The sequence below is a fragment of the Apostichopus japonicus genome, chromosome 2, assembly GCF_037975245.1.
Source record: "Apostichopus japonicus isolate 1M-3 chromosome 2, ASM3797524v1, whole genome shotgun sequence".
NCBI lineage: Eukaryota > Metazoa > Echinodermata > Holothuroidea > Aspidochirotida > Stichopodidae > Apostichopus > Apostichopus japonicus.
The window spans coordinates 17,477,810-17,549,898 of record NC_092562.1 but is presented as its reverse complement, the minus strand read 5'-3'; the positions used below and the strand labels follow the sequence as shown (position 1 = coordinate 17,549,898).

Genomic DNA, 72,089 nt, shown 5'->3' with positions numbered 1-72,089 from the left:
CATTATTTGGACAATTGCTTCCCATCTAGCAAAAACATATCCCTAACAAACAGTAAACCGGCGTCGTAAAAGCTTTTTGTCATAAACAATGGTATTATCAATTCTAATAAAATTATTCGGGATTTGCACACCCAATTTCCGATGGTTTCTTAAAGGTAGCTAAGCTTACTCAAAACCATACAAATTTGTCCAATGAAGGTATTTTTAAATACAGGAAATATCCTGGTCATGAAAATTATAATTAAAAAGCAACTCTTTACCGGACGGCGACAGAGAGGAATGAAATAAAAGAGCTTCCAATACCCCGTGTTGGCATTATTACAATAACGCTTGGCCCAAGAGATTTTGAGAGCACCAACAAAGCTGTGAACATATATTTTTTTAAACCCCCCTTTTCAATGGGGTTATACATAGTAATTTTCCTTACTTTATCAGTTTTCCCGTTCGAAATAAATCAAAAATAGTACTTTGGATCTTATCAATAAAATCTTTTGGAGGGCTATGCAGATTCCTTTGGGACCACGTATCTCCCGCACGGAAGCAGATATGGACCTGGGAGTTGCAAATTTGGGCTCCTGAGCATCGGTTACCCCCTGTTACGTCATTTGGGCGAAATCGATTTTGGATCGATTTTTGGTCAGTTTTGGCAAAACTGCAAATCAGGTTTTTTGCCCCCACGCCCCAACACAGCACCTAATTCCAAAATAAACTTCAGATTCGTAATCAGCGTGTCGCGAACTACCAGAAAAGATACACATTTATCGCTTTTGCGACAATTTTTTTTTCACCTCAAAGAAAAGTAAGACCGAAAAACTTTTACGACGAACAAAGGTTATAAAACCTTTTGTTGTCCCTAAAAGTTTTTCGGTTTTCTATTGTTCCTCTGAAGTTGCAAACTGAGCGAAATAAGTGTCATAAGAGGGTGCTCGACGCATCTTGCCAGTGATACGTGATTTCAAAGCAGTCAAATCAAACCTTTGTTTGTCATCTTGAGTTTTATCTTGACATTTATGAATAAATGGGTCAATTTTGGCAAAAAACTGCAAGAGGTACGTACCCCTTACGGTTTTTTTAGGTGAAAACACTTTTTGTCGCAAAGGCGATAAATGTGTATCTTTTCTGGTAGTTCGCGACACGCTGATTACGAATCTGAAGTTTATTTTGGAATTGGGTGTTGTGTGGGGGCGTGCGGGTGGGGGGGGGGGGCAAAAAACCTGATATATGATTTATGAAAAACTGTAGAAATCATAGGCCTATAAACAACAAGACTTTCCCGGTCAGATAATTACACGAAATTTGTGTATAACAAAGACAAGGGTGTCTTCTACTCCAAGTCTTATTTCAATGTTGATGGGTGTTTCAGAGAGGACATGAGAGGGGGCTGAAAAGAGGGGTTTTTCAAAATTGTGCACTTATAAAGAATACGTATTTCTATCGGGTCTTTTGCAGTGTCGGAGCTAGGGGTATTGGTCGAGGGGGGCGAGGATGGTCTGTAGGGGCGCTTTTGACACTATCTAAGCGGAGCGCCACCACGGGTTGGCGCGGAGCGTAGAGAAATTTTTGAATAAAGATGCTCCCTAGATCGCCGGAAATGACCCTTTCCGGGCCTTGCTAATATGCAGATAAATGAAGAATAAATAGGTGTCATCGCCAAAAAAAAAATGTGCGAATGTCAATAGGTAGATGAGAGCGCATTAAAAACGTCGATAATCGCATATAAATAAAAAGTGGTAAAAAGCTGAAAAGGGCGCCAGCAGTCCATTTGAGTCCGTCAGGGGGCATCCGCCCCCCTGACTGTATGGACGCTCCGCCACTGCCAGATAGACCACCCAACCCCCTCCCCCTCCCCTTCCATGGTACGCCATTTGACGCAAGAATAACACACCCTCAATGCAACCTATAGCTAATGGACACTTTGGTGGTATGATTATGGTCCCCCAAATGAGCCCCGGATATCCACCGATATAATAAAAAAAAAATGTTCTAATAAAAAGATAAAAAACTCCTAGTAAATGCCCACCACATTTTTTCTGAAAAAAAGCAAGTCTCTCTTAGAAATATGTGATTAATACAACTTAACGATAATTAACCAAAATACCAAACCTAGGATGAACCCAATAAACAATATTACAGAACTACTTGACTACCCATATAACCTCAAATCACCTCTACTCGCAACTAAAACACATTCGATACAAATCCTAGAAGATGACTAAATCAGTGACCATTTTCCACTCGTTTTTGAGCTAGACATTAACCTCAACTGCATACCAAATAACGAATTGACGTATAATTACAATAAAACAGACTCCCAAAATACAACAACCAAAACAACGAGCTAAATTACATCGACAATTACTGTGACAGCGTTGCCCATCATATCTTCTATACTTTCAAAAGACACTGTCCCTTAAAAACTAAACAGCAAACGAAAACTAAACAAGAATATTCTTACACTTATGAAACTCAGACGTCGCCTACGTAGAACTTATATCATCTCCCGAGACCCAACCCTAAAAACCCAAATTAACCAACTTAAATAGCAATAAACAGACAAATATTGGCGGATGAACAAAACCGCGTCCAAAACAACTGCGATTTAATCATTAATGATAAAAACCCGAAACACTTTTGGAAAATTTAATTAAAAAAAAACATTAACCCCATTACAACACCAAACACAGGTAAAACAGACCAAGGCCTTAGAGATAACGTAGGTAACCTCATCACAAAAACTCAAGACCAAATGAAGCTAATTGAATCGTACTTTACAAGTATATGCAATATATACGATGGCCCCCCATACGATATCAGCTGTAAACACGAAATAGATCGTACAATTATCAGTAATGCAACAAGCTTTCACACCAACCCATTAGGATGTCTCAACAAAAACATTTCTCTGCTCAATAAAATAGATATAAACAATTGGTATAGTGCCACTAAAACATGCATCCTCCACTGGTCCTGACAACATAAATGACCAAATGCCTAAAAACTCCCCTCCGATATTCATTAACTCTCATATTTTCCCACTATTTAACGAACTCCTTACACTGGGTTATTTCCCAACCCCATGGAAATCCGCCAAAAAGATTTTAATACCGAAACTAAGTAAAGACCGCACCAAAATTCAAAACTATCGACCAGTTAGTCTCCTCCCAGCCTTAGGTAAGATTTTCGAAATAATTATAGATAACCGCACCATAACCCACCTAGAGCAAATTAATCACCTTTCCCGTATCAATCGGGCTAATTCCGCACACACAAATCTACAATAAACCAAACTTTCTGCTTATCTTATTTTTTTAGCCTCTGAAGAAGATCCTGCTAGGATCGAAACTTTTACACATTCTATTGCACAGGCTCTCTAGTGGATAAGCAGTTTGCTAACAGTTTTATTTTATTTTCATTCTGCTTATCTTTTACGTAGAACAAAGGTTTGTGAATCCTTTGTTCGTTTTAAAAGTTTTTTTCGGGTTTCTATTGTTCCTCTGAAGTTGCAAACTGACCAAAAACGAGGCCGATAGAGAGCGCTCGACGCATCTTGCCAGTCATACGTTAATTCAAAGCAGACAAATCAAACCTTTCTTATTCATAAATGTTCTCCAGTTTCACGGTGTTGTTTCCTCGGAAATTGTACGCTAAGCGATAGAAGTGTTCAATGTTTTAATCGTAATTTTTTCTTCAAAAATGGAACGGAGGGTGCTAAAATACTGCCTGATACTGTTGTTTTAACTGGTTGTTGTATATTAATAGTTTTCAACCGCTCTGCGACATGAGCTATGCAGATTCAGGAAACGTTGCCTTGACCATTACTTTAGCAACAAGGCAATCAAAAGAATTAAGATCTTTTAAGGACTCAAAAATGTAGAATTTATATTCCAAAATGTTTCAATACCCAGAGAGAACAGTCTTCCTATGTGAAATAAAGACATACAGATGCTCTATGTATGAGCACATGGACATATTCTTTGATCAATTTGAGCAAGAAAAGCAGCTCTGCCACCCCTTTAATAATTAATGAGTTACATGACATTGTTTTATTTTCACTATGAAACATTTTCACAAGTTACTGCCAAACCTAGAGTCATGTAGTATTAATCACTGAAAATAATGCCAATTTTAAGACCATTTGAAATATGAAGTTCAATAAAGGTGTACGTGTTGAGTTATCCTGTTTACAAGTACAGCATTTTGAACATCTCCCTGGGTTCCATTTTGAAGAAAAAATAGCATTATTTCTCAACAGTTGCTGTGACGCAGTGGTTAGCAAGGGCGTAGGAACCGGGGGCTGGGCTGGATCTAACTGCGCCAAGGTTCAATACAGGGGAACTTGAAATGCAGCTATTGGTCAAGACAAATTGGTGGGGACACGGTATATCATGTCCCCACTACTGAAAAAGTTGATGGGGACGCGTCCCGCTGTCCGCACCAGGATCTGCGCCCATGGTTTAGAGGCTGTTCATCCTGGAACGCCATGTTCATGCTCACTTATATGATGTGATATCTGCTGTTTGCTTAACAAATTCGAATAATTGAAATGAGACTGAAATAAATAACTTTGATTTGTTTATTGTGCAATTCCCGACATTCTTTTCATTTCGAAAGACGCAGTTTCAAGTTCAGTACACTGAAGGTTTCGATTCTCTATCTGCCTTCAGTTTAGGTAAGATCTTGGGATATTCATCCCTAGATATCGCTGGATATTGCTAGAAATCCATACAGCACAGTGTTCTTGGAATGTCTTGGGATTTTTCGGGCCTGATCTTGGGAAATTGCAAAATCGGGAGTGGTTACACTCCATTTAGGTCAGTGCACGTATGGCAAGCCGTTTTAACATTTACCTCGCAATTCGACTTAAGTCGAATACATTTCACTTAAGTGGAATTCAATATCACTTAAGCAGAATACTATTTAACTTACGTGGAATTCTATTTCACTTAAGTGGAATACCATTCCACTTAAGCTTAATTGTATTTTACTTAAGCTGAATTCATCAACTTGTCACTGCATCTTACTTAAGCTTAATCTATTTCACTTAAGGGGATTGTATTTCACTTAAGTGGAAATGCATTTCACTTAAGTGGAATTTTATTCTACTTAAGTGGATACAATTCCACTTAAGTGGAATTTCCTTTCTATTTCACTTAAGTGGAATACAATTCCACTTAAGTGAAATGTGATTGGATAGTCTATTTCACTTAAGTGGAATGTGATTGGCTAGTACATTCAACGCAAAACTTTGCCCATGCCTTTGCGCGCCATTATAAACAACTTACCGCGATACGTGGTGTCGATATGTGCACAATGAATATCGGCTGTCCATCGGGATCCAGCTAGCACTTAACATCCGTGCAAGGTGAGTACGTACATACCTGACCTTGTACCAGATGAATACCATTACCAAAATAACATTACCGAACATTACCCTAAATTGTATTTATATATAAGCCACATATCAACACTTCCACTTAAGTGGAATTGTATTTTACTTTGGCAGAATAGAATTCCACTTAAGGGAAATTGACGAGCAAAAGATATTATTCCACTTAAGTGAAATTGTATTCCACTTAAGTGGAATACAATTCCACTTAAGTGGAAATGCATTCCACTTAAATGGAATTGTATTTCACTTAAGTGGAAATGCATTTCACTTAAGTGGAATTGTATTCCACTTAAGTGAAATAGATGGGCTATTTAGCTTAAGTGGAAATGTATTCCACTTAAGTGGAAATGTATTCCACTTACGTGAAATACAATTCCACTTAAGTGGAATGCATTTCCACTAAAGTGAAATACAATTCCACTTAAGTGGGAGGCATATCCACTTAAGTGAAATAGAAATGTCCATTTCCACTTAAGAGAAATGGAATTCTACTTAAGGGATATTGAATTCCACTTAAGTTGAATACATTTTACTTAAGTGGAATAACATTTCACTTAAGTAGAATGTATTCCACTTAAGTGAAATGTATTCGACTTAAGTCTAATTGCGAGGTAAATGTTAAAGGGCTTGCCATATGCACGACCTCTAGCATCACTTATACACAGCCCGATCACTAGACTCGTTATCTATCGATGAAGTGGTGTGCTGCCGGATTTTGTCAAGGTTTTGGTACTACGGGCGAAGGTTATTGTTTAAGTTTTGTAACCCATCGGGAAGTGATAAGAGGGGTGGGGCGTAGGGGTTGTGGGGGGTGGGTGGTGGGGCATTTTCACGCAGATTGGAACAATCTCAAGAAGTGATAGGTGCATCCGCCTGCCCCCCCCCCCACGCACTACATGATATTCACAGGAGATGTGCTCAATTCTCCAATCACATGCGGAATTTATTTTTAGATTCACTGTATGAGTTACGGATCATATAGATCCTGGTCTAATACCGAAACGCATCGTGTTCCCGGCGACTCGGTCGAGTTCCAGACCAGCCACAGTTGGTTTCATAGCACAATTGTACAATTGTTTATATATATATATATATATATATATATATATATATATATATATATATAGCACTGGATTGGTATTTACGTTTACTTCTCCAAGTTGGTGCTTAGGTTTACCTGAGGTGAAATGATTGGATCAACTTGAAATTTTACATCAGTATACCTTATGGTACTAGGACTGCATATCAGTCGTTATAAGTTGCTACCTACTTTTTGGGTCATTTGGCAAGGAAAAATCCAATTGGTCAAACCCTTACGGTAAACCTAAGTCTTGCTCTCAAAGTATATCCCCCAGTTGGTATATAAGTTGACCTGACGTACAGGCATCCGTAGTTTTTTGACAGCGGAAGTAGCCTGTATTCAGTGTATACGCTCTACACTGTGTACACTGTATACCTCAGGGCTAACGCTAAAGCATACCCGTAGGCTGCATTGCATGCAACCCAATAACAGTTTCGGCTAATATAAGATGATGTGTAGTATCTGTTCCCTCTCGATGCAAGGGGACTGGGGCTTGAGATCGGGTCAGTCGTTCGCCGGGTAGTTTGGTTTTCGTGCCCAGGTTCTTTCCTTGTTGACTTTTTCTTAAAAAAGTACCGTTAACACGAAAACGTCTCACCAACAACTTCAGGTAAGGTCCATGAGATTAGTCAATAAAGTTTGGTGATATTAATAACGTTGATATTATAACGTTGTTGCATACAGATCCGTTATTTGTTCATATCCATATTTCAATGCTATAGTCTAGACTAGCTTCTAGCCTAAAACTTGTAAGGCCTAGCCTACGTTCGGCTGTAGCCTAGGCCATAGTCCAAGTCCTAACACTACCTTAGCATTGGGTCAAGGGTAAACTGGTCTGTAGTTTGAGCTACAAATTAATACCAACTGCCAGAGAAATTAGATTTCAAGTAGGTCAGCTTAACTTCTTAGCCTACTGTGCATGTATGTATCATATATGGCCTTAGATTTTGCTGGACACTTATGTTACTGTACATTGCCCTAATCATGACCAGATACTGTAGCATGGTGGGCTTACAATTGACGCACTTAAGGATTTGATCAATGATATCTATCAAGGAAAAATCCAAATTACTCAACTGTATGTGTTTTTCATATGTGTAGTTCCTCAGAAATGTTCTGATCTCAAAATATTTAAGGTTCTGTGCTTATGCACCGTACAATTGAGCAGAATTTGACCACAAAATGTCTGCCGTGTCAAGTTCTTTCATACCCCTAAATTGACACATTCGTCGATAAGCTAACTGTAGTGTAGGCCTTAGTATACATCCATTGACTTTAGTTGCTGTTTGCTATGCTCTGAGCCTCTAAGCTCTGACAGGTCATGTCCCAGAGAGTAGTGTTATCATATTGAGGTAATGTTGGGTATTTTAAGGGTGTAAGATTTCCAAATGGCCAAAAAACGTGCAAAACTGGGGGGAGGGGTGTTAAAAGCTTAAAATATACCAAACTTTGGTCAGCAAATACCTCAAATGGATTCAAACTCATGAAATATGTAATTCTGTTTGACTGCAAAAAAGTTTAGGTGGCCTGCTGCATCGTTGCTAGTAATAATTTAAGGTGCGTCAATTACGGGGGTGCGTCAATTATGAAGCCTTTACTATACTGTACAGTAGCTATGCCTAGATTATTAGAGACTGAAGTCACCATGCAAATGTAACTTACAAGTAGCCTGTATTGAATAAGAGATGCTCTAATTGCTAGAACTTTTCAAAAAGTTCTTGGAAGTCTTTACTCTCCAAAATATTCTCAGACATTCTAAACACCACTGTACTGTAAGATGTCTGAATATCCCAGTGAGGGTATCAATAAAAACAGTTAAAGGATATAATACTTGAAAATCCAGCATCAAATTTGGGCCAATGCAGAATACCTTTAATCTAAGTCTCTCAAGTGATGCATTGTGTTTCAAGTGTCTTATTTATAACTAGCCAAAATTTGTACAAAATAACAATGCCATGCATCCAAAAGGTTATTGAGTCAGTACATTTCCATAATGTAACTATTACAAAAGCTGAGTGCACCTAATTAAAAGTTAACATCCTCCAAAAATCTATATAACACAAAAATTTGATAAAGCCTTCTATCCCCTCCCTTGCATATACTGTAAGTCATTTTGTTAAGTCTATTTAGATCCATAAGTAATACCAAGTTGACTAAATGTGCAATATTCAGTGTTAAAGATCTGAGCTCTGTATTGGCCCAAAATATATTGGAGAGAAGTGTACAATAAAAAATTGAAATAATGCACATCTACACTCTGACCATTTGATATTTATTTGATTGGCACTGTTAATGTTTTCTCAGACAAATTTGATGATCAACATTCTCAACCTCAAGATGAATGACAACAGCCCACTATCCAAGGGAATAACACTGTACGATGTAGCTGCCATGCAGTGAAAAAGTCAATGTTGGAACGGTAGCAGTCATAGCTAGAGCACAGATGCCGTCTGGGATAGACTGATGTGGTGACCTACTGCATCATTGACAGCAAAATGGAAGATATTTTCTGAATTAACCAAAAAGTAAGTTAATATTCTGTAGGTTTGACATCGCATAAACTTGATACCATAGGACTCTATTATCTCAAATACGAGTAACATCTGAGGTAATTTATTCCAAAGTTATGGAATGAAGAAAGAAACAATCAGAAGGGATGAAAACTTTTGTATGATCTGGTTAATGTGGTGGTATCTTTTCCTCTATGTCCATAGTATTTAACTACACTAGAGCTATATCCACTCTCTGGTTTTTAATCTTAAAGGTCAATGCAAGACAACACCAAATTGTCAGGCTAGGTCCACATAAAATGTACATGTATATTTAAATTTTGAAATCTTTACAATTGGTAAAGCTTGAATGACTTGCAACTTTTAAAAGCACTTGCTATGGTAGGGAGCTGTTTCAGCTCCAATTGAATGCATGGCTGCATAAATAAAATGTGTAATGTTGTATACAAGGCAAGATGAATCAAGAATTAATGGGCCCAAAATGGGATGGATAAACGAATTGAAATTTACAGTGAAAATAGTATATATGAAAGGTTGTGAGATGATTAAAATATTGGCTGAATTACAGGAGATTTAGTTTTGTAAAGCAGTTCATTGTTTTCTTATTTGTAGAGTGTGAGGTCATGTGAGGTCTAATCGGTAATCGCAAAACATTCCAAGCTATATTGCGCGTGCTATAATTGGGACCACATCAGCATATCTTTAAGAGAAAGTTTTTCTTTTCGTACCAACAGATGGATAGATCTACAGGCTAATACAGCAAAGGATATGCTCTAATTAGAAATGCCAGGCAGGATTATCACACAGTTTACAGTGGGGTGAATACAATCATCAACCAAGCTTTTCATCATGCTGTACATAGTGGTATACAGTAGCTCCTTGTTGGGCTTATCAATTAAAAGCTTGCATAGAAGCCGATGCCAAGCAAAGCAAAAGTATGTCCTGTAAATCGCGAAGTAGATTCACACATCTCATGTATATCCTCTGGGACACAGCACATCTTTCAATGGAGTAAGGAAGTTGCTGGGAATAGTTGTTGGATTGGCACAGTAATGTAGTATTTGCTTCACATAAATGCAGAGCAGTAACAGAAAACTAACTAGTTCCAGGATATGTTACACTGTTACACCATATAAAAGATAGAGGAAATTAATATTATAAGCTTCAAGCAGACAGAACCAAGAGAATGCAGACCAGTCTTCATGACTTCATGGGAAGTCTTCTACATATTTAACTGTATAAATGGACTCATTCTTTTGCAATGTACTTCTTGAAATATTTTAGTTTGGTGACATTGTGGCACTACATGTTTTTGTAAGTATTAGGGAACATTTGCAGCTGCTTGTCAAGAACATGGAACTTGTTATACAACTGAAGTGGTCCTGATGCTTAAGTGTTGAGGTTACTGGATATTTTGCTGCCTTACCTTGCTTTAACTGTTCTTAAATGCATTTCTCATGTTTTAAGATGTTTTAATTTTGTATTCCAAGCAAGATCAGCAAGCCATTGTACAGTAATTTTCAACAACCACCACACAGATACTTGTGCAGGACTAAGGGTATTTGTTAAGCAGATTACTATTATAAAAATCTTTCAAACTTTTATCCCTCAAAATCTCCAGGGGTACACTGCATTGTTTCTGAACCACAGTTTCACAATTCTACAAGTGGGGTTCAGGGGTTATGCTATGGGAAAAGTTTACAATGTTAGGCCTGACTTAATTACTGAAAGCTTGTGGTCTTTTATTACACCAAGAACCAGTTTATTCTTTTAACAAAATTAAATTATTTCCCCTCAAAATTGAGGGGAGTGAATACAGCAAAGGCACATGCAACTAGCACCAATGTCATGGAAACCTAGTGCAGCCCAATGAAACATACTGTAAAACCACAACAGTTGTAACTATAGGTATGAAATTGTGCAATCCAGGGGTATTGTGTATAATTTTGTCCCTCCAAGCATGGAAACTCCATGATATTGTGGTAATTTGCATTGGTTACGGTATTAGATACAGCCTATACTGGTAAGTCTAGATAAATACTTGAGGTATAAGTTAGTTCCCAAAATGTTTCTCATGTATGAGAGAGGTCATGAAATAGTGCAAGTATCCTGGTTTATGTGAAATAAATCTTGTGGAAAATATAAACTGGGATTGAAAATACAATCAACTGCTTGAATATGATTGTACAATTTGTATTGTGTCTCGTCTTTAATATCATGCTAATCTCCACTACTGTATGTGTTTGGTAATAAGCCAGATTTCTGGGTAGAAGTTTTAAAAAAAACAAATCGTCAACAACTTTTGATGAATTTTAAGCAATCACATACACTGCCTCTATCTCTGTTTATGTTTTGAGTCAGCAACACAGTATACTGTACAGTAGTGAACAGAAAGGGACACTTTCTGATGTATTCCTGATCAATTGAAAATTGTTTGTTGTTGTGACTGTTTGTAGCAGTATTCCTCTGAGGAGTGAAAAAAAATAAACATACAGTGAACAGTTGCAACTGCGCATGCATTTATACATTACTTAAATTATGTTCTGATGCAATTCATGTAATATTCACTGTCGATTTTATTTCAAAACTGCCAGTATACCATTAGTTCCTGAGCCATAATTTTTTTGCTTTAAAAATCTGGCTTTGAGTGTGTATAGTATTTTGTCAAACACATAAAAGTGGAGGGGCTGCTTATCATCATTCCCTGAACAGGCTTTACCCAATTTGTTAACTATAATGGTAACATATCAAAATGTCTGGGGACTTGCCACAGTGCTGACAATTTTCAAATATTTCCATGGTTCCACCAGGGATGTTAGAGATGGACAAACAACATTTGAGCTTTCTTTAACGTTTGTTTCGTGCCGACATTAATACTGTTTTTGGTCCAATAGTAATACCTAAATAGGGTGACAGGACAAAATCCCCCCGGACAAAGTCCCCCTAGGACAAAATCCCCCAGAGCCAAAATCCCCCTAGGACCAAATCCACCCAAGCCAAAATCTCCCCAAGCTATAAAAAATCCCATCAATTCTTTACAAAAATGCGTCATCCCGGTCCCCGGTATCGTCATCCAGTACCGTCATCCGGTACCCTCACCAGTATTTCCATTGGTACTCTCAGTGGTTCCCGGACCAGTACTCCGACCATACCCCGACCGGTACCTTAATAGTGAGCCTGACAGTTACCCCCACCGGTACCCCTCCCTGACCAGTACCCTGGACTGTACCCCGGCCCGTACCTCGACCGGTATCCCAACTGGTATCCTGAAAGGCACCCTGACACATACTCTGACACGTACCCTTACTAGTACTGGTACAATAAACAGTAATTTGACCAGTACCTTGACCGGTCCCTTAAATGTCACATCATGGAGCTATATCCCATGGCCACACTAACAGGTAGCCTCGCAATTACCCTCAATGATCTCCCGACCAGTCCCCTGACCAGTATCCGGACTGGTATCCTGACCAGTACCCTAACCAGTACACTGAGTGGAACCCTGACTGGTAGAGTGACCAGTATGATGACCGGTACCCTGACCAGTACCTTGACCGGTACCCTCACAGGTACCCTAACAGGAGCCCTCACAGTTACACTCGCCAGTACCCTCACTAGTACCCTGACAAGTCCCCTGACCAATCCCCTGAACGTTACCCTAACCAGTGCAATGTCCCATGCCTTGACTGTCACACCTGGGCCATCCCTGGTTGTTGCAGGCAGGCTTTGTATGGGTCAGGGGGATATTGTCCAGGGGATTTTGTCCTAGAACCCCTAAATAGCACTCAAAACGGATAATGGTACCAGACGGTACCTGTATGTTGTCTGCTAGATTCATACGATTTCAAAAGGCTAGAACATGCATTATAATACTGTTATCAGTCGTCAGTAGGTATATACCACACTCATCTCATATCAGTATTTGTTTCTAATGTCATAACAGGCAGTGGTGGAGCGTCCATACAGTCAGGCGGGGGGGGGGGCGGACTCAAATGGGAAGCTGGCGCCCTTTTCAGCTATTCACCACTTTTTACTTATTCGCGATTATATACTTTTTTATTGCGCTCTCATCTACCTATTGACATTTGTCACATTTTGTTGGCGATAACACCTATACCGAAAGGGTCATTTCCGGCGATATAGGGAGTATCTTTACTCAAAAGATTTCTGTACGCTCTGCGCCAACCTGTGGTGGCGCTCCGCTTAGATAAAGTCGAAAGCGCCCGTACAGACCTTTCTCGCCCCTCTGACCAATATCCCTAGCTCCGCCACTGGCTCCCAATCTTCTTCCCCGTCAATCCGTCTAGTATCCCCCCCCCCCTCCCCAACCGAACCTCGTATGTTAAAGGAATATCTAATGATTAGAGACACTTATTCTAATGTTAAATCAGCAAAGAGCAAGCAATAATGATTTTATCACTAAGATTTTTTTTTTTAATTTCTCAGTTACACCGTCATTTAACTTCCCACTCAATCTTACACTCCCTGATACTCTTCCATCCCAATGTAGGAAACTTCATCGTTACACGCAGCACGCAACGATCTTTGTTCTACTTAATTGATCCTTACTGAGTCTTTCAACTTAAAAGCATTTTTTCCAAATAGATTAGTGAAAGTTACACAGTTTAATAAATTAGAAGCATCTCCTTGTTAAAGAATTGTATTATCGGCGTATAGTCTTCCGATAAGCGTAACTTAGGGTTGAAAGAAATCAGTGAGAGCAGGCAGTAATGATATAAACTTACATATATATATATATATATATATATTCAAATCTCTTATTGAACGAATTATCAGCCCCCTGGTTACATCGTCATTTATCATCCCTCCCCCATCCTGCCCTACCCTTCTTCACCTCACACACTCCGCTCTATAGGGTTAAAAGAAATCAGCGAGAGCAGGCAGTAATGAAATTTACTTACATTAATGAATTTTTTAAATCTCATTTAGGAAAAATTATTAGGTCCCCCTGGTTACATCATTTACCCCCCCCCCCATTCTCCCCTTCCCTTTCTTACAATCACCGCTTCTCTTACACATAATATATGAGATATCCTCGCAAAGCGTGCCGAACTAGGTCCCTCATTTATCTAATGCGTGGGAGGAACTCGAAACTTTCTTCCTTATCCGCATATTCCAAGCTTTCTCCAAGAAAAGAGTTACAGTACCTATTACCCAGATTTTTAAAAATAGCCTCCCTCCTCATAAAACGTAATGATCTATGTCTCTCATTAATCTAAAGCATGGATGAACTACCAAATTTAAGCATATTACAAAGTTTTTCCACAAAAGAGCTACGGAACCTACTACACACAAATTATGTAAATGTCACTAAACAGCATCCGTAGGGACATCGTGTTTTTGGTCCACATTTGAGTTTCCATCATATCTTTAATCTGCTTTTCATACATATCTTTTATTGTGATTGTTATGATGACCACATCTAAGGACTTTTGAGTCGTATTATTGTATCCAGTGGAATTGTCTCGCTGAGATATAAAAGGATGAATTTTCCGTACGTTTTCACGGTAGGCCCCTCTGTTCAAGGTCAATGCACGACTATAACATTAGGTCCACTAAGTGCGGATATTGGTCTCCATTTGCCACTATTGCAGTAAACCCAACCGAGCAACGTGTCTACGGTGTCTCTTAAAAGACAATATTATTAACAAATTCGATAAGAATTTTTAATCTCTTTGGTGTCATTTTAAAAGTATTTCTGATAACATTACGTACAGAATTCTTTTATATGAGAAAGGTACATATGAGAAACATGACAATGACCGTGATAAAACCAATTTCAAGATTACTAGCGATCAATTCGCTCAATTTGTTTCAAGAAAATGATTAAAAAGTGATATGAATTCCTCCTCATTCATTCTTTTTATTTGAGCATGTTGAACGCTTGCGATAACATGTCATTACGAATCATTGCAGACGCTCACCCAAACCGTTAAAAAATACCGTCCCTCTCCCCCTTCTTTTCTTACACTGAGCTCTCAACAGTGGCGGAGCGTCAATACAGTCAGGGGGCGGATGCCCCCCCCCCCAACGGACTCATATGGACTGCTGGCGCCCTTTTCAGCTATTTATCACTTTTTTTACTTATTGACTACGATTATTGACTTTTTTATGGCGCTCTCATCTACCTATTGACATTTGTCACATTTTGTTGGCGATGACACCTATTTATTCTTCGTTTATCTGCAAATTAGCAAGGCCCGGAAAGGGTCATTTCCGGCCATATAGGGAGTATCTTTACTCAAAAGATTTCTGTACGCTCTGCGCCAACCTGTGGTGGCGCTCCGCTTAGATAAAGTCGAAAGCGCCCATACAGACCATTCTCACCCCCTCTTACCAATACCCCTAGCTCCTCCACGATAACAGGAGTGACTTTCCATATGTTATTGGTAGGAAATTGCAGGAATTATTGGAATCCTCAATGAAAACTGTATACGTAGGTAGTCTTGTTTGCGTGGGGATTGAGTTGTGTAGGTGTTACACAAAAATGTAGATATGCTTTCTTTATTCTTGTGGAAAGCCGCTTTCACTTTGATATCAGATAAACCTGTGGTACATGCAGTGACGTAGCCAGGATTGTTCCATTGGAGGGGGTGGGCGCTTGGGGGGGGGGCTTGACCAATTCCTGGGAGGGCGTCTTGTTACTACCTGAGTGGATTGCCACCATGGGTTGGCGCTCAGCGTACGGGAAATTTTCAGCTATAAAGACCTCCTAGATCGTTGGAAATAACACTTCCCAGACCTTGTAAGCTGCTCTAAAGTTTCACAACATCCTTTATTTTGAGATCCCCATGTCTTGATATGGTCATCAAATAGTTTAGAGAAATAGAAGAAAAAAGACAATCTGCTTTGAAATATCATGACATATCTCGGCCTATGCGCTATGTAACGTCAGGTTTTTCAGCAACTATAGCCTACCGCCGGTCCGCGGTCGAAGGGTCGTTCATGAGTGGTCATCATGGAGATTCGATACCATGCAGACCAATGAATGATATATTTTTCGCACATGTAATTTTTTCGACACCCAAAATCCCAGTGGGCGGGCGACAAGCTTTCATGGGGCTGTCTCCCCCCCCCCTCCCCTCCCCCCCCCCCCCGTGGCTACGCCACTGGGTACCTGGTGCCGAAGCACATATCTTCAAAGTACTGTTTCCAACTTTCAATTGTTTCAAGCTACTATGTGACCAAAAAGAAGTTCTCAAGATGAAGTTGCAGATCTGAAAGGACCAGTAATTTTACTAGGAAACCTTTCGACCACGTACACCTTTGAAGTAGGATAGGATTACACAGTATTTGAATTCTTCATGGATCGGCTTGTATTAAATTAGCTGAAACTCTATAGACCAGTCTTGCAAGGTTTAAAGAAATGGCTCCTTACATAGTTGGCATGATTCAAATTCATCCAGTGCAAATTCATCCAGATGCAAATTCATCAATATAATTGGTCGAGAACTTGCTAGAACAGTAAGCTGTCTGAATTAGCATCTTCAGATCGAATATGGGTTTGCTGAGTTAGGGAGCAATATGTTCGAAGTACAAGGACCAACCAATGAACCCAATTTTAACATAAGAGGCAGAGATAAGACACTATAGCAGAAATCATTATGTCTTATTTCTGTTTATTACTGATAAATGCAAATATTTTCATTAAAAATCAATATGAAATTTCATGTTACTTTCAGAAATATATAAACAAAGCAACTTCTACAACTTCAGCTCATTCTCATTCATGCTATCAGCTAGAAAATTGACCATGAGGCACATTTTCTATGAGGCATTGATGTGAATACCACTGACATAACTTGTGCTATTCAAATGGATAAAGGGCTTGGTCAAGTCATGAATAAGGCTCTGCCCCATATATTGCACATGTACAAAAAGGGTTACTGCTGTACATGCAATACTTTTTTGATGGGGGAGAGAGGGGGGGGGGGGAGATGTGGTAACATGTTGAAAAGACCACATCTTTTAATTTGTCATTTTTCTTTTGAACATATGCAAATGCTAGAAATGAAAGCACTTGGAAATTTCTTAAAGAGATAGGCAGTTGTTGCCCTTGCACTGCTTTGAAGTCTGCACCACTGTAAATATTGTTGAAGGAGTGGAGTTCTGCGAATCTCTTGATAGTCAAGTAATAAATTTTTCTTTCACTGTTTGTTAAACAGCTCCTAGCAGTAATATGTATTTACACGACATTGTATCTGAGGTTCATTATGTGTGTTTTCTACATACAGTCAAATTAAAAACCAATGTTAAACTTGTTCCCCTGCAATGGTCTAAATTCTGAAAGTACATCAATATCATAACTCTTTTGCATGTTGTATAATGGTACTGAATTTGAAGTGGATTATATTTATCAATGAATATAGCAATGTTTTGGGTAAAAGCAATTAAAGCATCCACTTGAACTTCATGTTTTCCTTGCATTGTTTGCTACTTCCTCCTATCTAGATTCCAAAGGGACATATAGATAAATGCTCAATACCTCAAACAACATTATTTAACCTTGTTTCCCACAAAACAATGTTCTGTCCCAGTTTCTGTAAACTACTCGGGATAAATGGAGGGGTGGGGGGGGGGGAGTTGGACAGGTTGGGAAACTAAATATTTGACAGATGTTGTATTTGACAACAAAATTCACCTTCCCAAGGAAGTAATACAGTTCTTTAAGTGGCATTTTATGAAGGACCTACAGTATGTAACGGTAGCAGAATTGGTTATTGCCTCCTGCTGAAATGTCCAATAAAGACTCGCAGTATTGAAATGTTCACAGATTCCTCATTTAGAGAAACATCTGTGTTTATTGAAACTTTCCTAGGATGTTGCCAACAAGATGCAGTTGAAGTCTACTGTACCTTGTTGTCAAAGGTGGAGCTCACAAAAAGTCCTATCAACTAGTCTTATTCAAGCAGTGGCAACATATGGGAAAAATGAAAAGCAAAATATGGTACCATTTTGGTAATATTATTTTGAACTATTTATCCCAACACCCTATCCTCCTTTTAAGACTTTTGCAAGCTTGTAAACCAGTTACAGCACTCATGCAACATGATATGACAAAGGTTCATTGCCAGAACATGAAACTAGCAATTTGGAGTAAATTTGTTAAAAGAATGATGAAGTTAATACACTGAAATATTGAATGGGGCTCAAAAGAGCTTAAGAAGTCTTTTGAGGTACATTACTTGTTCTGATAAATATATTAATTGCCCTAAGATTCAGCTATTAAAGCAGCTACTAGTAAGATACTAGATAGTATGGGATCATGAAGGTTTTCAGATTTTACCTATATTGGCCTCAAATAACCTTTGACTTGGCTAAGAGCACTCAGCACATGATACACCTGCATACAAACTTCCATTCATCATTCCAATATTGAACTATCATGTTAACATGGCTTTCAGTTTCAGATATCTAGTTATATCACATGGGCTTCTGCTATACTGTACAAATTTATAGAATAGTACTCAATGTCAGAAACCTATATGCACTACATATGACTACCAACTTTTCCTTGTTGAGTTAGATGCTCTATGTTACTCTACTCACCTTGAGTAGCCTTTGACCCTCAATGAAGCCAACACCTACTGAAAATTCCAGTATAAATATAAAATTAATGAAATGATTCAGAAAATACTTTAACAGAAAGGAAAACTAAATTATAAACACTTCTGTTCATACTGACCTCAGCGTAAACAATTTAGAGACCAAGAACATATGGTATAATAACCATTAGCTAACATTTCTTCCTTCTACTCTGCAATTTTGAGAGAACAATAAGCAAAATTGATACTGGCAAATGTAACATGGCAACAATAACAATAATTCACAAATGATGATGACATCAGAAAAAGTAGCAACCATGACAATGATTATGATTTGAAAATCTTAATGAGCAATCCTAAATGTAACTAGAATATCACTTTTAGTAGAGCAGGGTTCTCACAAGCATGTTCTAACCTGGCGGTGGTCGTGGTTTGAATATGATTTTGCCTCTCCCTGCATGGTTTGAAAGTTGAGCGCCCGGGCTGAACATTTATGAACCAGGAAAAGCTTGCTGCCACTTATCTGGTCCGAAAAAAATTATAGCATGAGGTAAATTTCCTCCTGGGTGAATAATTATCATAACAGTTCAAGAATTTTTACCAAAGGTGATCATATTTGAATATCTGGAGTCGGCTCGGACTTGAAGGGTCTTGGATTTGGCTCATACCAAGTGGGCTCGGACTTGGCTCAGACTCTGGCTAATTGGACTCTACTACAGCTCTGCCATAAATATAAAAAGATAATGGATTGTTAATAATTTATTATATGATGATGAGAAGGTACAGACTTAAAAAGTTAACTCCTAAATGTAATGGATAGTATTAAACTCTTCGTTTCACTAACAAAAGGATTCTCAAATACAGTACTACTGTAGCAACATTACAGCTGAAATAATGGATCACCAATACGATGCAGTGAAGAAAGGGAGTTTAATAAAGAGCATCCCTCAATGTAATGACTAGGATAAAACTCTTAGTTGCACTAACAAAAGGATACCACATGCAGTACCAACAAGAGGGATGCCCATTATATTGAGGGTCCACTAGACTTAAGGTTTGCTAGACCCAACACCCCCATTGTGGGAAGCATTATTGAGCGTCTAGTTAGCATTTATTGGGTAACTGAAAGTATTGAAGGACCTTGGTGACTCCCCTCCCAGTAGTTTTATAACATTTATGAACCAGGAAGAGCTTGCTGCCACTTATCTGGTCCGAAAAAATTATAGCATGAGGTAAATTTCCTCCTGGGTGCATAATTATCATAACAGTTCAAGAATTTTTACCAAAGGTGATCTTTGGTATCTGGAGTCGGCTCGGACTTGAGGGGTCTTGTATTTGGCTCAAACCAGATGGACTCGGACTTGGATCGGGCTCTGGCTAATTGGACTCGACTACAGCTCTGCCATAAATATAAAGAGATAATGGATTGTTAATAATTTATTATATGATGTTGTGAAGGTAGACACTTAGAGAGTACTCCTAAATGTAATGGATAGCATTAAACTCTTCGTTTCACTAACAAAAGGATTCTCAATACAGTACTAGCAACATTACAACTAGAATAGTTGATTACCAATACGCTGCAGTGAAGTAAGGGAGTTTAATAAAGAGCATCCCTCAATGTAATGACTAGGATGAAACTCTTAGTTTCACTAACAAAAGTATACCACATGCAGTACCAACATGGGGGGGGGGGGGATGCCCATTACATTGAGGGTCCACTAGACTTAAGGTTTGCTAGACCCAACATCCCCATTGTGGGAAGCATTATTGAGCATCTAGTTAGCATTAATTGGGTAACTGAAGTATTAAAAGACCTTGGTGTCTCCCCTCCCAGCAGTATAACAACTGGAATAATGGATTGGTGAAACAATGTTTTATTTGATACAGTACAGTGAAGTAAGGGAGTTACATGAATAATAGTTAATGCAATGAATATGATTCAAATCTTTGTTTTACTAACGAAAATTATTCTCAAATACAGCAACATAAGAATTTGTATAAATGGATTATTAATAATAAATTTTATGATGCTGTGAAGGAAGAAAATTCATTAACAAATTTTAATTTGTACACTGCATGTCATATACCTGTCCAGAAACTAAAAAGAAAAATTCAAACTCATAGAATGCACTGTACCTGGCTCCAAGCAATGACATATAAATCTAGTCCTCATTGTATCTACAGAAGTTGTTTGTCCAATTTTAATCGAAAGCCTTTCCTTTCATTGAAAATTTTGATCTTCAGTAAAAATATTCTTCTGTCTGTAGATTTTATTGATGACAGTACTTCCTTCTCTTGTGGAGAAATTCCACCAGCTCTTGTTAACTTACAACAAACCAAAACAACATTTCAATCATATGTCAAAGTTTCACTGAAGTACATTCCATGTAAATATTTTTTTAAAGCCTCACATTTTGATATTGACATTGTTGCAAAAGGTACAAATAAACACATCATAATCAAGGTTAAAATGTGATGGTGTGTTAACACCTCAAGTCTTTGCTTCACAATCCCACCTACAATTCATTCCAGCCTGCCAGATGGCAGATTTACAGTACATTTGGTTTTCAAAGACTACACATAAAGTCATTTCAATTCTGATAACATTCTATGATGGTGGAAGTAGCAAAGTAAAACAAAAGGTTTGGCAGTGGACTTGGTGGGAAGTGGAAAGCCTTTCTTACATTACTTTGTTAGCCGTTGCCTTAGATCGTTTACAGTTTTTGAAAATAAACAGCAAATTTTCATCATCTTTGTTCGTGTTGAAACTTAGTACAGTAAATTTATATTTTGTATAGTGTGTGTTGATCAGACTTAGAGGATATTAAAGGGAAGACTTTAGAAAACTAACTTCAGGTCATAGGGATTTAAAATATATCTCACAGTCAATACTTACTGAATATTAAAGACAACTGGGGATGTTTGCAATATATGCTTGTGGAAGCTCCTTATTTCCATATAAGCCATTTCTCGCTGCATCCCATGGTCAGCATGAACCAGCAGCTCAAAGTTACTGTACAGTATTTTGATATCCTGTGTTGACCTTGAAATTGCAGCCCTGTACTTCTTGCAATAAAGTGGAGCATATCTGCTGTGGTGTTCTCATTCTGCATTCATGCATTCCTCAAATTGTGCCAAATTTAAGCCATCTTTTCTGACAAGAGAATGAACATAAATAAGTCCAGATAATTGTTTCATAAATTGCAGGTGGAAGTCTTGACAGTGCAGTTCCCTATTTGATGTCAATACTTAGTGTACATGTTGTCCAATATTCATGTCAGTTTAGTTAATTTAGCTATCACTTTTTTCATGGAAACCGCATATGCAACAATTGAGAAAAATGCCACACTACTAAGTTTGAATATTGATCTATTATTTGGTATGTAAGTTGTACCCAGGAATTTAGCATGCAATCACTTCAAGGGATTGACTGAGTATTCATGCATGGTTCAATGCCTCATCCCGCATGCAGTTCATTTACTTAAAAATTGCATGCACCCTAGACTATGTATACCGGTACATTTAGTCCCTCAACGTATCATTTGGGGTTTAAGCTCAGAACTACTCGTGAACACAGACTTTGGCATTATGACTGAGTTCATTTTTAATGTTTGGTTTCAATGATGTTGAAACTTTCCACTCACGATGGCATATGTGTGCGTGTGCATTGGTAGGAGTACTGTGTTTGTGATCCTAGCTTGTTAACACAGTTTTTCATGACAATAAGCTTTATTGGACAGATCTCATAGTTGGTACAGTATGTATGTATAGATGCATCACAAGTACAAGAAGCCTATTGTTTTTGGTGAAGGTCAAAGGAAATTTAGGTAAAAATGGTCAAATTGTGAAAACTCAATTTGAAGCATGGATAGATCTATTTATTGGTATGTCTAGGGCTAGGCTGGTTGGGTCAACAGGGCAAACTTGTGAAAACCTTATTTAAACCATACATCTCAAAGCAGGGTACACTAGCTTGCAGAGATATATAATGTTTAGTATCATGTTATATCGCTACAGAAGGCTTTCAGTGGTCTTTTTAGATCCCCAACTGTCACTTTGAAAATGTTGTTTATCACAGTTCTCAATAGTTTTTTGCTGTATATTATTAAGATACAATAAGTTGTACATGCAGCCTACACATATACTGTACAGTAGCATACATGTCAGATTGACAAATTCATAAAATGAAACATTACATAATGGAAACCATGTGCAGTGCAGTTTGCATAATGGTGATCTATTTATACACCCAACCAGCTAGTATCGGATCATAGCAACATGTTACCACATGTATGCATTTAAGTGTTTTGTCACACAGTACAGTGCTAACATCATACAAGGGAGTTTTATTTGTTCCATAACAACTCTGATCATAATAGCCTGTTCGTGCAGGGAGTTGTAATGGAACAACTCCCTGGTTTGTGCTATGGACATGAGAACTATCTAGTGCCTGTTGAACATTAGTCTTGTGCATTTTGATGTTACTTACTAACACCAAATTACTGCACACAGATGGTCATTTTTAAAAGTATGAAAACTGAATACAATCAAGAGCTTTTATTTGGACATGATACCCAATATGAAACTGCTTTAGTTGCACATAATGTATGTATGCTGGTTTTTATCATGAATGATTTTTATAGGAGCCATGAATTTGTTTTTTTTTTATGAAGTAGGTCTGGATTCCCTTGGCATTATAACCTGATTGAAATTTAACCTCTGTGATTGCACTAATATGTGAGACCATTGATCAACCTAATTAATAGCTTTTAATGATGAAGACACTGATAACAATTTCATAACTCATTAGTGTGAACACAATGCAAGGTTCAATGAGGTACTGTTTATTTCCTTAAAATGCATAGCTGGTGGTTTTTCAACATACTCTAATCCTTTCAAATATGTTACATTGAATCTTTACACTTTTCCATTGATATATCACAGACTGTGTTTTTTTGTTATGGGACTCCGTAAAACTGGATCAAACCTAGCAATTTTGGACAAGTAATTTGCTCTTTTCGCAAAACTCCTAAGTGCTCAAGTGACTATACAGTAGGTCACCCTGTGAAGGCATTGTGGGACTTTGAGGAATACTTTTGATCAAGCTATTACTTCAGCACTATTAACACTACCCACATCATAACGTTAATATCAAAATGCCTAAATTACTTAGCCATGATTGCGTTGTTATTCTAAAATGAATACTCAATTGTTTACCTTCAGCCATGATTCATCCCATACAGTAGGTGCAGGGGGAAAAAACTCATGTTACAAAAAGTTGTTGTACACTGCTACACTGAGGCCCTGTGTGACTTAGTTCTCTGAATCAGAACCAATGACACACCACTACTACTGTACGCACAGGGCTAAGTGATGCACACTAACACATATAGAGAATATTGTGGGGATGAATATTGTACTGAGACGGCAAACGTTTTCACATTTTTTACTTTTGTAACTCGTTTATGGAATCTATCAGGCCCTTTCTTTTACTGTAGTGTTCCGTTTGCTTGTGTATCTGTTTTTGTGGAGTTGTGACTTTCTGACTGCCTTATTTTATGGCAGAGAGATTGAGACATACCCAAAGATTTATATTTCGTGAAATGGTTCAAAATTGCATCGCACGAATGCAAGTTCTTTCATACCCCTAAATTGACACATCTGTCGATAAGCTTACTGTAGTGAAGGGCCTAAGTAAACATCCATTATCTTTGGATGCTGTTTGCTATGCTCTGAGCCTCTAACCTCAGAAAGGTCAGGTCCCAGAGATTAGTGGTATTATATTGAGGTAATTTTGGTTATTTTTAGGGAGTAAGATTTCCAAATGCCCCAAAACATGCACAAACACAATTTGATCAGCATATACCTGAAATGGATTCAAACTCATGAAATATTTAACTCTGCTTGGCTGCAAAACGTTATGGTTGCCTGCTGTATAGTTACTAGTACTAGCTACAGTACAGTAGTAGTAGGCTAGTATAGTAATAGTAGTATGCTACTAGTAGGCCTAGTAATATTTGGAGGTGCGTCAATTATTAAGCCTTTACTTTAAAAGATCTGGAAGATCACCAGGCTGCAAAATGTGTAGGTTGACCAGTCTGTTACAAGTATATACTTTAATTTATATATCACATTTTATATTCCGAGTATCAGCAAAGACAGTAGCAGGCAGCTGTGATTTACCATAGCCAGTAATACTGATAGGTCCAATTTAGGGCTAACGTTAGGCCTAGGCTAGTCTACTCTAACTCTAACCATGGTCTTACTTTATTTGTGTTCAGCATGAAGGTATTTACTCTAAATGTTATTAATATATCCGGAACACTTTTAAGGAATTTACTTACAATGCATATACTCCACCAAAGTTCCAAAAGCCAACTTCAAATGGGCAACGTTTACGGTAACCTGCGGCACTTTCCTTTGTAGACTACATGGCTAGGCCCACATAGAGTAACGTTGAATGTAGGCTATTGGGATAGCAACGATACGATACGATCGACTGCCCTACCACCGAACACAGAAAGAACTGCTTAGATATGGGGGCGTTGTTTCGTTACGTGTAAATTTGCCAGTTAAAATAGAAACTCTTATTTTCTTAAATATCCCAAATTAATGGAAGAAAAAGTACAAACACGAAGATTTCAGTGTAATTAGAGGAACCTGTAAGTTTCGGAACTATATACAGCCGCATTTGGTCAAAATCGAGGTGTAAAGTTGGGATCAACATATATACCATGTTCGTAATTCTGTTATATACCCTTCGGAATTACCTCCACTTTTGAGGGGAAATTTTACCCTTTAAATGAACGATTTTTTTTTTGTAACTTCGGAATTGAAAAGTTTATGAGGTTTTCTCTTAACTCGAAATAATCATTCCTCAAAGGAAGTGAAATTGATTGAACAAGAAGACCCTAGACTTAGGTTTACCCGGTGTCAGGTAAACCTATCCCCGAGGTAAACCTAAGTCCCAGCTACCATGCATTGAAGTAAACACAAATACCAATGTATATATATATATATATATATATATATATATTCGATATATATATATATATATTCGATATATATATATATATATATATATATATTCGATATATATATATATATATATATATATATATATATATATATATATATATATATATATATATCGAATCACTTTCCGATTCTTCTTCAACTTTAGTCCTATTTCTAAACCCTTCGGTGGAAACTTCCATCAGCTTGTCATTTTGGATCGATGAAGCGTTCGGCACGTCGCTACCAGAATTGGAACAAACTTTTCTGTCTTCTTCTGCCTTCAGGAGGTTATCGTCTGGTAAGCCTTTCCTGATCTGGTAAGAGTTAGACTGTACTTAACTCGGAGGTGAGATGGAGGCTTTCATGTCCATAATGAGACTAGAGTAGGGATCTGAATCGGCTACAGGGGCTTGGGATTCCAATTTATTGTCTCTGTCTGATGTTTCGTCATCTTCCCAAGTCTCTTCCAAATTTAAGTCTTCTGGAGGTCTCTCGGTGAGCTGTTCCATGGTGGACACCATAGGTGGTTCTGTCCATAAAAGAGTATGAAAGAAAATTACTAGATAGGAATACACAAGCCATGTAGACGTAAGAACTCTGCATAAAGTGTAGATCATGCATGTTACATTTGAAGACTCGAATGAGTCAACGATAGCCAGTAATTTTAAGGGCGAAAACGGATTGCTTTTGGTGATAGGAGGGGGTGGGGGATTAACACTTTCTTGGTGGGAGGGAGTCAGAGCCACAGACAGAGATCTAAGAACATTTAATGATTTCCCTAACTTATGTAATGTCAGAAATGTCAATTTTTTTATTATTATTATTTATAACCCATCTACTAGTGAAATGTCTAGTATTGTTGTATCAACTACAGTAGTTACAGAGTATTATTATAAAATGTAAAAAAAAAGGTTAAAGTTTTTGATTGCAATAGATTTACAAGCTATATTACAATGGAAAGACATGAAGGAAAAATTCATAAAAAAGATGACTTTAGAAACAATGTTTAACAAACCTCAGTTAATTTGTTGTGAATGGTTGAAAAACAGTGCTATCAGACCAGGCTAGATTTTTTATGCCACTTTTAATTTGTACGGGAACGACCCATTAATTTGCCGAGGTTCATCGGTTTAGAGTGACAAGACTATTTAGTCTAATACTTTATCCATTTAGCTGAGTTCCTCAGATCCAGCACAAAATCACAAAAAGATATTTACCTGTCTCAAATGACATGTTTACAGTGGTAGTACAAATTTGTCAACTTTTGGATAGAAAGATGGTGTTTAATTTTCTTTCAATGGGTGCAAGGGTGTTGTTGTTTTAATATCAAGTTAAAGGAACATGCTTTGGTTGAGTGAGAATTTATGTAAAGCAATGGGTTAACAAAACTTAACATTAAAGCCTGTTCTAGAAGAGCTGATAACATCATCAAGTTAGCCTTTAAAGGAACATATCGGAGGTTTAGCATATTTTAACAGTGAATAGCTTGGAACTGGATCAGCAGTGTGTGAGTGTAAAATCTCAAATTTAGTTTAGTTTAGTTTAGTAGAAAAAAGAATCAGGAGGGACACTTAAGTCCCCATCAAGGACCCTATAGGAGAGGGAAAAAACTGAAGACACAAACACTCAGACCCGATTACAATGCTTAAAGTGCTTGTCCAAAGCATTCTTAAACCCATTGACACTACTTGCAAGTACAACTTTCTCAGGCAAACTATTCCACTCATTCACAACCCTATTAGAAAAAAAGTTATGCCGAATATTAATCCTACTATGCGACTTTTGAAGTTTAAGACAATGACCTCTTGTACAACTATTGTTTGCCAACATGAAAAAGTCAGTAAAGGATAAATTGTTGAAACCATACACAATCTTGAAAACCTGGATCAAGTCCCCACGTAACCTCCTAAGCTCCAGTGTGGTGAGATTCAGCAGTTGTAACCGCCTATAATAAGGAACCCTCTTTAAGGAACTAATCATCCTAGTAGCCCTCTTCTGGACATTTTCAAGTACTTCCTTATCCTTAGCAAAGTAAGGGTTCCAAGCCTGCACAGCATACTCCAGATGAGGCCTAACCAACTGCTTATAAAGCCTAACTACGATGTCCTCTTTCAGAAAACTGAAGTTCCTCTTGATCATACCCAAAACCCTATTACCTCTTTTAGCAGCTTCAAGACAATGTTTAGAAGGTTGCAGAGATGAGTCAATGTAGATACCTAGGTCTCTTTCAACAGAGACCTCCTCTAAATCCACACCATTAAGATTGTATGTAAACTTTTGGTTACTACTTCCAATGTGCATTACCTTACATTTATCAATATTAAAAAGCATTTGCCACCCCTGAGACCAGGAAAAAACCTGATCCAAATCCATTTGAAACTTCTCATAATACTGTAGCTTTTGGAAGAGACCTCAGAATACAATTTAGTGTCATCAGCAAACTTCTTAGCTTTACACAAAATATCTCCGTCGAATTCACACCAATGTGTCAAAGGATGGATCATTCTTATCGTAATGGTGTAGGTTTGATATTTTTACGGATTTAAATATAAAATCATAGCCCTGCCCTTGTGAATGTAAATATGTTGCAATTACCATCAATTCTGTTTTAGCGCAATTTGTCTCAGATTATTTCACCTTCAAATTGTCCTGGATGTGAAAAAGTTCCAGGACACTGGACACTTAATAGGCATTAATTAATGGAAAATAGCATTCCAGTAACATAGACATGAACAACAACAAAAAACCAAAATGACATTTTATTCTCTTGCTCTCTCTCTCAATCACATTCATTGTGTTCTTCTCGTCTAAAAAAACTTCAATAGAGCATAAAGCTTATTAGAAAAAAAGTTCAATGTAACCAGTTGATACGAATGTCATCACGGTGTTTTAATGTAATTTCTAAGTAGACATTCGGCATATGGTATATTCACTCAAACCTACACATCTCTCCTCCATCAGTTATTAACACAGTTTCCTACATTTTGTATGGTTTGACAATTTATCCTTCACTGACTTTTTCATGTTTGCTAATAGTAGTTGTACCAAAGGTCATTGACGTTAACTCCAAAAGTTACAAAGTAGAATTAATATTCAGCATAACTTTTTTTTCTAATAGGGTTGTGAATGAGTGGAACGGTTTGCCTGAGAAAGTTGTACTTGCAAGAAGTAAAAATGGATTAAAGAAAACTTTTGGACAAGCACTTTAAGCATTGTAATCGGGTCTAAGTGTTTGTGTTTTCTGTGTTTTTTCTCTCTTATAGGGTTCTTGATGGGGACTTAAGTGTCCCTCCTGATCCTTTTTCTACTAACCTTAACTAGCCTAATATGCTGTTCAATTCAGGAGTAAGGACTGGAAAGGTAACTATATATGTAATATGTCTGACAATGATATGCAGCTCAATGCATAGTAAAGCCTTTAATATTGCTGCAGTAGCGACCGAATATGAAACACTGTTTAAGACACAGGATTATATGTAAAATGTTGCACTTACACAACATCACAAAGTACACTTTGAACAATTCAAATTTAAAGGCCTTATACATGTCAAAACAACAATTTTAACATATGCATGCACAATTATATTCATGAATAAGCAGATGCTAAGTGAGACTACAAGAACATCCAAAAATTCTGCTTTAACTGGTTTGTAAATTTGATAACAAAAACGTAAAAAGTGGTAAATTTGACATATCAAAGGGTGATATCATCAGTCATCTTCCCATTTGACTTCTTTAAATCTCATATTAATAAAATTTAAATAGTCATAGCTGTAATCATTCCTTTAATTGGATATTACTTTTCATCGAACATCGATATTTCATCACGACAGATCAAGAATTAACATCTTAAATTGCCTTCGTCTGTTCTTTCCCTTGTCCATCAAAGACATGAACAATCATAGACCACTGTCATCTGACGCTTCCAATGCATAAAGAGGCATTGGTACCGCCAAACCCAAAAGAGTTTGTGAGTCCAATCTGTCTACCATCTCCCAGCCAAACCTGAGATTTATTAGGCACATAATTCAGATCAAATTCATCGTCTGTCTCTTCTAGATTAATTGTTGGAGGCAGCTGACCCTGGAAGAGAGGAAAATTGGAGATGAAAATAAAAAAATACTTTAGGGAGGAGTAGAAATAGTTTAAATAACTTCACAGTGGTACTAAAGATTATGTATGTATGTATGTATGTATGTATGGGTGTATGTATGTATGTATGTATGTATGTATGTATGTATGTATGTATGTATGTATGTATGTATGTATGTATGTATGTATGTATGTATGTATGTATGTATGTATGTATGTATGTATGTATGTATGTATGTATGTATGTATGTATGTATGTATGTATGTATGTATGTATGTATGTATGTATGTATGTATGTATGTAGTTTAGATCCTCCGCCAAGCAGGAACTCGCGAAGAAGCCATCCGCAAGCTGACCGAAGTCAGTCTCTTACATTCATATTTAATGTCCATGATTATGAATTGTCAATTGTCAACAACTCTGTAACTGGACGACATAAATTAATCTTTGAGTGACTCGAACTCAGGATCTTATGATTGAAAGGCACCGGCGCTAACCACTGAGCTAACACTCCAACCAGCAATCGATGCTCAATTAGAAGTGTAGATTTAAATTATATTTTAACACGGAAGATAATTAAGCTTATTATCACTTACATGTTGACATGCTAGTACAGTGAATATTGCTTCTAATGCTCCAGCAGCACCTAACAGATGACCCGTCGCTCCTTTGGTGGAAGACACAGCCAGGTTGTTGGCATGGGAACCAAAGACAGACTTGATTGCCTGATTCTCAATTTCATCGCCTGTAGGAGAAGTGATGAAATACTTGTTTATCACCCAGTGCCACATTAACAACCTCTGGTGATCCTTCAGCACCATATTCTTTCCACATCCCCATTAAAGTGTGAATGCACAACCCAAAACTAGAAGTCTTTCTTGGCAGTGTTCACAGCAGTCTGTGACCTCAGGGGGATGCTTCACCTTTCAAGCCCCTTGAATTTGGGGGGCCTTAAGCACTGATCTGATCTTCCCATTGCATAATCTGGTACTGATCATACCCATTTGTACCATATTTTGACAGTTACCTGTCACAAATAATCAGCATGGCAAATTACACCTCAACAATTACCATGTGGCAGCCACTTTCTCCTTCTGTTAAATCTGCTCGGATACCTCATTCTTTTAGAAGAGATCAACAGTCATTTGGGTTCATTGGGTTAAAATTTTAAGCAATTATTTGTGAGCTACTCTTCTTCCTGGCCATCTCTTGTGAATTTGTTCTTTTGCTGATTGCGTTCTATCCCTTTCTTATTTCTTATTTCCTTTTTATTACTTTTCAGCTTATTCTCTGTCCTGTTTTTTTCTTTCCTTATATTTTGTAAATATCTTTTGTTGAATTGAGATTCTTATCATTCTTCACTATTTTTTTTTTGGTTCTATGGTCACTAGCCTTATTAACAGAATCACTATTTTCATACTATGTTATTTTATTACTGTGCCGTATGTTATGTTGTTTTTTTTCTGTACAATAATATGAGATATAAATCTGAATGTAATTGTTAATGAACATGTTCTGGTCAATTTGTTTAGTATCCAGAGTTATAATCTTTCTCATCTGGTAATTCACAAAATCACCAAAAATTAATCTGCAAATGTAAAATGTCCCTTAAAAATGTATGACAACTTATTACGGTACCATCGGGAGCAATAAATATACAGTTAATGTTTCAAACTCTATAACCAATCATTGCCCCATTGGGTGCATAAAAAACTTAGTCTCTCATTAGAGTACTAGCAAATTTTCCAGGAAATGAATTGGACTTCTCAAATCTGTTAAATTTAATGGAGTACTTCAAAATATTAAGAAATCCATTCACCAAGTGCAGCCACTGGTTAAAGCAGTAAACAGTTTGGAGGGCAGGACAGGAGGGAAGAACTACTACTTGCAGCAAGCAAACAGGAAATTTGATCAAATAAAGGGCACAACTCTCTTTCCAACCAAACTACCCTAACTCAGTGCTGTGATTCTCTCCAACCCAATAACCCCATCCCCCCTCCATCTTTGTGATGTGATCAGATCTTGATGTTAACAATTGCAATGAATTTTAAACTTACTTCAACATTTCTAATATATTTGACATTTATTAATGACTACTCCCTTTAAATGGTAAACATCAAACTGGAATGTAACTGCTGTTTCATTGGGTGTCAAACCCACTACCTGAATGTTACAATACTTTCACCTTACCTAGAGGTGTTGAAGTTGCATGAGCATTAACATATCCAACATCCTCGACTCTGACACGTGCATCCCTCATGGCAGCCTTCATGCATCGTCGTGCACCGAATCCATCTCCCCTAGGGGCGGTCATGTGACTGGCATCACCTGTCATTGGATGGGAAAAAGTTTAATTTACAAAACTAGCAGAGCTTGGGACAGTAGTAACTAGACTTCACAGGACAATGTATCATAGGTTAACTCATTTGTTTACATTAAATGTAAAGTTGTAAGTGGTAAACCAATGTAGAACATGAAATATGGTCCTTTATTTACTGGTACCATTAGCATTGAATTTCCAGCATCTGCATATATCAAACTAGACTTTTACAGGGAGAATACTGAAAATGAGTACTTTAGTTCTCAAAAGAAACAAGAAAACACATATAACAATAATTGTGCAATAAATTAATATACATGTGACCATCAAATAAATTTGTAAATATTCCAATAGAAAAAAGGAACCAGTAAAATTCTTTTGTACAAAAAATGGCAAAGTTGTAGATGAGTCTTTTGAGAAACTAAAGCTTTGTTGATATTAGACTCCCTTGTGATTTTGATTTTTTTATGTTTCTAGCAAAATATCCCATTGTCCTTGTTTATTCTGTTTGATTCACAGCACTTTGTTATCATCTATTATTCTAACAAGATTCCTTTTATTGCTACAAATGTTGTTCAACCTCACCTGAAAGACCGCAGCCGAGTATCTCTGCTAGAATGTTTGCCCCTCTACTCTCCGCATGATTCCACTCCTAAGTGAGAGAAAACATGACAAATGTTAGCTTTAAAGAGTCAGATAAGAAAGGAAATTATCAATTTAAAGTTTACAAATTGATTGTTTATTTGTATCAATGGCTTTCCTATACCTGACATTCCAACACTCAGAGTCTTACTGGGCTTTACAATAGTTTGTAAAATCTCCTGGTTTCAGGTACCAACCCCCTGGGTTTTGTCTTTTCAAATCTCTCCAGATTTACAAATTTAGGGGTTGACAGGTCTGTCAAATAACTTTCAATGGTTAAACTGTCAAACCAAGACACACAAGCTGTGAACAATTCAGCACGTTGCTGTCTGAGCATTACACAGCACCACATCTATGGGTCCTTTATAGAGTATCCCAAAGGATGCAGCCACAATCCAGTGCACACAACTATATACACAAGCTATATACATAAGTCCCTGTTTATACACCTGGTTGCTAAGAGGCAATTGAGCTAAAGTGCCTTGTACAAGTAAACAATACTTTGATCTAATCGATCATGGAATCCTGCCACTAAGCAACATCCATCCTCCGCTCCCCCACCCCCACCCCCACTATAAACTGTCCCTACCCTTGATCTTGCAGACACACATACTACTAGTAGCTAAAATAAATCCATATTTCAACAGGCAAATTGTTGACTGACAATTGTAACCATCTAAATATGTCTATTTTTGATTGATCAGATTAACCTTAGCAGACCAAACCTCTAATGTGAGAACTGCTGCCCCTTCAGCCATCACAAAACCATCTCTCCTTGCATCAAAAGGTCTGGAAGATTCTTGTGGTCTGTCATTATACTTGGTGCTGAGAGCACGTGCCCTGGGAAATATAAATGATAAGGGATCAAAGTTTTTGACCAAGGATCCTAAATGTCTACTCAGAGGGCAGCACATTTGTATTCTTTGCTGTCACATGTTTTTATATGTTAATCATCCAAAGAGCTGTTAAATATAGTTTACTGTAGAAGATTACTATAACATCCTAACATATGGGCACAACAAGTATATTCATAAATTCCATCGAATCTGTTTCCTTATATCAGCATTTACTTCTGAGAATATAAAGACAGTTATTGTCTAGCTGAAACATTTGCTAAGGCATGCCACACAGACAAAACTGTGATAAATAATAAATTATTATTTGATCCTTAACCATGACATGAATACATTGTTATTATCATGTAACACTTTCACTTAGTCATTTTTTTTCTGACAAAATAATAACAATATTTATGTGTAAAAGTAAGTTGGCCTGACGTTTCGATCCTAGCAGGATCTTCTTCAGAGGCTAAATGACAAGTTACAGTAACAGAGGGGACAAAAACACGCACAGAATACAGACAGGTTAAAGAGCACGGTGAACACAATGAGATGGATGAAAGGGGATTATAAGTAGAACGCAACAGGAGAAGAGGAGAGGAAGGAGATAAACTGTGGAGGGACAAAGAGAGGATTAAAGGCACAGGGTAAGGAATAAACTGGAGAGGGACAAAGACAGAAAGGTGTGAAGAAGAATGGAGGGGAAGAGAGCTGTGAGAGGAAGAGTGAAAGGGGGGGAGGGAGAAAGGGGAGAAGGAGTAGGGAACAGAGGAAAGTTAGTCATGTCCTTCCTGAATGTTCAGCCCATGAGGTTGAATGGTACGAAGGCGTTGCATCCAGAGCCTCTCTCTGCTGATACGTACTAGGTCAGGACGGCTACCTAAGGATTCAATCCCCTGTAGGGACATGTCGTTAATGGTATGGTTGGGAAGGTTAAAATGTTCTCCAACTGGGGTCTCAGTCTTCATGGTGTTGACTGTGGATCTGTGACCATAGAATCGCTTCTTGAGGGTGGTTTTGGTTTCGCCAACATACTGGATGCCGCAAACTCTACAAGAGATCAGATAGATGACATTGGTGGTAGTGCAAGTGATGTGACCCTTAGTCTTGTGTGTGAGTTGCATGCTGTGGCTGGTGATGGAATTGGATTCAACAATGTGGTGGCTGCAGACGATGCATCTCGAAGTACGATCACATTTGAAGGTACCATGCTGAATGGGTGTGGGGTTAGAAGTTAGAGGTGGAACAGCAGCACGTACAAGAAGGTCTCGTAGGTTGCGTGGTCGTCTGTAGGCGATGATGGGTTTTTCAGGGACGGCTCGTTGGAGTTACAATATTTATGAATAGTTAAGGATAAAATTTGTTGGTAAAACAGATCACTTGTGAAGATATAACTATTTAACAGGTTTCAGCAAAGAAAAAGATGTTTTGCCATCTTCACATTTCTATCTGTTAGATTTTGTTTTCTTCCTTTTGACAGATACAGAAGAAGAAAAGTCTGATACTAGTCTTGAGGAAAAAAACAATCACTTGCATTTCTTAATACCTTGAAAAGCCTGCCATCGCTACCGGACATATGCAGGCCTCCGCTCCTCCTGCTACCATGACTTTGGCATCACCATTACGGATAAACCTCATGGCATCACCAACTGCGTGACAGCCTGTGGTGCATGCAGTCGACACACAGTGGTTAGGTCCCTATGAATAAAGGAATAAAAAAACAGTTAGAGAAAACTTCCAGATACTACCAGTGGTGTTAGCAGATGGGTCTCACCTGGTGGGGGTGCATGGAAGGAGCAGCTACGTTATGTAGAGGGGCAAGAGTTCTCATATAGGTCATGACAGATGTGTACATAACAGATCTATGAGATATATAGTTTACATAGTAATCTGGTGGGGAAGGGGCCCTGTTGAGGAGGGAGAGGAGTAGTACCATCGTGGAGAGGTAAGGGCGATGGGTACAACCTCTACCTGTCGATTTTGTATTATAGCAAAAATTGGCAACAAGTAATACATGTCTTATTTTTTCTAAACGAAAACAGAAGATTTAATGAAGGGAGACATTCGATACATCTCAAGCATGGATTCTTTATAGATCTGAATAGGAAAGAGGCCAAATAACCACATGGGAGAGCACAGCAGAAGGGATTATTTGATTGTCCCCTTCTGATTCCTTCCTTTCTCTGTGTACATCACTCTTACCTGGAAGCCATACCTGATGCCAATGTGTCCAGCTGTGAGATTAGGTAAGATCCTTGGCACAAAGAAAGGACTGACTTTGCGGTACCCCTGTAGACAAATGGAAAACAAAAGGTTATATTAAAGGATGTCACTGGTTCTTTAAACTAATGTCACTGGTAATGATACAGTGACTTAATGGGGGACACTAATTGGTATCATGGAGAGAGAAGAGGAGAATAAAGTCTTTTCTTTCTGCACTATGTGCTGAACTTATTGTCACAGGTAATGATGATACAGTAATCTATAAAGAAATACAGACATTGTCAGGGATGGCATAAAGGGGGGTGGGGGAGAGAACAAGAGAATGTCTCAACTTTTGGCAGGCTATGCTGCAAAAATGACTGCAGTTCTATAAGTTTATACAAACCAAAATGTCTCCCACAAGAAAAACCTGCAAATCCTTCCTTGTTCCCTTACACATGCTGATCCATTCAAGTTCTATCACATTGTAATGTGTGATTGAATTAATGTTGGCGTCAACTGTGCGTGTGTGACGGTGTTAACAATGTTTATGCGTGTGTCGGTTGTGCGTGTTGCTTGGGATGTGTGTGGTGCATGATTTGTTTGAATGGTGCGTGTTGCGCATGTTTTCTTTAAATAGGGTTTGGAACGGATTAGGAGGCAGTTATTACTTAGAGTATATAAAGACAAGACGTGTCCTGTTATATTGGTATTACTTTGTTTGTAAAGATATCTTGGTAAGACTACTTTGAAGTTTGGCAACAAATACACTTTGACATAGTGACAAATATTGCCCTCTGGTGACTGGACTCTTTATTTATTTGTTAAACACATAAACGTATAACTGACCAGTAAGTGTTGTTCACTACATGTTCTAGATTGATGCAAATCAAAATCATTTCTTTTCATTAAGAAAAATGGAACAAAACAGATGACTTACCTTTGTCTCTAGTGTTCTACCAGTGTCAACAATTTCCTGGAGTCCTGGTAATCTGACACCAACAGCCATACCCTACAAAACAGAATCATTATTATAACCAATTGGACAAGATATTTAAAGATTCTTTCAGGTTATCCCTTGGACAAAAAATTCTTATTGTATTTCTTGATGGTCCAAACAAATATTGATGCCCAAAAAAGGTAGCAAAAACAACAACCAAGGTGTATATGGCAGGAGAGCTGGGTTTGGTGAATAGAACACCAGCTTTGGGCCATTAAAATTTAACTTTGAGTGGATCAACGGCCTACTACTATTTTTTGTTTAATTTCAGTTCCTCCAAGGTGATGGGGCGATGCCAATCTACTATTTTGAAGGTACAGTATTTACTTACAATGCAATCTGTATATGATGTAAACAACAAGTCCTTCACCTGATGATCTCAAAAGCTTACGTGATTGTCCAAACAGAAATTTGGTCATCGCATACAATCGAAGTACTGGTCAAAAGCTTGCCCTAGAGATGGGCTAATTTAATTGAATTAAGACAGGTAAGAAAAAGCAACTAAAGAGTTTGCAGAACTACTCAGATTGAGTGCTTTTATTTTTTTCTCTCTTTTATATTGTTTATTTCTTCTATTTTATATTTTGATCTTTTTCTTTCTCATATTCAACATTTGTTCACTCAAAATCAATAGCTTACTGTGTCCAGTTTATCTTGATCTGATGTCGGTTTCCATTTGGCTTGACAGAGGGCTTCCTCTGAGGCAACAAGAGCGAACTGAGTCACATCTTCTGCTATCTTCAACTCCTACAGGATAAGTAAAAGCAAGAGATTTTCAGAATCTTCATCATCCTTCTTATAAACAGTTGTCTTTTTTACAATAACCAATTCCCACTCCACTCAAGAGTCACCCAGTTTATGACTTTGAAGTTCTGTAGTAAAACCTCGGCAGAGTGCTGTCTCCTGGTCCAAAGAGTTGCAATTAAAATACTGGTTGTTATCTGTATGCAATGTTAACAAGGCTAGATACAACTGGACAAATACATAATTCAGTGCTGGAAGTAAACAAAGGCTGTTGTATTTCTCCACGATAGCCTACAAAAGCACCCATCGTGGAAGGTCACAACGGCTGTCTTGCCCAAATTCTTTGGCTGTAATTTGGCAGCTGTGCCCTTTCACTTGAATGCAATTCCAAGTAGATAAATAAAACCATTTTACAAAATGAAGTCCACGAAATAAACTTCCACAAGATAAAGATCAGTTAATATCAAACTATGAGTCACATATATATGTTTGCATACTTAGTGATTTTTACATTATGTTAGCAGAGTTAAAACATGATTGAACCAACCAATAGTATGTGTTATGTGTTCTGCTTCATATTCATAATATCACATAAAGCTAATACTGATGTTTCTCTGACTGTCCAGCAACATAATTGTTTTTGGCCTTGGTGCCCTACTACCAAACAATGTTTGACCTTGGTGCCCTATTTGATGACCTTGGGGCCCTCCCAAATTTATAACAAAGAGGCCCAATGGCCTTGCCCTGACCAAGCCTTACTTTCAGCCTTGTAACTAGGCTACTGTACACTAATAGCTGATAGTTTTTTGTGTTTTTTAAATAATCTGCCTGGATTAAAACTATTATCTCATAAATTTAGTAAGAAAGACTCTTTCCAAAGTTCAAGAAAACTGGTTTGTAAATAAATATGTTGTAGATACAATCAATCATTGTTACTTTATCATTTAAAGCCACATTTTTGGATAGCTAAGTTTATTTGCAATGACATTTGTTTCGTTGTTGCCTACCAAAAAAATATGCCTGTACATGTATAGGTTGAATATAAATATTTTAAAAAGTAGATAATTTGATGGTTTTGATATTGTAAATGGTGATATCAGGAGCTAAACTGGGGGCACCTACTAGTAACCCCCCCCCCCCCAAAAAAAAATGTGACTTAAGATTGTACTATCTCAGTTCAACAAAAGGCTAAATTGGGATAAATTTTACACAATTTCACTCATACTGTACTCACAGCTTTCGTAAGGTGACTCGGAGCATGAAACTGGCCGTCGCCCTCGCCCCTTGGAACCAATCCAGCTGTTGGTAAGCATCAAATAATATTGATAAAAGCACATTAAATATAATCGAATAACAAATGCAGATTAAAAATGTAAATATAATAATTACGTATATAAACCACACCAAGCAATATTGGGAACAGAAATATTTTACTGTCCAGATGAATGATATCGAACGGATTAGTCATGCTCATTTTGCTGAGAGCATATATGTAGATCTAAGGTAATACTGATAAAACAATTATTGATTAATTGATTGATTGATTTATTTTATTTCATCACGTGAATATATATAATGTGATAGGAAGTCCTCTAAAAAACCTTCAGATGGCTTAACAAAGTAGAGGACTACCTGTAAAGAAAAGGAAAAAGAAAACAAAATATATAAGAAAAAATGAACATGTTCAATTAATAAGATGCAATAATTTTTTGAATAAAGTTTCTTCTGAATGATTTTGCAGAAGGTTTATTTGTAATATTGTCTGATAGAGAATTCCATGTTTTGATTGTACGTGCCCTTAGTGATAACATCCCCATTGTAGAATTATATCTGTTATAATGTGCATTGCCTGAAAATCTGGTATTGTAATGATGAACATCACTGTTACTTATTAAGTAGTCATTAAAAGCATTTGGTAACAGTCCATTCCATGCCTTATAAGCAAATGTAGCAAGATTAACCCGAATAATGTCATCAGTTTTTAACAACCTTGAATGATTAGTGTGGTCCCGTGGTTTGGCATGTGTTATATGGCGGACTGCTCTCTTCTGCGTAATATAAATGGGATTCAGATTGGTATATCTAGTACCACACCATATGTTACAACAATACGTAATATGTGGCAGGACTAATGTCTGGTAGAGAATCTTTAATATGTGTTGTGGCAGATAATGCTTAAGCTTAGCTAAAACACCAGTGTTTTTTGCAACTTTTTTACAGACAGTTGTAATGTCTTCACACCATTTAAGTTTATGATCTATATAAACGCCTAAAAATCTAGTGCTTTTGACTTGTTGTAGTCGTTGACCGCCCATAGTTATATCAGCATTCCATGTAAAATTGTAAGAAGTATTAAAAACTATATAGTTTGTTTTATCAATATTCAATGATAATTTGTTGCCAGCAAACCAGTCCCTGAACTTGTCTTTATTCAGTTGATACTTCAGTATGAAATAAAGTACTCGATTGTGGTACGAAGAAGATATTTGTGTCGTCAGCAAACAAAACAACTTTAACTTTACCAAAAACTTTGGTAATGTCATTGATATAAAGGATGAAAAACAATGGACCAAGAATAGAGCCTTGTGGCACACCACATTGTATTCTCTACGGTATTCTCTCCGGTATTATCATCACTGATAACAAAACGTTTTTTGTCGAAAAATTTACATTGAGTAGAAATGTAAATATTGACAAACATGATTTCATACTGATTATAGACATGAATTCTGATTAAACACGATTTGCAAACTATCGAGGATACTAATAACTCAGTGACCAGTGAAAAGATTTGCCAAAGTTGTTTTGGCTACCTACAAAAGACATGAAAACGAAATAAATGGTTCAGTTCTTTCATCCTCAAACATCTTACCTACTTTACTTGGTATTCCTTCATATTTTTCTCCACTCAGCAATCCAATGCCACTCTTGCCTTGAAGTAATTTTGACCATACATTGCTGACACCAATCCCCAATGGTGTTACAACTCCTGGAAGATATAAATTATTCACAAGAGACTGTGATGGTATGAAAATAATGATTTCAGACAACAACAAAAAATGAACAAGTTCTGACAAGTTTGGTCATCATAACATTCAGGTAAGTGATTACTTTGTACTGTAATTGGACACTGTAAGTTATCAGTGTTAACCTACTGTAAATTGCAGACTACCCTGCATTTTTATCTTTTTAGCTGTGACCATCTGATCATGGTTTGGTAAGAGATGTCTGACATTCTCCCCGAAGTTCCACCAAGATCATAAAGCTTCTTATACCAGATAAAAACTTGTGCTGAAAGGGGGGGGGGGTGTTGGAGGGGGGGCTTTGATTTAAGTCCTTGTGATCCTTTGTGATGATTTCCACTTCCAGGGTCTGGTTACTAATACTAGTTTAGTTTAGTTTAGTAGAAAAAAAGGATCAGGAGGGACACTCAAGTCCCCATCAAGGACCCTATAGAGAGAGAAAAGAAAAACTGAAGACACAAACACTCAGACCCGATTACAATGCTTAAAGTGCTTGTCCAAAGCATTCTTAAACCCATTGACACTACTTGCAAGTAAAACTTTCTCAGGCAAACCATTCCACTCATTCACAACCCTATTAGAAAAAAAGTTATGCTGAATATTAATCCTACTATGTGACTTATGGAGTTTAAGACAATAACCTCTGGTACAACTACTGTTAGCAAACATGAAAAAGTCTGTAAAGGATAAATTGTCGAAACCATACACAATCTTGAAAACCTGGATCAAGTCCCCACGTAACCTCCTAAGCTCTAGTGTGGTGAGATTCAACAGAACACCGCCTATACTAAGGAACACTCTTTAAGGAACTAATCATCCTAGTAGCCCTCCCCTGGACCTTTTCAAGTATTTCCTTATCCTTAGCAAAATATGGGTTCCAAGCCTGCACAGCATTCTCCAGATGAGGCCTAATCAACTGCTTATAAAGCCTAACTACGATGTCCTCTTTCAGAAAACTGAAGTTCCTCTTGATCATACCTAAAACCCTATTATATACCTCTTTTAGCAGCTTCAAGACAATGTTTAGAAGGTTGTAGAGATGAGTCAATGTAGATACCTAGGTCTCTTTCAACAGAGACCTACTGTAACTCCACACCGTTAAGATTGTATATAAACTTTTGGTTACTGTACTACCAATGTGCATTACATTGCATTTATCAATATTAAAAAGCATTTGCCACCCCTGAGACCGGGAAAAAACCTGATACAAATCCATTTGAAACTTCTTATAATAGTTTTTGGAAGAGACCTCAGAATACAATTTGGTGTCATCAGCAAACTTTTTAGCTGTACATACACAAAATATCTCCGTCGATGTCATTTATATAGCAACAAACAACAAGGGACCCACTACAGACCATTGTGGAACCCCACTAGTAACGTCCTGCCAAGAAGAAGCACAGCCTTTAATTACCACCCTCTGTTTCCTATTACCAAGCCAATTCTCGATCCAAGACAGTAAATTCCCGGTAGAAATACTAGATGATGGTAGGCCTATACTGTAAATTCGCTTTAGTAATAGCATTAAAGTTATTTTAAAAGATAACTGCGATCACGATCTATCATCTAGCTTACTTTGCTCGGTGGCTTAGTGCTTTCAATTCAGCTATGTGATTTCATCAATTAGTTGATCAGATTCCGCGGGAAATAGAAAATTTATACTTGTAAAGGTTGGGAGTCAAACTGCTCAAAGCAAGGAAAAATTTCCCTGACTCTGTGGAATAATCCATGAAAGTGTCTCAGATCACAAAATTGATGATACCTTGTTTTGGCTGCATTTGTTCATGCTTTGTATATTGAAATTATGAATGAAAGTGGTTACAATTTGACTATTTGTGCAACTACATATGTATAACACAGTAACGCGAATTTAGGGAACACGCGAAGTTACAGTACCGTACACCATGCTATTACTACACAGCAATCTAAGTAGGCTAGGCCTAGTCGCGAATCTAGTACATGCACAACTCTGTAACCTTCATAATTGAGATAATATGACAATCCACTTACCTATTCCTGTTACTCCAACCCTCACTCTACCACTTTCACTCACTATACCACTCGAGCTACCTTGGCTTCTAAATGGAATATTTAAAGTTCTTTTCGCGCTACAGAAGAGAAATATAGATGCAGGCCCGACTACGGTCTTCTTCATTTTCTTCTCTTCGAGATCGAGTTGAAGTTCGAAAACCCCACATCAAGCAAATTCGGTCCAGTTTTCGTCACAGAGAAATGGTAATCGATCATTGGGTGCTATGGCGGTATTTGTTTAATTTTTTTGGATGGAGTTAAAGTTACTTCACACATCTCGCTTCTACAACCGTCTAAATGACTGATATTCATAGCGAGATTTCAAATAAACAAATAGGAGAGTTTGTTTTCACAGTGAGTTTTTCAAACCAACTTGATTGAAAAGAGAAAGAGATGTCCTTGGCAATTATTATTTAGGCAAATACAAATAGCGCCACTAACTTTACAACAACATATTAATTTTCTATCAGGGTGAATTTTCACGGGAAGGAAATGGATGAGTGGTAGAAAAAAAAAAAAAAACTTGAATATGGTTAACATTTCAGCGAATGTCCGGTAAATATTCGCAGCTTTTGAACATCGACATTTCTGATACCCCAAATGTGGGGTGCCGTTACAACCACATATATACTTACGTACACAGGAGGGCAGAGAGGGCTACTGCCCCACCACATGCACCGACATACCTCCGCTCACTTAGAAAAATGGGGGAAATGAGTACAAAGCCTAGGTTTCTATTTGTTACTCGTCAACGAGGGATTTACTACACGGCAGTACTAAATCATTCAACTGGATCCATTGTATTAGCAGAAGAGTGTTTGGCAAACAAATGATCAATGTTCGTTTCATTCACCACACAATACATCTAATTTGCGATCTTATTTCTTTTCTTCTATAGAAAGTCACACACTCAAAACTTTGACAGTTTAAAGAAGGTAATACATATGACATGAAACGTTCGAAAATTCCATGTCTCATCTGGGCCACCGTAATTTCTACAATAATTAAATAATGCTTGTGAAGGCCCCAAAACACCTCGGTCCTCCTGTCCCTCGCATAATGTTTATAGCATACTACCCAAGTATGGAGTATAAACCAGCATGCACGGTCACGTGAAACCTCTCAGGTATTATGAGCATGACTAAATAACTCATTTAAAGCAGGAGAAACATGCTCATTTCAACTATCCGCGGGTTAACGTAACACAGTTTGGGCAAATGTTACCATTTTAAAATAACTAGATGTTAGCCAAAACAGTCTCAGTACCGTGTTTTCATCGCAGGATAATGCACGAACGGGTGTATGGCGCAAGTAATGCACGAAGCCGTATAGAGTTACTGTACTGTATGTAGTTCATCCAACAATAGCGTTGAGCTCCCGTTCCTGCATTATCCGTGTGATAAACGCACGGTAGAGTGTTGGTTGATCATGTTCATTCCTACAAAAAACAAAATCACTATCAATGTTCATGTTAGTTGTTAAACTTTAATAACAACGTAGAAAGGAAATAACCAACATTTGTCTCGAAACGGTACCCCGTATTTAACTTTTATTATAGTTAGGAGTATCAAAACAAACTGGTGTCAAGAAAATAAAAAGAATGACACTACTACGCAGTAAATTGAAAATAACGTTATACAATTAAGCCTGAACGATGTTACGTAAAGCATAGTCAACGAGGTAAATGATTCATTTACCTCGTTGAGCATAGTATACAGAGGGAGCACAGAGCTTCTCCCGTCCACTCGCTCAACGTCCAATCGCTCTTTGTTCAATCGATCCCCGTCCTATCGCTCCCCGTCCTATCGCTTCCCGTCCTATCAATCTCCGACCCGTCCAAATTTTTAGCATTAGGGAGCATCGCAATCGGGTTTCCTGTTAAATTTAAATATATACATTACATCCTTGATTCAGTCATTTAGATAATTGACAAAATCTGTAACTATAGACATCGGATTGGAAATCAAATTTGCTCTATATAGGCCTACTTTTTCGACATTATATAAGTTTAGCACGTTTTAAATGATTATTGTGCCATGGCTTATTCGTTTGGATTTTACGTCATGAAACAAACATGCTGCTTTCGTCACGCCCAAGGAGCTGGAGAACAGCATAGCAGCCTGTATTGTCACGTGACATTATGATATACAAAAAAAAAAAAAAACTTGCTAAGAAAAGCGGTGACTACATAGCACCTGTGCACGGAAACTAAACAACCAAACCAACCAAACTGTTTGTTAAGCTGTTGTACGCTTTTTGGAAGACTTCCTTCACACTGTAAATTTACACGTGAAAAACAAATAAATAAATCAAATCAAACTACTGCGTCAGAAGAAAGACGAGTGTACAGCATGTACACTAAACACCAATAAATTTAGAGATTCATTTTCTCTTTATTGTATATATATATATATATATATATATATATATATATATATATATATATATATATATATATATATTGATTTTTTTTTTTTTGGTTATCAAATTTCATCACTAAGCCCAATTTAAGCGGGGAACAAAATTTCGCTTTGTTTCGGTTTCAGGCGCGTAGCCAGGAATTTGCCAAGGGAGGGGCGAAACTGTAGGCAAACTATCACAGCCGTAGATACGGCATTGAAAACTATCTAAGCTTAGCGCCACCATTTTTGGAGCGAAGCGTACAAGAAAATTTTGGCTGAAAATGCCTCCCAGATCGCTGTAAATGGCACTTCCCAGGCCTTGTAAATTGCATCTTCAGCATTTTCTCTTTTGAAATTACTAACAATATCGTAAAAACATAAAAAAGAAATTAAATAGGGAACCCATATCGATGTGGATCATATATATGAGTGTACGAACAGATACTTACTGTACACTCATACACAATAGATGTACAGACATGATAATAATGATGAGTGGCAACTATACGGTCACAGATCAAAGAAACGACCTCAAAGTGTCACTTACCTCATGCAGCATGTGTTGGATGAAGGTTTCGCCACCGCCAAATATGATTTGGATAAATAATGTCACGCATTATTTTCTATTCATAGCCACACAAAATAAACTATGCCACCAAATATTGGTGGGATATTATATACTATATCCCCTACCTAAAATATTGGGGGAGACTTGTCCCCGTCCCTCCCCCCCTCCCTCATGATTGCCGCCCATGTGCGAAACTAACTGTTTCACTGTCGGTTATCGGTATATACATGTTTATGTCTTTGTATTCCTTCTTGAAACTGTATGGCTGAGTCATTTCTGTTGGTGGAATTGAACCAACTGCAAAATAAATTCTGCATCACCTGAACAGATTTGTAAAATTGCCGAAACAGTTAGCAAAAGAGAAATCAAAAGCAATAGAACCATGTAAACTCAAGCCGTTTAAATCATTCCCAAGTGTTAACCATTTTGTGAACACAAGTAACTTCAAATGCCAGTGTCCACACTGTAAGAATTTCACTTACAGTAACCACATACCGCACAACTCTCCCTAACACAGAGAACTAGGCTAGTGCAATTATACTACACATGCTATGAAAGTGACCCTTACAGAATTGAACACTCTTGAATTCCTGATATATAGGCCACAACTCTGGTTTTCAGCAGAAAGTTGATATTGGAGTTCACACTTCCAGCTGTAAAGCTGGGTGCTTATCACTCTTGTGTACACAAATTGCATGGCCAGGCAAGACCACTTTTTAATTATGCTGGGATAACTTCAGAGTTGGCTTCTTTGCAGAGTGATTAAATATTATGTTACTGTCATTCCAAAGAAAGATTTATACCTTCTTAGACAGATAAGACTCATAGCCAGGAAATCAGAGACAGTGGATTTGTTGACTCAAATGATTATCATTGGATGCAAGGCTGCATAATTTGTGTCAATTTCTGTAAGGGGCATTTCATGTCATGTCTGCCTAATTTTCTGCAACCCTAGTTTCTTGTGCCCTATTGCATTCCCAGTGTACCATTGCAAGTAACAAACATGTTAGCTAGCAGTGCTTCCTTTTTAAAACATTTTTGTCACAATTAATGATAAACATTATTTAGCCTAGGAAGCTGGCTTATGTAGTATGATTATATTTTGAAGTTGATCAACCAGACAACCACTTACCTAACATCATAATATGCTATTCAATTAGTATTAGGTAAAAACATCATAAAATTAGAAAAACATTGAAACTCTTGGCAACAAATAGGTTGCTATATGATGTTGCTCACCGCTCAGGGAGTGACATTTAACGAGAAAATCAAAAGTTGTTCTACCATGTGCTATGACAGTGAACTTGCGAATTTGCTCTTCGGTTTGAGATGAAATTAACATGTAGCATTTCAAGGCGTTTTCATCTCCCGTAGGATCTGACTTGCAGGCTGGTTGTTGCTGTGAATGTCATGTCAGTTCATAAGGGGGTAATTAACACTGCAAATACTTTGTGCTCAATCTCTCATTGAATTATTTACCTAATCAGCCAAGAAACAACATTTATTGTTTTTTCTAAGTCTGCTTAAGTTTACTTTCTTAAGGCCACATAGCTAATGATGGTAAAACCAAGATATTTACACAAGAAGCAGTTCCTGCTGAATATGCCATTCTAAAACCATTGCCATGGAGTTTTGCATATTGTAATGTAGTATGTAGTCATATCCCCATCATATTACTTTAAACATTTGCTTCCATGCCTCTTTGTCTTAAGAGTAACTGCTTACTTCCTGTTCATGACATATTCACCCTACACCCACATCATATTCGTAGAAGCCCCCTTTGTCTTAATTCCATGAAATACTCATGCTTAAACACAGATGACAACCTGTTGCATCTCATGTGTATTACAAATAAGGTTAGTCATAGTCATCTCCATGTGCCTTAGTAATTATAAGTAAGACCAAGAGTTTATGTCACAGAGAGGTTATTGCCCCCTCACAGGAAGTTGAAATGACTTAAATACTGTACTGTTGTTTTTTAATATGTAAAAGACTAAGATTCCAGACTTCAGAGACTGTACTTCAGATACACTCCAGCAATAAAGCTCATATACTATACAATTATATCTATGTCTGGAGTTTCTCTTTATCTGTTGTTCATTATACTTATTTAATAACGGAGCCCAAACTAATTGAGCCGGAGCACACCCCAACGTAACAATATACATTCACAAAGCGAAAGAACATATTAAAATTGGGGCCAACATAGTACAGTAGGTCTTTTAAAGGAATCTCTAACAAGATGAACAATCAAATATTTACTCTTTACTTCTTTAGCTTCCAAGGGCAAACTTGTTAATTGAGACAAATGTTATCAATCTGCGCAGTAGTAGCATGGTGGGCTCATAATTGACGCACCTAAAAGGCATTGAAGAGTCCCCCCAGACCGAGTGCAGCCATCTGAAAAAGTTAACTTTATGTTGCTTGCAAGTGACCTTTTGTTTGTGTAGCTACAAAATGCAGACAAAAATGAAACATGATACCTTGTTATTTATTTTTTAGCCGGACCTAAGATGTCCATCGCTGTATCGTTTATACACTGTGCTGTGGGTATTGACCGCAGCTGTACATACTGACTGTACATTTGTGTCCAATTACCGATGGTAGCAAGCTGTGTGTGTGTATTTTCTAGGATCAATAGTGGTGTCTAACACTTCTGTTACACCTCATTCGAAACTAGGTCAGATTACCGGCATTAGACGTTTCTTTTTGCATGAGTCTTCACACCCTTTAATGATTTGATTAATAATGTTTATCAACGAAAAGTACAAATCACTCAACTGTATGAGATTTTTATATGTGTAGTTCCTCAAAGTTGAAATGATCTCAAAGTATTTATTTTTTGTGACTACGCATCGTACACTGAAGCAGAATTAGGCCACAAAATGTATTCCGTGTCAAGTTCTTTCATACCCCCGCCTACACTGACGCATTCATCAATAAGCTAACTGTAATGTTGGCCTAAGTATACATTTATTGACTTTTGATGCTGTTTGCTTTGCTCTGAGCTGCTAAGCTCTGACAGGTCAGTCTCAGAGAGTAGTGGTATCATATTAAGGTAATTTTGGTTATTTTTAGGGAGTAACATTTTCAAATACCAAGAAACTTGCAAAACTGGGGGAAGGCTTTTAAAAAAACACAATTTGATCAGCACATATCTGTAATGGATTCAAATTCATGGAATATATAACTCTGCTTCGCTGCAAAAAGTTTAGGTTCCCTTCTGTAACGCACTAGTAATCTATTTGGAGGTGCGTCAATTGCGGGAGTGTGTCAATTATGAAACCTTCACTATATATCCTAGCAAAGTAATGAGTGCAAAGAAGACTGATTATAACTAGACGAAAACAAAGCATGTTTAAAGACTCTTTGGTTACTTAGTGGTTGGAAATAAATAAACAAAGTCATTCATCTTAAATAATTCTTACCTACCACAGCAACTGCTGGGAAAGTTGGTTGAACCTCTGGAAGTATCAAGATCATGAGCCTACCAGCCTTATGCAATACAACGTTTGATGATTCCAAATACTCCATAAATCGCCATATGGTACTATAAGTTTAAAGATAAGTCACCAAGAAAAAGTCTTTAGTTTTACCACGAAATGGAACTAAACGCTACATTGTTATAGCTGCAGTACACCAGTGCACAGAATGGGATTTCGTGGAACCAGTCCATGTATTATCCGATTAACGAAAACAATTGGCGAATTTTAGCCAAATTTCTCTTCAAAGGCCAAGTCATTCTGTTGTGATAAACTAATGAGTTGCTCCTGACAATTCCTCCTGGAGCTTCGGTGACTTCATTTTTCCACCCCCCCCCCCCCAATGTGCGTCACGAAGTATGAAAATGAAAGAACTTTTCGACGAACATCCCGCTGCATTAATAACTCCGGTGAATGAATCTGGTGATAAATCTGAATCCTGGGATGAATTCTGGGATTAATCTGAATCCTGGGATGAATCCTGTGATGAATCCTGTGATGAATCCTGGGATAAATCTGAATCCTGGAACGAATCCTATGATGTATCCTGGGATGAATCCTGTGATGAATCTGAATCATGGGATAAATCCTCTGATGAATCCTGGGATGAGTCCTGTGATAAATCTTAATCCTGGGATGAATCCTGTGATGAATCTCAATCCTGGGATGAATCCTGTGATGAATCCTGGGATGAATCCTGTGATGAATCCTGGGATAGCTTCAGGTTGGTAACTTTGCGATCCGGAAGCCACTAAATACTAACCCCTACAGCGGGTCGGACCATTTCGAGTGCCCTCGGAACTCGGTTTCGGGTGCAACTGTGCTCGGCGCTCTCGGTTCCCGAATAACGTTATTTTGCCCAGGTCTCGGAAGTTAGTTGATTCTATGTAATAACTTGTGAGACCTGCTACTCGAGATAGAGATAGATATAATAGCGGTTTGAAACGGTACTTGAAGTTTTTAAAATGATATATGTACACAACCAGGTCTTGGAGGTTAGTTGACTCTATGTAACAACTTGTGAGGCCTGCTACGAGATAGAGATAGATATAATAGCGGTTTTAAACGGTACTTGCAGTTTTTAAAATGATATATGTACACAACCAGGTCTTAGAGGTTAGTTGACTCTATGTAATAACTTGTGAGACCTGTTATTTGAATTAAAGATAGATCTAAACGTTTGAAGTGAATTTTGCAGCTTTTAAATTTGATATTTGTACACAACCAGGTCTAGGAGGTTAGTTGATTCTATGTAATAACTTGTGAGACCTGTTATACTTGAGATATAAAGATAAATACAACAGTACTTTATTGCAGCTTTCTTATATACATTTGTTAACTTAAAATGTCAAGAATAAACCGTGAAACGTTTGGATATATTTGTGTAGGCCTACTTGTCTCCTATTTTCCCCTCTTTCGCGAGCGGGACTTGGCCCGGCAATTCGTACCTGTTACATGAGCTCGTACCCGCACTATACACGTGAAATGTACAACATGTGCATCTACGTAGTTATGCAAGACTGTGACGTCTGGTGAGATCATTCTCGCTCGGGATCCTTACCGATGAACCGAACCGCTACGCGGGTTAGTATTTAGTGGCTTCCTTGCGATCCGCGTTATGGTGGCATACTCTTATTAGAGTCTATATCAATCCGCCCGATTGTTCGCCTTCAGGAAAAGTGCCAAAAAGCAGCGGGGGAACATCTTTTGTGACCTGTTATCAATCATAATCTAGTTTTTTATGGCTTGCATGTTGAAAAGCATCAATTGAAGTACATGTGGTGAGAAAATTGGGTCAATTGAGGCAATTTTAGACCCCTTAAGGCCTCCCAGGAGCAGCGTAGGAAATTTGTTTACCAATGAGTGAAGAGGTTTGTTTACAAGTGACGAAAAGTTCCGGCTCGGAAAGCAAAAAATCTACATGGTCATGATACGGAAAATTGATAGTGCCATGAAAGGCCAACTTGTCAGCTATGCGGTGATGGGTAGCGTTTAGCTAGTGAAAACTTCTATCTAGACTAAGAGACCACATGACTGGGCGTATACTACCATAGGAACATAGACTTGTCAAATCGTTTCCTATGGAACGCCTAAAGGGCTGTAATTTTTTTTGATAATTCACTATGTCGTCGAATATAATTTGACTGAAACTGAGATATTAGGCCAATTAAGCTCCCCGTGTAGGCACTTGCTGTAAAAGATCGGCAAAAGACGTCATCACCCGGGGTTCGAACCAGGGATGCAAAAGAGAGTCTCGATCATCAGCTCGTACAGTGCGCCAAGCCATCGCGCCACTGTTTGGACTGAGATATTAGGTGGATTAACTAATACTTACAGCTCCCCGTGTAGGCACTTGCTGTAAAAGATCGGCAAAAGACGTCATCACCCGGGGTTCGAACCAGGGATGCAAAAGAGAGTCTCGATCATCAGCTCGTACAGTGCGCCAAGCCATCGCGCCACTGTTTGGACTGAGATATTAGGTGGATTAACTAATACTTACAGCTCCCCGTGTAGGCACTTGCTGTAAAAGATCGGCAAAAGACGTCATCACCCGGGGTTCGAACCAGGGATGCAAAAGAGAGTCTCGATCATCAGCTCGTACAGTGCGCCAAGCCATCGCGCCACTGTTTGGACTGAGATATTAGGTGGATTAACTAATACTTACAGCTCCCCGTGTAGGCACTTGCTGTAAAAGATCGGCAAAAGACGTCATCACCCGGGGTTCGAACCAGGGATGCAAAAGAGAGTCTCGATCATCAGCTCGTACAGTGCGCCAAGCCATCGCGCCACTGTTTGGACTGAGATATTAGGTGGATTAACTAATACTTACAGCTCCCCGTGTAGGCACTTGCTGTAAAAGATCGGCAAAAGACGTCATCACCCGGGGTTCGAACCAGGGATGCAAAAGAGAGTCTCGATCATCAGCTCGTACAGTGCGCCAAGCCATCGCGCCACTGTTTGGACTGAGATATTAGGTGGATTAACTAATACTTACAGCTCCCCGTGTAGGCACTTGCTGTAAAAGATCGGCAAAAGACGTCATCACCCGGGGTTCGAACCAGGGATGCAAAAGAGAGTCTCGATCATCAGCTCGTACAGTGCGCCAAGCCATCGCGCCACTGTTTGGACTGAGATATTAGGTGGATTAACTAATACTTACAGCTCCCCGTGTAGGCACTTGCTGTAAAAGATCGGCAAAAGACGTCATCACCCGGGGTTCGAACCAGGGATGCAAAAGAGAGTCTCGATCATCAGCTCGTACAGTGCGCCAAGCCATCGCGCCACTGTTTGGACTGAGATATTAGGTGGATTAACTAATACTTACAGCTCCCCGTGTAGGCACTTGCTGTAAAAGATCGGCAAAAGACGTCATCACCCGGGGTTCGAACCAGGGATGCAAAAGAGAGTCTCGATCATCAGCTCGTACAGTGCGCCAAGCCATCGCGCCACTGTTTGGACTGAGATATTAGGTGGATTAACTAATACTTACAGCTCCCCGTGTAGGCACTTGCTGTAAAAGATCGGCAAAAGACGTCATCACCCGGGGTTCGAACCAGGGATGCAAAAGAGAGTCTCGATCATCAGCTCGTACAGTGCGCCAAGCCATCGCGCCACTGTTTGGACTGAGATATTAGGTGGATTAACTAATACTTACAGCTCCCCGTGTAGGCACTTGCTGTAAAAGATCGGCAAAAGACGTCATCACCCGGGGTTCGAACCAGGGATGCAAAAGAGAGTCTCGATCATCAGCTCGTACAGTGCGCCAAGCCATCGCGCCACTGTTTGGACTGAGATATTAGGTGGATTAACTAATACTTACAGCTCCCCGTGTAGGCACTTGCTGTAAAAGATCGGCAAAAGACGTCATCACCCGGGGTTCGAACCAGGGATGCAAAAGAGAGTCTCGATCATCAGCTCGTACAGTGCGCCAAGCCATCGCGCCACTGTTTGGACTGAGATATTAGGTGGATTAACTAATACTTACAGCTCCCCGTGTAGGCACTTGCTGTAAAAGATCGGCAAAAGACGTCATCACCCGGGGTTCGAACCAGGGATGCAAAAGAGAGTCTCGATCATCAGCTCGTACAGTGCGCCAAGCCATCGCGCCACTGTTTGGACTGAGATATTAGGTGGATTAACTAATACTTACAGCTCCCCGTGTAGGCACTTGCTGTAAAAGATCGGCAAAAGACGTCATCACCCGGGGTTCGAACCAGGGATGCAAAAGAGAGTCTCGATCATCAGCTCGTACAGTGCGCCAAGCCATCGCGCCACTGTTTGGACTGAGATATTAGGTGGATTAACTAATACTTACAGCTCCCCGTGTAGGCACTTGCTGTAAAAGATCGGCAAAAGACGTCATCACCCGGGGTTCGAACCAGGGATGCAAAAGAGAGTCTCGATCATCAGCTCGTACAGTGCGCCAAGCCATCGCGCCACTGTTTGGACTGAGATATTAGGTGGATTAACTAATACTTACAGCTCCCCGTGTAGGCACTTGCTGTAAAAGATCGGCAAAAGACGTCATCACCCGGGGTTCGAACCAGGGATGCAAAAGAGAGTCTCGATCATCAGCTCGTACAGTGCGCCAAGCCATCGCGCCACTGTTTGGACTGAGATATTAGGTGGATTAACTAATACTTACAGCTCCCCGTGTAGGCACTTGCTGTAAAAGATCGGCAAAAGACGTCATCACCCGGGGTTCGAACCAGGGATGCAAAAGAGAGTCTCGATCATCAGCTCGTACAGTGCGCCAAGCCATCGCGCCACTGTTTGGACTGAGATATTAGGTGGATTAACTAATACTTACAGCTCCCCGTGTAGGCACTTGCTGTAAAAGATCGGCAAAAGACGTCATCACCCGGGGTTCGAACCAGGGATGCAAAAGAGAGTCTCGATCATCAGCTCGTACAGTGCGCCAAGCCATCGCGCCACTGTTTGGACTGAGATATTAGGTGGATTAACTAATACTTACAGCTCCCCGTGTAGGCACTTGCTGTAAAAGATCGGCAAAAGACGTCATCACCCGGGGTTCGAACCAGGGATGCAAAAGAGAGTCTCGATCATCAGCTCGTACAGTGCGCCAAGCCATCGCGCCACTGTTTGGACTGAGATATTAGGTGGATTAACTAATACTTACAGCTCCCCGTGTAGGCACTTGCTGTAAAAGATCGGCAAAAGACGTCATCACCCGGGGTTCGAACCAGGGATGCAAAAGAGAGTCTCGATCATCAGCTCGTACAGTGCGCCAAGCCATCGCGCCACTGTTTGGACTGAGATATTAGGTGGATTAACTAATACTTACAGCTCCCCGTGTAGGCACTTGCTGTAAAAGATCGGCAAAAGACGTCATCACCCGGGGTTCGAACCAGGGATGCAAAAGAGAGTCTCGATCATCAGCTCGTACAGTGCGCCAAGCCATCGCGCCACTGTTTGGACTGAGATATTAGGTGGATTAACTAATACTTACAGCTCCCCGTGTAGGCACTTGCTGTAAAAGATCGGCAAAAGACGTCATCACCCGGGGTTCGAACCAGGGATGCAAAAGAGAGTCTCGATCATCAGCTCGTACAGTGCGCCAAGCCATCGCGCCACTGTTTGGACTGAGATATTAGGTGGATTAACTAATACTTACAGCTCCCCGTGTAGGCACTTGCTGTAAAAGATCGGCAAAAGACGTCATCACCCGGGGTTCGAACCAGGGATGCAAAAGAGAGTCTCGATCATCAGCTCGTACAGTGCGCCAAGCCATCGCGCCACTGTTTGGACTGAGATATTAGGTGGATTAACTAATACTTACAGCTCCCCGTGTAGGCACTTGCTGTAAAAGATCGGCAAAAGACGTCATCACCCGGGGTTCGAACCAGGGATGCAAAAGAGAGTCTCGATCATCAGCTCGTACAGTGCGCCAAGCCATCGCGCCACTGTTTGGACTGAGATATTAGGTGGATTAACTAATACTTACAGCTCCCCGTGTAGGCACTTGCTGTAAAAGATCGGCAAAAGACGTCATCACCCGGGGTTCGAACCAGGGATGCAAAAGAGAGTCTCGATCATCAGCTCGTACAGTGCGCCAAGCCATCGCGCCACTGTTTGGACTGAGATATTAGGTGGATTAACTAATACTTACAGCTCCCCGTGTAGGCACTTGCTGTAAAAGATCGGCAAAAGACGTCATCACCCGGGGTTCGAACCAGGGATGCAAAAGAGAGTCTCGATCATCAGCTCGTACAGTGCGCCAAGCCATCGCGCCACTGTTTGGACTGAGATATTAGGTGGATTAACTAATACTTACAGCTCCCCGTGTAGGCACTTGCTGTAAAAGATCGGCAAAAGACGTCATCACCCGGGGTTCGAACCAGGGATGCAAAAGAGAGTCTCGATCATCAGCTCGTACAGTGCGCCAAGCCATCGCGCCACTGTTTGGACTGAGATATTAGGTGGATTAACTAATACTTACAGCTCCCCGTGTAGGCACTTGCTGTAAAAGATCGGCAAAAGACGTCATCACCCGGGGTTCGAACCAGGGATGCAAAAGAGAGTCTCGATCATCAGCTCGTACAGTGCGCCAAGCCATCGCGCCACTGTTTGGACTGAGATATTAGGTGGATTAACTAATACTTACAGCTCCCCGTGTAGGCACTTGCTGTAAAAGATCGGCAAAAGACGTCATCACCCGGGGTTCGAACCAGGGATGCAAAAGAGAGTCTCGATCATCAGCTCGTACAGTGCGCCAAGCCATCGCGCCACTGTTTGGACTGAGATATTAGGTGGATTAACTAATACTTACAGCTCCCCGTGTAGGCACTTGCTGTAAAAGATCGGCAAAAGACGTCATCACCCGGGGTTCGAACCAGGGATGCAAAAGAGAGTCTCGATCATCAGCTCGTACAGTGCGCCAAGCCATCGCGCCACTGTTTGGACTGAGATATTAGGTGGATTAACTAATACTTACAGCTCCCCGTGTAGGCACTTGCTGTAAAAGATCGGCAAAAGACGTCATCACCCGGGGTTCGAACCAGGGATGCAAAAGAGAGTCTCGATCATCAGCTCGTACAGTGCGCCAAGCCATCGCGCCACTGTTTGGACTGAGATATTAGGTGGATTAACTAATACTTACAGCTCCCCGTGTAGGCACTTGCTGTAAAAGATCGGCAAAAGACGTCATCACCCGGGGTTCGAACCAGGGATGCAAAAGAGAGTCTCGATCATCAGCTCGTACAGTGCGCCAAGCCATCGCGCCACTGTTTGGACTGAGATATTAGGTGGATTAACTAATACTTACAGCTCCCCGTGTAGGCACTTGCTGTAAAAGATCGGCAAAAGACGTCATCACCCGGGGTTCGAACCAGGGATGCAAAAGAGAGTCTCGATCATCAGCTCGTACAGTGCGCCAAGCCATCGCGCCACTGTTTGGACTGAGATATTAGGTGGATTAACTAATACTTACAGCTCCCCGTGTAGGCACTTGCTGTAAAAGATCGGCAAAAGACGTCATCACCCGGGGTTCGAACCAGGGATGCAAAAGAGAGTCTCGATCATCAGCTCGTACAGTGCGCCAAGCCATCGCGCCACTGTTTGGACTGAGATATTAGGTGGATTAACTAATACTTACAGCTCCCCGTGTAGGCACTTGCTGTAAAAGATCGGCAAAAGACGTCATCACCCGGGGTTCGAACCAGGGATGCAAAAGAGAGTCTCGATCATCAGCTCGTACAGTGCGCCAAGCCATCGCGCCACTGTTTGGACTGAGATATTAGGTGGATTAACTAATACTTACAGCTCCCCGTGTAGGCACTTGCTGTAAAAGATCGGCAAAAGACGTCATCACCCGGGGTTCGAACCAGGGATGCAAAAGAGAGTCTCGATCATCAGCTCGTACAGTGCGCCAAGCCATCGCGCCACTGTTTGGACTGAGATATTAGGTGGATTAACTAATACTTACAGCTCCCCGTGTAGGCACTTGCTGTAAAAGATCGGCAAAAGACGTCATCACCCGGGGTTCGAACCAGGGATGCAAAAGAGAGTCTCGATCATCAGCTCGTACAGTGCGCCAAGCCATCGCGCCACTGTTTGGACTGAGATATTAGGTGGATTAACTAATACTTACAGCTCCCCGTGTAGGCACTTGCTGTAAAAGATCGGCAAAAGACGTCATCACCCGGGGTTCGAACCAGGGATGCAAAAGAGAGTCTCGATCATCAGCTCGTACAGTGCGCCAAGCCATCGCGCCACTGTTTGGACTGAGATATTAGGTGGATTAACTAATACTTACAGCTCCCCGTGTAGGCACTTGCTGTAAAAGATCGGCAAAAGACGTCATCACCCGGGGTTCGAACCAGGGATGCAAAAGAGAGTCTCGATCATCAGCTCGTACAGTGCGCCAAGCCATCGCGCCACTGTTTGGACTGAGATATTAGGTGGATTAACTAATACTTACAGCTCCCCGTGTAGGCACTTGCTGTAAAAGATCGGCAAAAGACGTCATCACCCGGGGTTCGAACCAGGGATGCAAAAGAGAGTCTCGATCATCAGCTCGTACAGTGCGCCAAGCCATCGCGCCACTGTTTGGACTGAGATATTAGGTGGATTAACTAATACTTACAGCTCCCCGTGTAGGCACTTGCTGTAAAAGATCGGCAAAAGACGTCATCACCCGGGGTTCGAACCAGGGATGCAAAAGAGAGTCTCGATCATCAGCTCGTACAGTGCGCCAAGCCATCGCGCCACTGTTTGGACTGAGATATTAGGTGGATTAACTAATACTTACAGCTCCCCGTGTAGGCACTTGCTGTAAAAGATCGGCAAAAGACGTCATCACCCGGGGTTCGAACCAGGGATGCAAAAGAGAGTCTCGATCATCAGCTCGTACAGTGCGCCAAGCCATCGCGCCACTGTTTGGACTGAGATATTAGGTGGATTAACTAATACTTACAGCTCCCCGTGTAGGCACTTGCTGTAAAAGATCGGCAAAAGACGTCATCACCCGGGGTTCGAACCAGGGATGCAAAAGAGAGTCTCGATCATCAGCTCGTACAGTGCGCCAAGCCATCGCGCCACTGTTTGGACTGAGATATTAGGTGGATTAACTAATACTTACAGCTCCCCGTGTAGGCACTTGCTGTAAAAGATCGGCAAAAGACGTCATCACCCGGGGTTCGAACCAGGGATGCAAAAGAGAGTCTCGATCATCAGCTCGTACAGTGCGCCAAGCCATCGCGCCACTGTTTGGACTGAGATATTAGGTGGATTAACTAATACTTACAGCTCCCCGTGTAGGCACTTGCTGTAAAAGATCGGCAAAAGACGTCATCACCCGGGGTTCGAACCAGGGATGCAAAAGAGAGTCTCGATCATCAGCTCGTACAGTGCGCCAAGCCATCGCGCCACTGTTTGGACTGAGATATTAGGTGGATTAACTAATACTTACAGCTCCCCGTGTAGGCACTTGCTGTAAAAGATCGGCAAAAGACGTCATCACCCGGGGTTCGAACCAGGGATGCAAAAGAGAGTCTCGATCATCAGCTCGTACAGTGCGCCAAGCCATCGCGCCACTGTTTGGACTGAGATATTAGGTGGATTAACTAATACTTACAGCTCCCCGTGTAGGCACTTGCTGTAAAAGATCGGCAAAAGACGTCATCACCCGGGGTTCGAACCAGGGATGCAAAAGAGAGTCTCGATCATCAGCTCGTACAGTGCGCCAAGCCATCGCGCCACTGTTTGGACTGAGATATTAGGTGGATTAACTAATACTTACAGCTCCCCGTGTAGGCACTTGCTGTAAAAGATCGGCAAAAGACGTCATCACCCGGGGTTCGAACCAGGGATGCAAAAGAGAGTCTCGATCATCAGCTCGTACAGTGCGCCAAGCCATCGCGCCACTGTTTGGACTGAGATATTAGGTGGATTAACTAATACTTACAGCTCCCCGTGTAGGCACTTGCTGTAAAAGATCGGCAAAAGACGTCATCACCCGGGGTTCGAACCAGGGATGCAAAAGAGAGTCTCGATCATCAGCTCGTACAGTGCGCCAAGCCATCGCGCCACTGTTTGGACTGAGATATTAGGTGGATTAACTAATACTTACAGCTCCCCGTGTAGGCACTTGCTGTAAAAGATCGGCAAAAGACGTCATCACCCGGGGTTCGAACCAGGGATGCAAAAGAGAGTCTCGATCATCAGCTCGTACAGTGCGCCAAGCCATCGCGCCACTGTTTGGACTGAGATATTAGGTGGATTAACTAATACTTACAGCTCCCCGTGTAGGCACTTGCTGTAAAAGATCGGCAAAAGACGTCATCACCCGGGGTTCGAACCAGGGATGCAAAAGAGAGTCTCGATCATCAGCTCGTACAGTGCGCCAAGCCATCGCGCCACTGTTTGGACTGAGATATTAGGTGGATTAACTAATACTTACAGCTCCCCGTGTAGGCACTTGCTGTAAAAGATCGGCAAAAGACGTCATCACCCGGGGTTCGAACCAGGGATGCAAAAGAGAGTCTCGATCATCAGCTCGTACAGTGCGCCAAGCCATCGCGCCACTGTTTGGACTGAGATATTAGGTGGATTAACTAATACTTACAGCTCCCCGTGTAGGCACTTGCTGTAAAAGATCGGCAAAAGACGTCATCACCCGGGGTTCGAACCAGGGATGCAAAAGAGAGTCTCGATCATCAGCTCGTACAGTGCGCCAAGCCATCGCGCCACTGTTTGGACTGAGATATTAGGTGGATTAACTAATACTTACAGCTCCCCGTGTAGGCACTTGCTGTAAAAGATCGGCAAAAGACGTCATCACCCGGGGTTCGAACCAGGGATGCAAAAGAGAGTCTCGATCATCAGCTCGTACAGTGCGCCAAGCCATCGCGCCACTGTTTGGACTGAGATATTAGGTGGATTAACTAATACTTACAGCTCCCCGTGTAGGCACTTGCTGTAAAAGATCGGCAAAAGACGTCATCACCCGGGGTTCGAACCAGGGATGCAAAAGAGAGTCTCGATCATCAGCTCGTACAGTGCGCCAAGCCATCGCGCCACTGTTTGGACTGAGATATTAGGTGGATTAACTAATACTTACAGCTCCCCGTGTAGGCACTTGCTGTAAAAGATCGGCAAAAGACGTCATCACCCGGGGTTCGAACCAGGGATGCAAAAGAGAGTCTCGATCATCAGCTCGTACAGTGCGCCAAGCCATCGCGCCACTGTTTGGACTGAGATATTAGGTGGATTAACTAATACTTACAGCTCCCCGTGTAGGCACTTGCTGTAAAAGATCGGCAAAAGACGTCATCACCCGGGGTTCGAACCAGGGATGCAAAAGAGAGTCTCGATCATCAGCTCGTACAGTGCGCCAAGCCATCGCGCCACTGTTTGGACTGAGATATTAGGTGGATTAACTAATACTTACAGCTCCCCGTGTAGGCACTTGCTGTAAAAGATCGGCAAAAGACGTCATCACCCGGGGTTCGAACCAGGGATGCAAAAGAGAGTCTCGATCATCAGCTCGTACAGTGCGCCAAGCCATCGCGCCACTGTTTGGACTGAGATATTAGGTGGATTAACTAATACTTACAGCTCCCCGTGTAGGCACTTGCTGTAAAAGATCGGCAAAAGACGTCATCACCCGGGGTTCGAACCAGGGATGCAAAAGAGAGTCTCGATCATCAGCTCGTACAGTGCGCCAAGCCATCGCGCCACTGTTTGGACTGAGATATTAGGTGGATTAACTAATACTTACAGCTCCCCGTGTAGGCACTTGCTGTAAAAGATCGGCAAAAGACGTCATCACCCGGGGTTCGAACCAGGGATGCAAAAGAGAGTCTCGATCATCAGCTCGTACAGTGCGCCAAGCCATCGCGCCACTGTTTGGACTGAGATATTAGGTGGATTAACTAATACTTACAGCTCCCCGTGTAGGCACTTGCTGTAAAAGATCGGCAAAAGACGTCATCACCCGGGGTTCGAACCAGGGATGCAAAAGAGAGTCTCGATCATCAGCTCGTACAGTGCGCCAAGCCATCGCGCCACTGTTTGGACTGAGATATTAGGTGGATTAACTAATACTTACAGCTCCCCGTGTAGGCACTTGCTGTAAAAGATCGGCAAAAGACGTCATCACCCGGGGTTCGAACCAGGGATGCAAAAGAGAGTCTCGATCATCAGCTCGTACAGTGCGCCAAGCCATCGCGCCACTGTTTGGACTGAGATATTAGGTGGATTAACTAATACTTACAGCTCCCCGTGTAGGCACTTGCTGTAAAAGATCGGCAAAAGACGTCATCACCCGGGGTTCGAACCAGGGATGCAAAAGAGAGTCTCGATCATCAGCTCGTACAGTGCGCCAAGCCATCGCGCCACTGTTTGGACTGAGATATTAGGTGGATTAACTAATACTTACAGCTCCCCGTGTAGGCACTTGCTGTAAAAGATCGGCAAAAGACGTCATCACCCGGGGTTCGAACCAGGGATGCAAAAGAGAGTCTCGATCATCAGCTCGTACAGTGCGCCAAGCCATCGCGCCACTGTTTGGACTGAGATATTAGGTGGATTAACTAATACTTACAGCTCCCCGTGTAGGCACTTGCTGTAAAAGATCGGCAAAAGACGTCATCACCCGGGGTTCGAACCAGGGATGCAAAAGAGAGTCTCGATCATCAGCTCGTACAGTGCGCCAAGCCATCGCGCCACTGTTTGGACTGAGATATTAGGTGGATTAACTAATACTTACAGCTCCCCGTGTAGGCACTTGCTGTAAAAGATCGGCAAAAGACGTCATCACCCGGGGTTCGAACCAGGGATGCAAAAGAGAGTCTCGATCATCAGCTCGTACAGTGCGCCAAGCCATCGCGCCACTGTTTGGACTGAGATATTAGGTGGATTAACTAATACTTACAGCTCCCCGTGTAGGCACTTGCTGTAAAAGATCGGCAAAAGACGTCATCACCCGGGGTTCGAACCAGGGATGCAAAAGAGAGTCTCGATCATCAGCTCGTACAGTGCGCCAAGCCATCGCGCCACTGTTTGGACTGAGATATTAGGTGGATTAACTAATACTTACAGCTCCCCGTGTAGGCACTTGCTGTAAAAGATCGGCAAAAGACGTCATCACCCGGGGTTCGAACCAGGGATGCAAAAGAGAGTCTCGATCATCAGCTCGTACAGTGCGCCAAGCCATCGCGCCACTGTTTGGACTGAGATATTAGGTGGATTAACTAATACTTACAGCTCCCCGTGTAGGCACTTGCTGTAAAAGATCGGCAAAAGACGTCATCACCCGGGGTTCGAACCAGGGATGCAAAAGAGAGTCTCGATCATCAGCTCGTACAGTGCGCCAAGCCATCGCGCCACTGTTTGGACTGAGATATTAGGTGGATTAACTAATACTTACAGCTCCCCGTGTAGGCACTTGCTGTAAAAGATCGGCAAAAGACGTCATCACCCGGGGTTCGAACCAGGGATGCAAAAGAGAGTCTCGATCATCAGCTCGTACAGTGCGCCAAGCCATCGCGCCACTGTTTGGACTGAGATATTAGGTGGATTAACTAATACTTACAGCTCCCCGTGTAGGCACTTGCTGTAAAAGATCGGCAAAAGACGTCATCACCCGGGGTTCGAACCAGGGATGCAAAAGAGAGTCTCGATCATCAGCTCGTACAGTGCGCCAAGCCATCGCGCCACTGTTTGGACTGAGATATTAGGTGGATTAACTAATACTTACAGCTCCCCGTGTAGGCACTTGCTGTAAAAGATCGGCAAAAGACGTCATCACCCGGGGTTCGAACCAGGGATGCAAAAGAGAGTCTCGATCATCAGCTCGTACAGTGCGCCAAGCCATCGCGCCACTGTTTGGACTGAGATATTAGGTGGATTAACTAATACTTACAGCTCCCCGTGTAGGCACTTGCTGTAAAAGATCGGCAAAAGACGTCATCACCCGGGGTTCGAACCAGGGATGCAAAAGAGAGTCTCGATCATCAGCTCGTACAGTGCGCCAAGCCATCGCGCCACTGTTTGGACTGAGATATTAGGTGGATTAACTAATACTTACAGCTCCCCGTGTAGGCACTTGCTGTAAAAGATCGGCAAAAGACGTCATCACCCGGGGTTCGAACCAGGGATGCAAAAGAGAGTCTCGATCATCAGCTCGTACAGTGCGCCAAGCCATCGCGCCACTGTTTGGACTGAGATATTAGGTGGATTAACTAATACTTACAGCTCCCCGTGTAGGCACTTGCTGTAAAAGATCGGCAAAAGACGTCATCACCCGGGGTTCGAACCAGGGATGCAAAAGAGAGTCTCGATCATCAGCTCGTACAGTGCGCCAAGCCATCGCGCCACTGTTTGGACTGAGATATTAGGTGGATTAACTAATACTTACAGCTCCCCGTGTAGGCACTTGCTGTAAAAGATCGGCAAAAGACGTCATCACCCGGGGTTCGAACCAGGGATGCAAAAGAGAGTCTCGATCATCAGCTCGTACAGTGCGCCAAGCCATCGCGCCACTGTTTGGACTGAGATATTAGGTGGATTAACTAATACTTACAGCTCCCCGTGTAGGCACTTGCTGTAAAAGATCGGCAAAAGACGTCATCACCCGGGGTTCGAACCAGGGATGCAAAAGAGAGTCTCGATCATCAGCTCGTACAGTGCGCCAAGCCATCGCGCCACTGTTTGGACTGAGATATTAGGTGGATTAACTAATACTTACAGCTCCCCGTGTAGGCACTTGCTGTAAAAGATCGGCAAAAGACGTCATCACCCGGGGTTCGAACCAGGGATGCAAAAGAGAGTCTCGATCATCAGCTCGTACAGTGCGCCAAGCCATCGCGCCACTGTTTGGACTGAGATATTAGGTGGATTAACTAATACTTACAGCTCCCCGTGTAGGCACTTGCTGTAAAAGATCGGCAAAAGACGTCATCACCCGGGGTTCGAACCAGGGATGCAAAAGAGAGTCTCGATCATCAGCTCGTACAGTGCGCCAAGCCATCGCGCCACTGTTTGGACTGAGATATTAGGTGGATTAACTAATACTTACAGCTCCCCGTGTAGGCACTTGCTGTAAAAGATCGGCAAAAGACGTCATCACCCGGGGTTCGAACCAGGGATGCAAAAGAGAGTCTCGATCATCAGCTCGTACAGTGCGCCAAGCCATCGCGCCACTGTTTGGACTGAGATATTAGGTGGATTAACTAATACTTACAGCTCCCCGTGTAGGCACTTGCTGTAAAAGATCGGCAAAAGACGTCATCACCCGGGGTTCGAACCAGGGATGCAAAAGAGAGTCTCGATCATCAGCTCGTACAGTGCGCCAAGCCATCGCGCCACTGTTTGGACTGAGATATTAGGTGGATTAACTAATACTTACAGCTCCCCGTGTAGGCACTTGCTGTAAAAGATCGGCAAAAGACGTCATCACCCGGGGTTCGAACCAGGGATGCAAAAGAGAGTCTCGATCATCAGCTCGTACAGTGCGCCAAGCCATCGCGCCACTGTTTGGACTGAGATATTAGGTGGATTAACTAATACTTACAGCTCCCCGTGTAGGCACTTGCTGTAAAAGATCGGCAAAAGACGTCATCACCCGGGGTTCGAACCAGGGATGCAAAAGAGAGTCTCGATCATCAGCTCGTACAGTGCGCCAAGCCATCGCGCCACTGTTTGGACTGAGATATTAGGTGGATTAACTAATACTTACAGCTCCCCGTGTAGGCACTTGCTGTAAAAGATCGGCAAAAGACGTCATCACCCGGGGTTCGAACCAGGGATGCAAAAGAGAGTCTCGATCATCAGCTCGTACAGTGCGCCAAGCCATCGCGCCACTGTTTGGACTGAGATATTAGGTGGATTAACTAATACTTACAGCTCCCCGTGTAGGCACTTGCTGTAAAAGATCGGCAAAAGACGTCATCACCCGGGGTTCGAACCAGGGATGCAAAAGAGAGTCTCGATCATCAGCTCGTACAGTGCGCCAAGCCATCGCGCCACTGTTTGGACTGAGATATTAGGTGGATTAACTAATACTTACAGCTCCCCGTGTAGGCACTTGCTGTAAAAGATCGGCAAAAGACGTCATCACCCGGGGTTCGAACCAGGGATGCAAAAGAGAGTCTCGATCATCAGCTCGTACAGTGCGCCAAGCCATCGCGCCACTGTTTGGACTGAGATATTAGGTGGATTAACTAATACTTACAGCTCCCCGTGTAGGCACTTGCTGTAAAAGATCGGCAAAAGACGTCATCACCCGGGGTTCGAACCAGGGATGCAAAAGAGAGTCTCGATCATCAGCTCGTACAGTGCGCCAAGCCATCGCGCCACTGTTTGGACTGAGATATTAGGTGGATTAACTAATACTTACAGCTCCCCGTGTAGGCACTTGCTGTAAAAGATCGGCAAAAGACGTCATCACCCGGGGTTCGAACCAGGGATGCAAAAGAGAGTCTCGATCATCAGCTCGTACAGTGCGCCAAGCCATCGCGCCACTGTTTGGACTGAGATATTAGGTGGATTAACTAATACTTACAGCTCCCCGTGTAGGCACTTGCTGTAAAAGATCGGCAAAAGACGTCATCACCCGGGGTTCGAACCAGGGATGCAAAAGAGAGTCTCGATCATCAGCTCGTACAGTGCGCCAAGCCATCGCGCCACTGTTTGGACTGAGATATTAGGTGGATTAACTAATACTTACAGCTCCCCGTGTAGGCACTTGCTGTAAAAGATCGGCAAAAGACGTCATCACCCGGGGTTCGAACCAGGGATGCAAAAGAGAGTCTCGATCATCAGCTCGTACAGTGCGCCAAGCCATCGCGCCACTGTTTGGACTGAGATATTAGGTGGATTAACTAATACTTACAGCTCCCCGTGTAGGCACTTGCTGTAAAAGATCGGCAAAAGACGTCATCACCCGGGGTTCGAACCAGGGATGCAAAAGAGAGTCTCGATCATCAGCTCGTACAGTGCGCCAAGCCATCGCGCCACTGTTTGGACTGAGATATTAGGTGGATTAACTAATACTTACAGCTCCCCGTGTAGGCACTTGCTGTAAAAGATCGGCAAAAGACGTCATCACCCGGGGTTCGAACCAGGGATGCAAAAGAGAGTCTCGATCATCAGCTCGTACAGTGCGCCAAGCCATCGCGCCACTGTTTGGACTGAGATATTAGGTGGATTAACTAATACTTACAGCTCCCCGTGTAGGCACTTGCTGTAAAAGATCGGCAAAAGACGTCATCACCCGGGGTTCGAACCAGGGATGCAAAAGAGAGTCTCGATCATCAGCTCGTACAGTGCGCCAAGCCATCGCGCCACTGTTTGGACTGAGATATTAGGTGGATTAACTAATACTTACAGCTCCCCGTGTAGGCACTTGCTGTAAAAGATCGGCAAAAGACGTCATCACCCGGGGTTCGAACCAGGGATGCAAAAGAGAGTCTCGATCATCAGCTCGTACAGTGCGCCAAGCCATCGCGCCACTGTTTGGACTGAGATATTAGGTGGATTAACTAATACTTACAGCTCCCCGTGTAGGCACTTGCTGTAAAAGATCGGCAAAAGACGTCATCACCCGGGGTTCGAACCAGGGATGCAAAAGAGAGTCTCGATCATCAGCTCGTACAGTGCGCCAAGCCATCGCGCCACTGTTTGGACTGAGATATTAGGTGGATTAACTAATACTTACAGCTCCCCGTGTAGGCACTTGCTGTAAAAGATCGGCAAAAGACGTCATCACCCGGGGTTCGAACCAGGGATGCAAAAGAGAGTCTCGATCATCAGCTCGTACAGTGCGCCAAGCCATCGCGCCACTGTTTGGACTGAGATATTAGGTGGATTAACTAATACTTACAGCTCCCCGTGTAGGCACTTGCTGTAAAAGATCGGCAAAAGACGTCATCACCCGGGGTTCGAACCAGGGATGCAAAAGAGAGTCTCGATCATCAGCTCGTACAGTGCGCCAAGCCATCGCGCCACTGTTTGGACTGAGATATTAGGTGGATTAACTAATACTTACAGCTCCCCGTGTAGGCACTTGCTGTAAAAGATCGGCAAAAGACGTCATCACCCGGGGTTCGAACCAGGGATGCAAAAGAGAGTCTCGATCATCAGCTCGTACAGTGCGCCAAGCCATCGCGCCACTGTTTGGACTGAGATATTAGGTGGATTAACTAATACTTACAGCTCCCCGTGTAGGCACTTGCTGTAAAAGATCGGCAAAAGACGTCATCACCCGGGGTTCGAACCAGGGATGCAAAAGAGAGTCTCGATCATCAGCTCGTACAGTGCGCCAAGCCATCGCGCCACTGTTTGGACTGAGATATTAGGTGGATTAACTAATACTTACAGCTCCCCGTGTAGGCACTTGCTGTAAAAGATCGGCAAAAGACGTCATCACCCGGGGTTCGAACCAGGGATGCAAAAGAGAGTCTCGATCATCAGCTCGTACAGTGCGCCAAGCCATCGCGCCACTGTTTGGACTGAGATATTAGGTGGATTAACTAATACTTACAGCTCCCCGTGTAGGCACTTGCTGTAAAAGATCGGCAAAAGACGTCATCACCCGGGGTTCGAACCAGGGATGCAAAAGAGAGTCTCGATCATCAGCTCGTACAGTGCGCCAAGCCATCGCGCCACTGTTTGGACTGAGATATTAGGTGGATTAACTAATACTTACAGCTCCCCGTGTAGGCACTTGCTGTAAAAGATCGGCAAAAGACGTCATCACCCGGGGTTCGAACCAGGGATGCAAAAGAGAGTCTCGATCATCAGCTCGTACAGTGCGCCAAGCCATCGCGCCACTGTTTGGACTGAGATATTAGGTGGATTAACTAATACTTACAGCTCCCCGTGTAGGCACTTGCTGTAAAAGATCGGCAAAAGACGTCATCACCCGGGGTTCGAACCAGGGATGCAAAAGAGAGTCTCGATCATCAGCTCGTACAGTGCGCCAAGCCATCGCGCCACTGTTTGGACTGAGATATTAGGTGGATTAACTAATACTTACAGCTCCCCGTGTAGGCACTTGCTGTAAAAGATCGGCAAAAGACGTCATCACCCGGGGTTCGAACCAGGGATGCAAAAGAGAGTCTCGATCATCAGCTCGTACAGTGCGCCAAGCCATCGCGCCACTGTTTGGACTGAGATATTAGGTGGATTAACTAATACTTACAGCTCCCCGTGTAGGCACTTGCTGTAAAAGATCGGCAAAAGACGTCATCACCCGGGGTTCGAACCAGGGATGCAAAAGAGAGTCTCGATCATCAGCTCGTACAGTGCGCCAAGCCATCGCGCCACTGTTTGGACTGAGATATTAGGTGGATTAACTAATACTTACAGCTCCCCGTGTAGGCACTTGCTGTAAAAGATCGGCAAAAGACGTCATCACCCGGGGTTCGAACCAGGGATGCAAAAGAGAGTCTCGATCATCAGCTCGTACAGTGCGCCAAGCCATCGCGCCACTGTTTGGACTGAGATATTAGGTGGATTAACTAATACTTACAGCTCCCCGTGTAGGCACTTGCTGTAAAAGATCGGCAAAAGACGTCATCACCCGGGGTTCGAACCAGGGATGCAAAAGAGAGTCTCGATCATCAGCTCGTACAGTGCGCCAAGCCATCGCGCCACTGTTTGGACTGAGATATTAGGTGGATTAACTAATACTTACAGCTCCCCGTGTAGGCACTTGCTGTAAAAGATCGGCAAAAGACGTCATCACCCGGGGTTCGAACCAGGGATGCAAAAGAGAGTCTCGATCATCAGCTCGTACAGTGCGCCAAGCCATCGCGCCACTGTTTGGACTGAGATATTAGGTGGATTAACTAATACTTACAGCTCCCCGTGTAGGCACTTGCTGTAAAAGATCGGCAAAAGACGTCATCACCCGGGGTTCGAACCAGGGATGCAAAAGAGAGTCTCGATCATCAGCTCGTACAGTGCGCCAAGCCATCGCGCCACTGTTTGGACTGAGATATTAGGTGGATTAACTAATACTTACAGCTCCCCGTGTAGGCACTTGCTGTAAAAGATCGGCAAAAGACGTCATCACCCGGGGTTCGAACCAGGGATGCAAAAGAGAGTCTCGATCATCAGCTCGTACAGTGCGCCAAGCCATCGCGCCACTGTTTGGACTGAGATATTAGGTGGATTAACTAATACTTACAGCTCCCCGTGTAGGCACTTGCTGTAAAAGATCGGCAAAAGACGTCATCACCCGGGGTTCGAACCAGGGATGCAAAAGAGAGTCTCGATCATCAGCTCGTACAGTGCGCCAAGCCATCGCGCCACTGTTTGGACTGAGATATTAGGTGGATTAACTAATACTTACAGCTCCCCGTGTAGGCACTTGCTGTAAAAGATCGGCAAAAGACGTCATCACCCGGGGTTCGAACCAGGGATGCAAAAGAGAGTCTCGATCATCAGCTCGTACAGTGCGCCAAGCCATCGCGCCACTGTTTGGACTGAGATATTAGGTGGATTAACTAATACTTACAGCTCCCCGTGTAGGCACTTGCTGTAAAAGATCGGCAAAAGACGTCATCACCCGGGGTTCGAACCAGGGATGCAAAAGAGAGTCTCGATCATCAGCTCGTACAGTGCGCCAAGCCATCGCGCCACTGTTTGGACTGAGATATTAGGTGGATTAACTAATACTTACAGCTCCCCGTGTAGGCACTTGCTGTAAAAGATCGGCAAAAGACGTCATCACCCGGGGTTCGAACCAGGGATGCAAAAGAGAGTCTCGATCATCAGCTCGTACAGTGCGCCAAGCCATCGCGCCACTGTTTGGACTGAGATATTAGGTGGATTAACTAATACTTACAGCTCCCCGTGTAGGCACTTGCTGTAAAAGATCGGCAAAAGACGTCATCACCCGGGGTTCGAACCAGGGATGCAAAAGAGAGTCTCGATCATCAGCTCGTACAGTGCGCCAAGCCATCGCGCCACTGTTTGGACTGAGATATTAGGTGGATTAACTAATACTTACAGCTCCCCGTGTAGGCACTTGCTGTAAAAGATCGGCAAAAGACGTCATCACCCGGGGTTCGAACCAGGGATGCAAAAGAGAGTCTCGATCATCAGCTCGTACAGTGCGCCAAGCCATCGCGCCACTGTTTGGACTGAGATATTAGGTGGATTAACTAATACTTACAGCTCCCCGTGTAGGCACTTGCTGTAAAAGATCGGCAAAAGACGTCATCACCCGGGGTTCGAACCAGGGATGCAAAAGAGAGTCTCGATCATCAGCTCGTACAGTGCGCCAAGCCATCGCGCCACTGTTTGGACTGAGATATTAGGTGGATTAACTAATACTTACAGCTCCCCGTGTAGGCACTTGCTGTAAAAGATCGGCAAAAGACGTCATCACCCGGGGTTCGAACCAGGGATGCAAAAGAGAGTCTCGATCATCAGCTCGTACAGTGCGCCAAGCCATCGCGCCACTGTTTGGACTGAGATATTAGGTGGATTAACTAATACTTACAGCTCCCCGTGTAGGCACTTGCTGTAAAAGATCGGCAAAAGACGTCATCACCCGGGGTTCGAACCAGGGATGCAAAAGAGAGTCTCGATCATCAGCTCGTACAGTGCGCCAAGCCATCGCGCCACTGTTTGGACTGAGATATTAGGTGGATTAACTAATACTTACAGCTCCCCGTGTAGGCACTTGCTGTAAAAGATCGGCAAAAGACGTCATCACCCGGGGTTCGAACCAGGGATGCAAAAGAGAGTCTCGATCATCAGCTCGTACAGTGCGCCAAGCCATCGCGCCACTGTTTGGACTGAGATATTAGGTGGATTAACTAATACTTACAGCTCCCCGTGTAGGCACTTGCTGTAAAAGATCGGCAAAAGACGTCATCACCCGGGGTTCGAACCAGGGATGCAAAAGAGAGTCTCGATCATCAGCTCGTACAGTGCGCCAAGCCATCGCGCCACTGTTTGGACTGAGATATTAGGTGGATTAACTAATACTTACAGCTCCCCGTGTAGGCACTTGCTGTAAAAGATCGGCAAAAGACGTCATCACCCGGGGTTCGAACCAGGGATGCAAAAGAGAGTCTCGATCATCAGCTCGTACAGTGCGCCAAGCCATCGCGCCACTGTTTGGACTGAGATATTAGGTGGATTAACTAATACTTACAGCTCCCCGTGTAGGCACTTGCTGTAAAAGATCGGCAAAAGACGTCATCACCCGGGGTTCGAACCAGGGATGCAAAAGAGAGTCTCGATCATCAGCTCGTACAGTGCGCCAAGCCATCGCGCCACTGTTTGGACTGAGATATTAGGTGGATTAACTAATACTTACAGCTCCCCGTGTAGGCACTTGCTGTAAAAGATCGGCAAAAGACGTCATCACCCGGGGTTCGAACCAGGGATGCAAAAGAGAGTCTCGATCATCAGCTCGTACAGTGCGCCAAGCCATCGCGCCACTGTTTGGACTGAGATATTAGGTGGATTAACTAATACTTACAGCTCCCCGTGTAGGCACTTGCTGTAAAAGATCGGCAAAAGACGTCATCACCCGGGGTTCGAACCAGGGATGCAAAAGAGAGTCTCGATCATCAGCTCGTACAGTGCGCCAAGCCATCGCGCCACTGTTTGGACTGAGATATTAGGTGGATTAACTAATACTTACAGCTCCCCGTGTAGGCACTTGCTGTAAAAGATCGGCAAAAGACGTCATCACCCGGGGTTCGAACCAGGGATGCAAAAGAGAGTCTCGATCATCAGCTCGTACAGTGCGCCAAGCCATCGCGCCACTGTTTGGACTGAGATATTAGGTGGATTAACTAATACTTACAGCTCCCCGTGTAGGCACTTGCTGTAAAAGATCGGCAAAAGACGTCATCACCCGGGGTTCGAACCAGGGATGCAAAAGAGAGTCTCGATCATCAGCTCGTACAGTGCGCCAAGCCATCGCGCCACTGTTTGGACTGAGATATTAGGTGGATTAACTAATACTTACAGCTCCCCGTGTAGGCACTTGCTGTAAAAGATCGGCAAAAGACGTCATCACCCGGGGTTCGAACCAGGGATGCAAAAGAGAGTCTCGATCATCAGCTCGTACAGTGCGCCAAGCCATCGCGCCACTGTTTGGACTGAGATATTAGGTGGATTAACTAATACTTACAGCTCCCCGTGTAGGCACTTGCTGTAAAAGATCGGCAAAAGACGTCATCACC

The 72,089-nt window shown here is 41.3% G+C and overlaps 1 protein-coding gene and 2 long non-coding RNA genes across 8 annotated transcripts; 1 reads left to right on the top strand and 2 right to left on the bottom strand.

Moving 5' to 3' along the window:
• The first annotated feature begins 6,913 nt into the window (after nucleotides 1–6,913).
• LOC139980323 (uncharacterized) lies at nucleotides 6,914–11,157 on the top strand. The gene is made up of 3 exons (XR_011797541.1): nucleotides 6,914–7,080; nucleotides 8,775–8,995; nucleotides 9,715–11,157. It is a non-coding gene; the product is annotated as an uncharacterized lncRNA (long non-coding RNA).
• A 4,973-nt stretch (nucleotides 11,158–16,130) lies between these two features.
• On the bottom strand, nucleotides 16,131–25,535 carry LOC139980319 (uncharacterized). The gene is made up of 4 exons (XR_011797540.1): nucleotides 24,894–25,535; nucleotides 21,446–21,703; nucleotides 19,830–19,945; nucleotides 16,131–19,267 (listed from the first exon to the last, which is right to left on the bottom strand). It is a non-coding gene; the product is annotated as an uncharacterized lncRNA (long non-coding RNA).
• Nucleotides 25,536–25,643: 108 nt separating this feature from the next.
• LOC139980305 (3-oxoacyl-[acyl-carrier-protein] synthase, mitochondrial-like) lies at nucleotides 25,644–42,732 on the bottom strand. 6 transcript variants are annotated; one of them, XR_011797521.1, is made up of 13 exons: nucleotides 42,440–42,728; nucleotides 40,279–40,395; nucleotides 38,641–38,705; nucleotides 37,302–37,409; nucleotides 36,603–36,674; nucleotides 35,663–35,749; nucleotides 35,007–35,158; nucleotides 33,347–33,461; nucleotides 32,565–32,631; nucleotides 31,850–31,987; nucleotides 30,256–30,404; nucleotides 29,367–29,649; nucleotides 25,644–26,095 (listed from the first exon to the last, which is right to left on the bottom strand). XR_011797521.1 is itself a non-coding variant. In XM_071991890.1 (13 exons), exons 1-13 carry the CDS (start codon nucleotides 42,582–42,584, stop codon nucleotides 26,039–26,041), a joined length of 1,350 nt encoding a protein of 449 aa, XP_071847991.1. In that variant the 5' UTR covers nucleotides 42,585–42,732; the 3' UTR covers nucleotides 25,644–26,038. The 6 variants fall into 6 exon arrangements, 3 of the variants coding, with proteins under 3 accessions (XP_071847991.1, XP_071847972.1, XP_071848000.1); XR_011797530.1 differs by having other exon boundaries at nucleotides 29,413–29,649; XR_011797526.1 differs by having other exon boundaries at nucleotides 29,425–29,649.
• Nucleotides 42,733–72,089: the final 29,357 nt, after the last annotated feature.

Coding starts and splice junctions, on each gene's coding strand:
- LOC139980305 (XM_071991871.1), bottom strand. CDS start 42,584: ATGAAGAAGACCGTAGTCGGGCCTGCATCTATATTTCTCTTCTGTAGC. Junction 35,159..35,662: donor GCATCAGGTATGGCTTCCAG/GTAAGAGTGATG, acceptor CTTTATTCATAG/GGACCTAACCACTGTGTGTC. Junction 33,462..35,006: donor GCGATGGCAGGCTTTTCAAG/GTATTAAGAAAT, acceptor TATATTTCCCAG/GGCACGTGCTCTCAGCACCA.